This window comes from Lutra lutra, chromosome 6, assembly GCF_902655055.1.
Source record: "Lutra lutra chromosome 6, mLutLut1.2, whole genome shotgun sequence".
NCBI lineage: Eukaryota > Metazoa > Chordata > Mammalia > Carnivora > Mustelidae > Lutra > Lutra lutra.
Genome location: NC_062283.1, coordinates 19998655 through 20050030, shown reverse-complemented (window position 1 = coordinate 20050030; position 51376 = coordinate 19998655). Strand labels below are relative to the sequence as shown.

Sequence of the window (51376 nt, the reverse complement as noted above, 5' to 3'; positions counted from 1 at the left end):
TCTCTGTCCAGGATTCTCTGCTGTTCTCAGACTGAAGTCCCAGGAAGGCCACTGACTTGTGGGAAAAGCTGATTTTCGAAAGGGATGGATCCTGGGAGAAGGTGCTCAGGGGCGTGAGACAAACGTTCCCAAGGTTCTTTTAAAAAATTAAAAAAAAAAAACAAAAACCTGGATCTGAAGGTGGAAGTCTTTGCAACTTATTCAAAATGATCACCAACAGGCAAAGTAAAATAAATGACAATGTATATTTTCCTTTTACTTACTGCAAAATGGTTAGTGTGTTCTTTTTAATCTTCACACCAAAGAAATTAACTGTTCTTGGGGAAGACTTCCCCAGGAAGTGGTGGCTCGTTTTACACGTCGGAAATCGGACTTCTGAGACAACTTTTCTGAAATCCCGGAATAAAAGAAGATTCCAAAAAAAGTTCCCTAAAATGAAACCTCACCATCTAAGCGTGCTCTTCTCAATTATGTTTCTGTTCAAAGCTTGGCTGGCACCGTTTCCAGGAATTAGCAAAAGTATGTGTTTAATAAGTAACCCTCCAATCGAATGGCCCTTATTTTTTCGTCTTATTTCCGCCCCGGGGACCGAGGAAATCCTGAAAAGCAGGGGCCGCTTTTGCCCCGCCGCTGCCGCCGCCGAAGCGCTGAGCAAAAGGCCTCCGGCGCCGCACGCCCTCCCCTCGGTCACCGCGCCAGGGGCGCTCCGGTCTCGGGGGCGCCGCCCCTGCTGGCGTTCCCCCGGCCTCGGAAGCGCAGGGCGGAGCCGCGGGCCGGCGGGCGCAGGTGGGGAGGGGCGGCCAGAGCGCGTCGGTGACACCCGCGGTGGGGCGGGGAGGCGCAGCGGCCGCACCCCGCCCTGGGAAGAAACCCGCCAGGTGTGGCCTGGGAGCCGGGTGCCAGCGGGGAGGAGACTCGCGCCCCCACCGACCAACACCAACACCCAGCCGCGAGCCCGCTCCTCTGCGCCCTCGCCGCCCTCCGAGCCACAGCTCTTGTGCCGCTCCTGCTCCCCGCCCGTCGTCGTCCCCGCGCCCGACCTCCGTCCGCCGCACCGCGCTCGCAGCGGCCAGGACGGCCCTGGTGGCCAGGAGCGTCCCCGCGATCTACTGCGCACCCGCCCGGGTTCCCAGTTTGGGGGCCTTTCCTTCGAACCCCCACCCCCACCCCACATTCTCCAAGCCCGCCCGCCCTCGCTTATGCTCGGCGCTGAGCTGCTCTCTGAGTGCCCGCCGACATGAGCTGCAACGGAGGCTCTCACCCGCGGATCAACACGCTGGGCCGCATGACCCGCGCGGAGTCCGGTCCCGACCTGCGCTACGAGGTGACCTGCGGCGGCGGCGGCGGTGGGGGCGGCGGCGGCGGCGGGGGCACCAGCAGGATGTACTACTCCCGGCGCTGCACGGTCACCGACCAGAACTCGGACGGCTACTGGTGGGTACCGGCCGGCGGGCAGACACCGGGCGCCCGGGCCCGCGGGGTCTCCGTGCTTCGTGCTCTCCTCTCCGAACCCCAGCACGCTGGGACAGGGAGGGACGAGCCCTCCTCTGGTTGACGAAGAAAAGCCAGGTCCTGGAGGAGGAAAGTGGTTTTGCTCGCGCTCGTGAAAGCACTTCCTGCTGGCGCTGGGGCAGCAGCCCGGTGTCCTCCCGCCCCGTGCGCTGCTCACACCCGGGTGGGTGGGTGTGCGAGCCCGGAGAGGAGCGGTCCTTCCCTACAAACCGGTTCTCTGTCCCAACCTTCTCGCTTCCCGCGAGCCGGGGCAGGAGGGTGGCCCGCGAGGGGTGCAGGAGGACGCGGCGGGCGTGCGCGCCACAGAGGGTCTCTGCCTCCAGGATTCCTCCCCTCCACCCGCTGCGCCGCCGGGCCCAGTTGGCATCCCCTTTGTCCCGGCCGGCAGGTGGGAGCTCGGGCGGGGCTGCGACAACAAAACCCAACCTAACCAACTATTACCAAAAGTAGAACAGTAAACGAGCGGGGATTCCGGTCTGACCTGTAGGCAGGGCTCGGATTCGGGGCTCCTCCGCCTCTGGTGGCTTATCCTAAATTCTTGGTCACCCGGAGACCACCCCTCTCGGGCGCCTGGTGGCTCTGCCACCCAGGACTTTTGTAAGGAGGCTGCGCGTCCGGAGGCTCTGGGTCGGGTCTCAAGAAGGCCCCGCCTCGGTCTCCCCTGCTACCCAAACTGAGCTTTCGGGCCGGAGCCGTCGCCAGACCCCAGGTCCCGGCTCTGCCAGGACACGCCTGCCCCCTTGCCCCGCTGCGCCGCAGCCCCCGTACCTGTGGCCCTAAGCCTGCGCCCTTGGTTTCCTCCTTTTAAAAAAGCCCAGGAGGAAGGACCTCGGTGTATTATTGGTAGCCGAGTGCGGGCGCAGGGTCTTCCGGTGGCAGCGGGGACATGTGGCGGGGTGGGCGCTGCTTCCCATCCGCGCCGGCCCGCGACGCTGGGGGTCTCTTCCGATCCAGGTACCCCGCGGGGCCCCCCGGGATGTGGGGAGGGTCTGTTTCTCAGAATCATTGCGGAAACCGATCGCGGGGGTCGTTTGGGAGGATGGGGTAAGATAATGAGGCTGCTTTTACTGGGTCCACAGAGCTGGATGCCAGATGCCCACCGGAGCCGTGAGAATTTTGCTGTCGGCGCCCTCCCCGCCCCCCTGCAAGCCCTTCCCAAGCAGGGCTTTTGGGAAACTGGCCTGCGTTCCAGAAAATTATTTACCTTGCCTGTGGCCTTAGGCTGGGGAGGAGCAGCCTGAATGCACTCCAGGAGTTTTTTGTTTTACCAGCAGATTTGAACGCAGGGACTGCTCGAGTTGCGACCTGTTTTCTGACCTGTTTTCTGCTTCGGTTTATTTATGTCTTTATTTTCCCCGAGCATCTTGGCAATTGATTTCCTCTTTTTGAGTTAGCAAAGAATTGTCTCAATCTTGGAGCTCTTGTTTTCTGAACATAATGCACCCCGGGGATTTCCAGGAGACACGTACCGAGTACTAGGAAAAATGGGGAGAAAGTTTTGCCAGTTATTACTTTGGTTTTTAAGTTTGTTTTAAAACTTAGCCAACCGATTAAATCTGACACTTTACTTTTCCCTCCCAGTCTTCCTGTATTTGGGAAGCACGTTCTTTTAACCCACACATTTATAGTCAAGTCGGAATTTTGCAAGGATTTTTGGGCAGCAATTTTTCTTCTCTGGCATTTTATGAACCAAGTATTTCATTTTGATTTTGTATTTAAAAAAAAAATATGATTGTGTTCATTCAGAGTCCGTGGTTTTTTTTTTTTTTTTTTTTAATTGACAATAAACCTTACTGGTTATTGGACTATTTCGCTCCCTCGGCCTCCTGTAGAGGTAAATTTGTGAAGAATTATGTATCGGCTAACGAACTGCGGAAAGATGCATGGTTTGTAAGGATCCTTCACGGAGACACTAAGTTTTGAGAAGGATCAATGTTTTCCCATAGTATTATACCTTGTGTTCTGCTTTCCAGCCTAAAAGCTGTTAATGAGTATGTCAAGTTTTACCTCTCTGGAAAGGAAAGACAGACTGAAGTTTTGAATTACGTAATTTGTGGGGGAAGGGCGTTTCTTTCTGCGCTTTGATGTTGATACCCGCCCCCCCCCCCCCCCCCCCGCCCCGGGCAGCGGGGCGTCTTGCTTGGGGGCTGGAGTCAGCGTGGGGTCCTTCTTTCTTGATCCAGTAATGGGGATTCTCCCAGCATGCCTGGCCAGCCCAAGGTGCGGCTGACCCCTCTGGAATGAGAATTAGCGCGCGCGCACGCGCACACACACACACACACACACACTCTCTCTCTCTCTCTCTCTCTCTCTCTCTCTCCCAGCAACTGCTGACTTGTGGATCTTAAAAATAAGGAGAACTGACTGAAGAGAGACAGAACTTGCCCCGACACCTTTTTTTCTGGTGTTTTTAATGGTTTTGCTCAGAGGGACTTCCTGTCCCGGAGCATGTACTTTGTAGAAGTAGGATTTCATCTCTGACCCGACTACCCCCAAATGAAGGAGGATTAAGAATTCACTAAGTGCTTTTCTGCTCCCAAAGCCTTTCTAAATAAAGGTTTTTGTTTCTTTTTAAGGCACAAAAACTGGCATGGAAGCTATTGGTTGAATTTAAGCTTGTCTATTTAAATTGCCACTTTATTGTCTGAGTGATTATTTTTTTTAAATAATCGCGATTTTAAAGAATTGGCGTTTGTATCTAACCTTTCCCTAAGTAAACTAATTTGAGTGTGTAAAGAACCTAAATCTTCTTTTTCTTTCTAAGATGACTTTAAAACATCTTCCTGTGTCTGTGCTTTATATTAAGAACACTTGTCAGTTCTTAAGACAGTATTTTATCTCATTTGTGGTTCTCCCTCCTTCCCTGCCCACCCGTCTTTTGTGTTTTCTTTATTGTAGGCTGAATGGAATCAAAACTACTTTCATTTCTTTTTCTTTACTCAGTGCTTGAAAGTTCGGTAAATGTTATGTGCTTGATGATGTAAGAGGTATATTTTTGAAAATTTAAACTGTGGATTTTGGTTGTATAGGATGTTATACTAATATGCCTTTCAGTTTAGGCAGATCTACCCCAGCCTTGTTCCTGTGGTTAAAAGAAATGACAAATCTGTAGTGAAATTTGGAGGCCAAGCGACAAAGTCCCACAGTTGTATATTTCCCTGATCAAAGTGTGGATATTATTGGAGGATTAAAAGCCAAATAGGGTGATTAAGCTTCAGAAATATGTGGTCATAAAGTTAATGCTTACTTTTCTCCAGAACTCGTGATTTCAAAGCCAAAATACATGTGAACCTTACTTGATACAAAGTTTGTTTTAAACTATTTTTTAGGGGCAACTGGGTGGTTCAGTGGGTTAAAGCCTCTGCCTTCAGCTCAGGTCATGATCCCAGGGTTCTCTGCCCAGCAGGGAGCCTGCTTCCACCTCTCTCTCTCTCTCTCTCTCTCTCTGCCTGCCTCTCTGCCTGTCAAATAAATAAATAAATAAATAAATAAATAAATAAATAAATAAAATAAAAAATAAACTATCTTTTAAAAAGAAGCCTCTTCCTTAGCGAGAGATACACAGGTCCATTTGCATTGAATTTTAAGGCTGGGGAGAGTGCAAAGGTGTACAGAAGCCTCATTCTTCCACTTTGGAGACCAGTAGAGTAAGACTTGCCCTAAATCCCCAAGTCCACTCATGGCGAAGTTGGCTAGGGAACTCAAGGTTACTCCCCTCTGCCCTCCTGTCAGCCTGTGCCTTTAGACCATGTATCTTTTGTAGTAGACTGGACAGTCCTGTACTTAAACAATGGAAGTATCTCAGTTCCATTCATTCATTCATTCATTAAATATGGAACATGTGGTGAGTGTTAGGTGTCAAGCAGAGTCAAAGGTGAAAATACAAAGACTTTTTTTTTTTTTTTCCATGACAAAGACTTCTTGAAATAAATAGAGTTCCTTAAAGGAAAATAAGCACCATAATACAAAAGGATGATGGACAGGAGAGTATCAGTAATTCCAAGGCTTCCTAAAGATAACATCTGTAGTGGAGGCACTAGCGAGATTTTATAAAGAAAGTGATGCTGAATTAGACTTGGGAGTGTTTCAGCAGGTCAGGATGGATGGGCAAAGAACATTCCGGGGGAGAGAGGAGCACGAGAAAAATCTGGGAGGCGAAAGACCAGGAGCACATTCAAGGCCTGCAGAACAGTCTCCTTTCTGAGTGGGAAGCTGTAAGACATCAAGGAGGAAGGGCAGGTTGGGACCAGCCCTTGGGACACCTTGACTCCATGGTGGGGAATGTGCATAGGCAGAGGGGAGCCATTGCAGGTTTTCATGGAAGCCGAGGGGTAGTGCCCTGCACTGAAGGAGCAGGGAGCTCAGACTGTCCTAGTGAGCTGTAGGATGGTTTCTGTGCAGCTGTGTGCTGGGTCTGGAGGAAGGTGGCTTAAGAAAACCATCAGGCAGTAAAGGAGAGAGGTGATGAAAGTCTGATTGAGGGTGGTGGCCTGACCGTGGGATAGGAAAGTGGTTGCGGCCGGGTGGAGTGGCAGCTGCCACTGAGAGCTGGATGCGAGAAGCCAGGGAGAGTCTGAGAAAACAGGCTTGGAGTCCAGTGACTCACAGCAGGGATCTTCTAAATATTTTTCTGGGAAGTGATTGCAAAGTAAGATTCAGTTTAGCTTAATCGAGAGCAGATAACACTGACATGGTTATTAACTTTGAGTAAGTTCCATCTTTTATAAAAGTATCAGATCAGTGGTTAATAATAGTTACCATCACCCGGGAGACAACTGTGATGTGCCAGGTATCTTCTGTCCATTATCAGAAGGTTCACATTGTACAGATAGTAAACTGAGGTTAAAGTAGTGACTTTGTGACGTGGCCCGGGTCACACAGCTAGTGAGTGGTTGAGCTTCGTTTGAATCCAGGATACCACAGTGGGTCAAGAAACGATCAAAAACCTTGGCTATTAGAATTCATCTTTTGTACTTGAAAACTCTTCTAGCTAAAATGCTTTTAATCTGTTGTGTTCATGTGAAATATTTATTTCATAACCATTGTACTCTTTTGTTATTACTCTGGTAGGGTTTCCATCTGCTTAGGAAGAAACACAGTGTGATGCTGCCTTCAGCCAACTCCTGTTGGTCAGCCCTACAGAACAGCTTTCAACAGCAGTTAACTTTGTCCTCTAAATATGGGCATAATTTCATCATAGTTCAGGTGACTGAAATGTCTTGGGAAAGAGAAAAAACCTGCTGATGGCCCTGATGGTTCAGAGCTGACTACCTAGGGTGGAGCAAAGGCGGGCTTGGGTGTGACTTGGGGAGTCCAGCTCAACCCTCAGCCAACCAGTCTTTCCAGATGAGGAGGTTCTAGAAAGCGTGCTTCAGTCTGGAAGCCATGCTGCTTACGGCCCAGCCCCACCCTTACCTTTTCTCTTTCTCTGTCCTGCACTCTATGGGAAACAGTAGGTGTGGTTCTGATATTGAAGTCACCACCCCACAGACCCCCAAGTCTCAGTGAGCCTCTCCTTTGGGGCAGCATCCTGGAAAAATGTTAGCACAGCCCAACCATTTACATCTTATCGCCCGCACCGGGGACTGGACGGGTCCAGGACCTGGGAGGAACTCATGAAGGTGAAATCCACATTTCATGAAATTGATGATGCTTTAGCAAACAGATTTTAAGTTCTTGCTTGGAATCACATTGACAATTTTTTATTTATTTGTTTTTTAAAGTTTATTTATTTAGTAATCTCTATACCCAGCGTGGCGCTCGAACTCACAACCCCATGATCAAGAGTTTCATGCTCTTCCAATTGAGCCAACCAGGTGCCCCTGGAATGAAATTTTTTTGACATGCAAACATAACGTCCCTTGCTTCATCTGGCACCTGAAAAAAGTTGAAAAGGAGCTGACTTCATGAGGAATAACCAGATAGCCTGTAAATAATTTTTTTTTTCCCTCAGAATGAATGGGAGGTTTCTCATAGGGGAATAATAAAATAGAAATTCTTTTTTTTTTTTTAAAAGATTTTATTTACGTATTTGACAGACAGAGATCACAAGCAGGCAGAGAGCCTGGCAGAGAGAGAGACAGGAGGAAGCAGGCTCCCTGCTGAGCAGAGAGCCCGACGCGGGGGGGGGGGGGGGGGGGGGGGGGGGGGGGGGGGGGGGGGTGGGGGGGGGTGGGGGGGGTGGGGGGGGGTGGTCCTCGATCCCAGGACTCTGAGATCATGACCTGAGCCGAAGGCAGAACCCACTGAGCCACCCAGGCGCCCCTCAAAATAGAAATTCTTATGGCATTAAGTTTGTAAGGACCAAATATCCATGTGTCATCCCCACTTAATGAAGGAAAAGAGGGCATCTTTTTCTGAATTTTCTTATCCCTTTAGTAAGTTTTGTGCTGTTAAAATGTGTCACTCTCTTTGAATCATCTCAAACTTTTTATTTCAGGTCTTGTAATAATTTTGGGAACCTGTGAAATGCCTCATATTTAATACCTAATCCATCTCTTCTTTTTCATGTTTTTGTTTGGTTTGGTTTTTGTGTTGTTTTGTTTTTCTTTTTTGCTTCTCACCTTATCCCAGTTGGTGCAAAATATCCTTGGGCAAACCTCAGAATTACGCACAAAGACAAAAACACAAAATGCAAGATAAAACAAATCTCAGAATACTATCCTAGCGGCAGCTTCAGTGAGGACTGGGTTTGTGCGGGACGTTGCCCACCTTCCTGGCTCCCCTTAAGAATCCCGTCAAGGGGCGCCTGGGTGGCTCAGTGGGTTAAAGCCTCTGCCTTCGGCTCAGGTCATGATCTCAGGGTCCTGGGATCGAGCCCCGTATCGGGCTCTGCTCAGCAGGGAGCCTGCTTCCCTTCCTCTCTCTCTCTGCCTGCCTCTCTGCCTACTTGTGATCTCTCTCTGTCAAATAAATAAATAAAATCTTAAAAAAAAAAAAAAAAAAGAATCCCGTCAAACCCAGGAGGCGGGTGTGTTCCTGTGTGTTACAGAGGCAGAAACTCCAGGCACGGCGAGTTAAGTCATTTGCTCCCAGTCACAGGCTGTACAAGCAGATGGCTGGGCAGGGAATGGACTCTTGGTCTACCGACCTCAGAGTATTCGTGAAATTAATGGTATGTCTTCTGTTCGCCCCACAATGCTCCAATCCACTGAAAGCAGTGTGAGAATAATAAAACGGAAAGGAAGTGGAGCTTTGATTACAGACGGCTTCCAAAGCTCCCGGGTGAGGACAAAATGAAGGTTTGGAGAAGACCCCATCTCTAAAATTTATAGGAAAAAACCCTTTTCGCACATTATTGGGGTGGGAATGGGGGGTAGGGGACAGGGCAGGTGCGTTACCTGACTTGGATTTGGAAATCAGGGTAAGGAGATGGTGGTCATATCCTTGGATCAGTCTTTTATTTACCTTTGTTTTTCTTCTTCGTTACTAAACCAAACAGACATGCATTAACTACCTTCTGTCTGCAAAACGAGGTTGTTAGGTGCATGGAGGAGTCAAGGGTTACTAAGATACGGGACTTTGCTCTCCAGGACTGGGGTAGACAGGTGTGTAATAACTAGTGCAGAATAAGGGCGGAGGTGGGAACACAAGAGCTCCAGGCAGGCGGCATTTGGTCTGTGACTTCCAAAGGATGGACACATGACGTTCCGCTGCGTAGCACGTTTGATGTGTTTTGGAGGTATGATACCGTCCTTCCATGAAAAAGTAAAAAGATCACTTTTTCCTCTTTCAAGATCCTTGAAAGAAACTCAAAATAGTACATGTTAAAATGCTTTGAAAATTATAAAGAGCTAAGCAAATAGGCTTTAAGATCAATATTAATGCATCGCACAATTCTAATTTCCAACCAGTATTTATGGAGCTTTTCTAAGGCCACTATTCTTCGAACCTGAATATATAGAGACATAAAATGCCATTTCTGGTACTTGTTCAGGACCCTAGGTTGATGGAATGAACGAAAGAAAGGCAAGAGATAAAGAGGGTGGCAGAGAGAGAGGGAGGAAGGGAGACAGAGGAAGGAAGAAGGAAGGAGTCCAATAGGAGAGAAAGTGTATCCACAAAAGGAAATGCAGAATTCATTGGTGTGGGCCACGTGGGTAATGAACAGCGTAGATATTATAAAATGACTTTAAAAAACAAAAAGTAAATATTTTTTTAAAATTACCTTGTAATGCTGCATGCCTCTGTTCAAAATATTTGTCTTGTGTTTTTTTTCCTATAATATTCTTGGCAGGGTTAAACTAATGTCTTAAAACAGCTAATTCTGAAGTCTTTTTTTTTTAACGAAAAGAATGTTATTTGTCAGTAGTAAAATAAAAGATAACTGTTTAATATTGTTCACATATTTGTGTGCTTTGACCCTAAAATTTGGATTAAAATCCAGAACGCATTTTCCGTTTAGCCATTGTTGAAGGGATCTTTATGTAAACTGTTTGAACAAGTACTTGTTTAAACAAGTTTCAGAATGAATTTTTTTTAAGTGTTTATGTAGGCAGGTTCTTTGTCGTATGAATCATTTGCCTTTGTAAGTTTGAAGATAAAAACCAGAATTTCAGAAAAGTTGAGGACAAATGTTATTTTTTCAAGGACAGCTATTAATTTTAGAAGTGAGTATTTTTTGACTGATCTGACCCAAGTGAGTTTTCTTTTCTTGTGGGTCTTTTTTTTTTTTTCACATGACATCTTTCATCTTCCATGTCACGGAGTCACTAAAATGGGATTTAAAACGTGAACTTTGAGCTTGTTAGTTCAATTCCCACCGTGGTTTAAAATCTCTGCACCCCAACACCTATATGTACCCATAGTGAAAAGTTCTTTGAGGCCAGGGATTTTTAAAATCTTTCCATGCTTGTTAAATAAGTACATTTATTTAAAAATTATTTCTTCACCTATGATAGAATTGTGCATTTTCCTAATCCCTGGATGAATTTAAGAGGAAACTTCCCTGCCATGAGACAGGACAGACTTTTTTAATATTCTCGGTAGGAGGGAGTTCATTTGGTAGTTTCATGAAACAGTTACAGAAGAGTGAACTAAAGAAATCTTAGGTATCATCTTGCCTAACGGATGAGAAAGCCCAGGTCTAGACATTTCTGATATTAAAAGAAAAAAAAGTTCCAGAATTGTTATGTGATCGATACAAAATATGATTTGACTCAAAAAGTTGTGAATGGCGCACAACTGTAAAAAAACCACACCATGTTCCCTGAAGCCAGCCCCCCCGGCTCTCCTGCTGAAGAATCCTGCACCGCACAAGGTCAGGGCCAGACCGATTCCATGAGTCACAATCCTTTCGCCCGCCCTTCCTCCTTGATTTCAGTAGATCCATTTCTATGGGGATCTTCCCTTGGGCCAGAGACCCTCAAACGGAACAGGAAAGTGGATTCTCTTTTCCCCAGTCACCAAACCTCAGTGGGCCCGAGTCTCCCTCCCTTTGTCTCATGTTGACAGACTGACCTATGGGAAAAAGCGTGCACCCTAGTTCCCTTTCTCACCTAGCTCTGTTTCCAAAGGTTGTTCTGGGCCACACCTCGGACCGAAGTGAGAGTCTTAACAGATTAAAGAGGGGATGTGTAGATCTTGCTTTAAGAACCAGGCAAAGTCTTGAGAAGTAGTGTGTCAGATGGAACTTGGTTAATTAGGTCATATTTTTCCTGTAGACAAACAGCAAGGCCGAAGATTCTCCATTACGTTGTTCTGACACTTAGCTTTTCCGTTTTTGTTGACCCTTAAAAAGATTTGATTTTCGTGCATTTCTCTTGCTGTATAATTGTCAGTGTATTCACTTAATTGCCAAGTGACACATATGGGGTTTTAGTGGAAATCTAGGGCATGTGTGGTGAACATAGGCAGGTCCTTTAGCAAAGCGTGAAGACTTTTTTTGAGAATTATCAGCAGCATGAAGTAACCTGAGTTTTTTGTTTTTTGTTTTTTTTGTTGTTGTTGTTTTGTTTTAATTTAAATTCAGATGTATGCAGGGGAGAGGAAGCAGTGAAGATGGCTTCTTTTTTTTTTTTTTAAGATTTTATTTTATTTATTTGACAGAGATCACAGGTAGGCAGAGAGGCAGGCAGAGAGAGAGGAAGGGAAGCAGGCTCCCAGCCGAGCAGAGAGCCCGACGCGGGGCTCAATCCCAGGACCCTGGGATCACGACCTGAGCCGAAGGCAGAGGCTTTAACCCACTGAGCCACCCAGGCGCCCCAAGATGGCTTCTTAATTAATAGAGATGTCCACTGCTGTCCAGACAAATGTCTTCTAAAAGTAGGAGGGAACCAAAAAAATGTAGAAAGTCCATCAGTATTTTAAGCCAACATATAACTTCCTTACCTCCCTTTTTGCTGGATACAGTTCATTTCTGTGTCATGTAACTAATAATTGGTTTTGAAGAAGCTGGTGAGTTTTATATTTTGACAAGTGAACTTAGAATTGAGTGTCATAAACTCACCCTTTAAAAGACTTGTATGTACACTGTGGTCCATTCCTTCACAGCTGAGTTGGCCTCCCTGCCTTTCTCTCTCTCTCTCTCTCTCTTTTAATGCATTTTTATTTTGGAATGATTTCACATTTACAGAAAAGTTGTAAAGCTACTGGAGAATTTTCCTGGACCCTTCACCCAGTTTGCGATACTTTTTACAACAGCACAAGTTATTAAGTCTTTTAAGGGACTCTGACTTTCCATTGCCTGAAGAGATAGCCCTTTCATTTGTATGATGGGGACTGGATTTGTGGGAATCACTCTGTGAACAGGATTGCTGAAAATGCTTCCAAACAAAGGTACTCTCATCCCCGTTCAAGAAAGAAAACAAAGATAATTACACAGGACCTTCCTGATTCCTTTTCCATCCTAGGGTTCTAAATGAGCTTTCTGTATTTCCCATTTTTTTTCCCCCTTTGTCTCTTGAATTTCTTTCCTGTGATTCTAAGGTGATTGGAATTTTGCACAAGTTTTGACAACTGATGGAGTCCTGTTTACATCTCAGCGATGTAATGTGCCAGATTTCCTGTATCATTCAGCATGGAAGGAAGAGAAGGCCGCATTCATGGGGGGTGAGGGGTGGGGCGTGCTGGTTTTGATGGGTGGGCGGTCCGGGCTGCGCTCTGCCTGGGCCTGCCTGGACGAGCAGTGTCATCATCCGGGAGTGGTTCCCAGGGAGAGCTTGGGTCCTCACCCACATACATCAGCTAGTGCTGGCTTGTAGGAGCCTTGCTTGCAGGGAGTGATGGCAAAGAAGTGGCAGGGAAAGTCAGTGCTTCCCCAGTGTGAAAAGATGCAGAATCAGGTGCCGTGGAAGAAATTTCTTGCGATTTTACCCCATCTGTGCATAATAGTATAGCCTAGGTGTTACAACACCCCCCTTTTATTAAACAGTGAAAATCTTTCTTTACAGCACACACAGACACACACCACCCCCCCACCTCCAGGTACACACACCTATAGGAGAAAGTGAATGCATCAAACAGGCATCGAACAGTTTTTTCTGCAGGTGTAGGCCGGCCTTGGCCAAGGGGCCTGGGTGCCTCCGGGGCCCTGTGAGGGACTCAGGCTTCTTTTAACGCATTTGGGAGACCTTCTCCTGAACATTAAACCATAATTCAACATGCTTTAAATCTCTCTTAAACTAAGCTATAGGAGGCTGTGCCATGGTTTAGAGTATCATGGCAAATGACCAAGCAAGACTATTTTTATCATACCTTTTCTTTTGACTTCTATCTGGAACACATTACATTCCTGGCATCTCTTTCTTTAAAATATTGTACATCTACATCACCACCTTTCTTTTAAGATTTCTTGCATGTATCTACCAGAAAAGTGTTTTGGGGACACACCTGGGTGGCTTTCTCCATTAAGCACCTGCCTTTGGCTCAGATAATGATCTTGGGGTCCTGGGATCGAATCCCGAGTCAGGCTTCCTGCTCAGCAGGGAGTCTGCTTCTCCCTCTCCTTCTGTCCCCTCTACCCAGCTCATTCTCTCTCTCAGTCTGTCTCAAACAAAATCTTTAAAAAAGAGTGTTTCATTTGAGAGGTACATTTGGGTGATTGTCCTTGTAGAGAAGAATATTCCATAGGGCAATCTTGAAAGGAAAAGTGGCTTGTTTTTGTATTAGAGTTGTTTACGTTTCCCTTCACTTTCCTGACACCGTATTTCTTTATCATTATTCTCATTGTGATTGCAGAAAATACTTCTTTAGAATAAGCTCGTCTTGTGCCTCTAGCTGTTTTCCTCAGGCAGACTGGCCAGTGAAACTTTCATGCTCTGGGTCTGATCCACTGAGGTCTTCCCTTGGCGGGCTTGTGCAGATAATCCTCATTGTGGATTATTGGGGGATGAAGCGGGGAAGGTGATAGATAAGCTGCTAGAAATGTGTTTTTACAACTCAAGGGACTATTTCTGGGTTGGATCTTAGACCTGGAAAAAAAAACTTTAGTAATTATTAGGCTAATTAGTAAAATTGAAAAATGTTCTATAGATTAGCCAATCATATTCAGTTTTAAATGTCCTGATTTTGATAATTCTACTGTGGTTATGTAATAGAAAGTCTTTATTCTTAGGAAACATATGCTGAAATATTTTGGCATAAAAGCTTATGATGATCTTCAAGTAGTTCAGACAAGCATGGGTATTGATGGGTAAATACACCTACAGAGAGGGAAGAGGGGGATACAGGAAACATGTTAGCATTTCTGGCTGAAGGGTCTATAGGAGTGTTTTTGTTGCATTTTTGCAACTTTTCTGAAAGTTTGAAATTGTTTTGAAACCGGAAAAAAAAAATTCAATTTTTGTGTTTGTTTCATCAGTCAAACCGGGACGATGTCCAGGCACCAGAACCAGAACACCATCCAGGAGCTTCTCCAGAACTGCTCGGACTGCCTGATGCGGGCAGAGCTGATCGTGCAGCCGGTGAGCTTGCTTGTCCCGCTCCGTTGGCCACATCTCGCTTTGCTCCCCGTTAGCGTCGCCTTATCCTCCTGACCTGTGCTTCCTCACTCACGACCCTCCTTCGCATACTTAGGGTTTAGAAATTATCTTTTTCTAAACGGACTAGAGAGGGGTGTGTATCTTCTTAACCTAGTGGTGATGTTGGTTTAACAATGGAAACCAGGGCTTGCCCAGGGTTTCCCCCAGCAAATGTTTACACAGATGCCCACCCTTTTGGCTTTGCAACAGCTCCTCATTTATTATTATTTGTGTGATTATTGTAGTGCTTTCTTTTCCTAGAAATGCAGCCTGACTGGTGTATATCACGGGTTTGTGTTGTACACCATCAATTTAAGAAGTTAGTTTTTTTCTTGAGGAAAAATTACCACATTGTGAGAACAATTCTGTTTGAGAAACAAAGGAAGGAAGGAAGGAAGGGAGGAAGGAAAAAAAGAGAAAAAGGAAGGAAGAAAGAAAGAAAGGGAAAAAAAGAAAATGCAATTCAAAATCGAGGAAAATGGTAGTATTTAACGAAAACCTCCCAGTATTTCTGGATATTAGCTTAGGTTCTCATTGAAACAGGCTTAGAAATCCTGGACACTGTGATGTTGTATGTGTCAAGTTTTTATTTTGAAACACTGTAGCTAGCATTCAAATTTGCTAAAACTAGGCTAGAGAGTGGTGGGGCCATGGACCCCTTCACCCTCCTTCCCCCGATTCATTGCACGTCCCCACGAAGGGACTGAGTTCTAGCCTCCCCGATGCGGACCGGGGATCTGGCCCATCACAAAGTACCCCTGTTTAAATAAATATAAAGAGGGATTTTAACCAAGTGAATTTGCAAGGTTCTGTTTGGAGAATATCTTAATGTTCTAATTTCTCCATTTTGGAGATTTGGGGTGGATTCTGGTCTATTTCACCCAGTTAAAAAAATAACTTCACTTTAGTCCCTGTAAAAGGATATTTGGGACTCGGCAAATGAGCTTGGTTCTAGTTCGGGTCGTTTCAAGTCTCTGACTTGCAACACACTCCTTCTCACAGAGCCGTGATTCCTTTACCTAGAGCAAAACAGGAAACTCCTGCAACTCAGACTGAACACATGCACGCCCTAGACCTGGACACGAGGTGTAGTGGCTATAGAAACGCTTTCCATGTGGTTTCGAAAATTTACATGGCGTCACGTTCTCAGTGTATTTTTACTTATGTGCACAGAAGTGTAATAACGTCAGGGAAATGTAGTGTGTTTGCTACCATTTCTGTTAAGAGAAAGGTTCATTTGGCTGAAGCCCGATTAAAGCAGCAAATGTAAAATTCTAGGGAAAGCTCCTATATGGCCCTGTGGCAGCAAGCTTTTGCATGGGAAAAGAGGGCGGTTTCCTTTTCTAAAACAATTTTTAATTTGAAAATAATGATAGCCTCACAAGAAGTTGTAAAAATAGTACAGACACTCTTGTGTGCCCATCACCCCTCCCCCAAAGGTGACATCTCACATAAGGGTCATGTGTCAGCAGGAGATTGATTGGTCCAAGACAATGAATTAGATAGCTTCCTTTTTTTTTTTTTTTTAAGATTTTATTTATTTATTTGACAGAGATCACAAGTAGGCAGAGAAGCAGGCAGAGAGAGGGGGGGACCCCCCAGGCGCCCAGATAGCTTCCTTTTTAAGAATGGAAAAACTTTGTTCTCATAAGACTGAGGAAAATCTTAGTTCATATGTAAAAGACCTTATCTAGCATAATAGTACTATGTTTACCGCAGTGAAATTCCCATTGGCTGAATGTTGTTTGTAAATAGGAAAGATAGCATTTAACACATTGAAGAAAGGGAAAACTCACTGTTCTATAAATACACTTTTAAAAGACTAGTAAAAATTTAAAATACGGTCCACAAATTTTGCTTCATGAATCCTCCTCTATTTACCCACCTCTCTCAAATTAATAAGGTAATTTGCAGGCAGGAATTCTTTGCAGTCATGTGCAAAATGGAAACTCACACTCTTTGTTAAGTTCACAGCAGAAGCTTTTGCTGCCATTGACACAAGTGAAGCTTCTCTTTCCAGCATTTTCCGCACTAGTGTGAACACCCGTGAAGCTGTCTCTCCACATGTTTCCTTCATGTGAATTCTTTCCTCTAGGAGCTGAAATACGGAGATGGAATACAGCTGGCTCGGAGCAGAGAACTGGACGAGTGTTTTGCCCAGGCCAATGATCAGATGGAAATTACCGATAGCTTGATCAGAGAGATGCGACAGATGGGCCAGCCGTGTGATGCTTATCAGAAGAGGTATTGCCTTTACCCCAGAGCCCAAATGCAGGCATCATAAGCCCACTTTCGCTCGATCCCATGGCCCAGGTCCTCCCTTGAAGGGAGCACAGCTATTCTAGGGGGAGGGCTCCCTTCGCTTGGTGTTCTGTAGCTACTGTGTACAAATGGACTGCACTCACTGCCTCCATCTTATGTGGCTGCCATGAAAAGAATCAGACAGACCCGCCCAAAGGAGCCGGCTTATGTTGAAGGGTTGAGTTTGTTACGCAATGTTCGCTGGACTTCCATCTGGGGAGCAGCAACGGCCTTTGGCACAGCATTTGACTTTCAAGGGTCCAATACCAAGTTAAGCTCAGTTTCATGTGTACAAAAATGAGACCTGTAGAGTTGGAAAAGCAGTTTAAAGCAGAAACGGGTTGTCTTGATTTTGTTGTCATGGTACGTGGGGCCCAGGATACGAGGCAAATTCCCAGGGTGAAATTCAGGGGGAAAGCAGAGGGTGCTACCAGGTTAGGCAAAGCCAGCTACACTTTCTGTGATGTTTTAGGCCCTGAGCATCACAATAGTGAGGTTTTTATATGTGATTGCAGTTCAAGTCAGGTGGTAAAGAATTCTCCAAATCCAACATTTGTGACCTCCATCCTGGCAACGAAGGAGACTCAGAAAGGGAGACATTTACCTAGAACATGGGCTCATAGGCAGTTTTCCTGCAACAGTGTGATTGTTTTCCTTTCTTTTCAGACTGCTGCAGCTTCAGGAGCAAATGCGAGCCCTTTATAAAGCCATCAGCGCCCCTCGAGTCCGAAGGGCCAGCTCCAAGGGTGGTGGAGGGTACACCTGTCAGAGTGGCTCTGGCTGGGATGAATTCACCAAGCGCCTCACCAGCGAATGTCTGGGGTGGATGAGGCAGCAGAGGGTAAGCACCTTCCTGATGAGGTTGGTTCTCGAATGTTCCAAGCCTGAGTGTGTCAGAGGTATAGAACATGGCAGGCTCAGCCCCTGCGGTCTGGCCACAGCGTGGTCTGGGATTTCAGCCAGCAGCGGAAACCTGGTATTTTCCGTAGTTTCCTCATATATAATTTATTTGTAATTTTTTATTTTTTAGAGAGAGAAAGTGGTGCGCACTCATGAGCAAGTCGGGGAGGGATAGAGGGATAGAGGAAAAGAGAGACAGATTGAGAATCCTAAGCAAGCTCCATGTTTAGTATGGAGCCCAATGTGGGGCTCGATCTCACAACCCTGAGATCATGACCTGAGCCAAAATCAAGAGTCGGATACCTAACCGACTGAGCCACCCAGGTGCCCAGCCTTGTGTACAATTTAAATCGAAGGCTTCTATTTTGAAATAAATAAAACTTCCGACAGTTCCCCCCCCCACCTCTTGTGGCTTGGGGAAGGATCCTCATGGTTTTCTGGATAAAACTCTCACAGGTAACACTTAGGTATAATTTAATTAGTAGATTTTAAATGTCTAGCTCTTACCATTCACAACCTGAAAATGTGTTGGCCTTTATGCGCCAAAAAACCTCATTGTTCTATCTGAATGGTACGTGACCTCATCTGTGTTAGTGATAGGTACTTAAAAAAACGTGTTGTGGAGGTGCATTTAAAATGGTAAATCCAAGAGCTGGAAACGGTAAAACCGGATATTCTGGTTTGGGCTCATCAGTTGCTTCCCTCATATTTTTGAGGTGTTGGTTGTTCTTGGACAACCCTTATGGCACGGGTGTGGGAGGGGAGCGAAATAATGGCGACTGGAGTCTATGCTGAGCCTTTCCCCGCCATGGCAGTTTCTACAAAGTGTTTCCCCTGCTAATTATTGTTTTGTTGTTTTATGTGGTCATTATGCCCTTTAATGAACAGGTGGCATTAGAAATACGCCATAATCTCGTCGCTGGGAATTGTATCATGCAAACCACCTGCTGATGAACAACCATCCTTCTTCGGAGAGGGGGGATGTGTTAGGTTGATTGATCGGACTGACATCGTTGGTGGTGCCATGTGGTCATGGTCGTAAGAAGCTTTGGTCTTACTGTTTGTCGTTGGCCCAGTTGAGCAGCGGTTCTAAAGTTTCTCAGCCACTCGAGATTTTGGGGGATGTGTTCTTTCCTAAGTGGGTTTATGAGTCTACATGTTCATTCATTCAGTTAGTTAAGCTTTCCCCCTCCGTGTTATAAAGACGGTGCGGCACTATCACAGAAGGTAGGGCTTCTAGAAGAGAAAAGTCAGTTGTAATCCCAGAAACCAGACTAGAGTCCTAGTTTTCAGATTCCCTTTGACCTTTGAACACACATTTCTAGAACTCTTCTATATGTACTGGCACCATACCAGAAAGTGAGTGTTCAGAAATTCTGAAAGTGGATATTATTGACGAAAACCTGGACACCCACACGCCACATTTCTGTCCAGAGCATGCAGGGTTAATTGCTATTTGAGCTGTGATAAAATCCTGAGCAGATAGGGCTGGGGGAGGGGTGGTGCTCCAGTCCTTGGGGAAGGAAGGGAGCCCTGAAAAGAAGGCTTGGCAGAGCTGATGGGGCTTAAACTACATCGTATGTAAGTGATGTTAGGTGAGACCACCTTTAAACCAAATTACTTAGGAAACATCCAATCCCTTAATTTCTTCTTAGTCAGTATGACAGTTACATGAAAGGACAGCTCATAATTGGTCATTTTCTGCATGCATGTTGGGTGTAGGTTCGTGACACTCCCTTGTTGCGAAGGCTCAACATTTTTTAAGTTTTGGGAAATGGCATCCTCTCGTGGACTCAGTTTTGTGTCAGGTAGGGGAGTGTTTTTTTAATAGGTGCAATTCATGAGCGTAGCTCTTCAGATCAGCTGGCCTCCAGGGTTTCAAGGGAACTAAAAGTTGTTGGATCTCTTCCTGCCCGTTTGCTCTGGGTTTCTCTGGGGCCCTTTCCCTCTTATCCTTCTTCCCCCAAGCATAGCCCGCATTCTTTCTCACTCCCCCCGAGGGACTGAGCTGCAGGCCAGACCAGCTGATAAGGGAGCAGTGTCCCTCGCCATGATCAGTAGGCAGTCACACATCTGCTGTGCCAGGCTTTTGTTTTGTTTCCCTGATTTGTGCTTCTGCTGATGGACGGGTCAGATACTGCACCCCTGGCTGGTAATGAGGGGCGGGCATGGGAGCCTGGTCATCTCATTAACTTCCCAAGTGCACTTACCTGTTTCTGCTTTAAAGCCCCAGTGGGCTGAGGAAGAGAAAGGTCAAAGTCCTAGGTAACTTTCGGCAGTCTGGCTGAAATGGCTCCCCTCTCTGAAGGCTTGCCAAGTGTATTAGGACATGGATGTGGCTTAGAACAATGTGTGTTATGTTCTTGCCGCAATGCCAGACTGGAATGTTTGCCCTTGGCATGTCTAAGAGATGACACAGGTGATTTGGAAATTTACATGAGCTCATGCGAAAGACAGATGAGCTGATAGTCTTGTGGAACAGAATGCTTGATTCTTATTATGGGGTGTTCTTAAATTCAAAGTAGGGGAGACTCAAATTGGAAAGGGAGTCAGATTTAATTTTTAAAGAGCTCACATACACCCACCATCTTAATATTGCCAGCGTTAATTGAAATGAGCTTTTAGTATGCTCTGTAGCAACTTCTCTTTGAAATGGGCTATAGAGAGTTCGGCATCCTGAAAGATAATGGTAAACACTGAATTTAAAGAGTTGACAATTACAGGGATCAAAACAATTTAAAGGAATAAACAATGCAAAGTATGTTTAGGTAGGCTGTTTAGCTTGGGACATGACTAAGCTTAATGAACTATCTCACGGCTGAAAATGACTGTGTATAGAAACTTCTGTCAGTAATTTCTAATGTGTCATACGTAGATATGCACACCTATTACACACACATACACACACACACCCCACTTGTACACAGGTAGATTTTTTGCTTTCCCCCCTCAGAGGACATGATCTAGCTTTCAGGAATCTCGTTCCCCCATCATCTCTCCTCAGCCATGTTGAACTGGGGTTCAACAACTTGGGGGAGGTATTGGACCAGCCCCGTTCTCTGTTTGAGAGTTCCAAGCCTTTACACAATTTTTTTTGGTTTCGAAAATACTGAATATATACATCTTCAGTTTTATTGGAATGGAAGTTATGTATGTCCCTTAGTTCTCAGACCCCTGACGCGGGGGGTAGGGTGAGTCAGACCTAAAGCATCGGGCATGAAGGCACGCTCTCTTTCCCCCGGCAGGCGGAGATGGACATGGTGGCCTGGGGCGTGGACCTGGCCTCCGTGGAGCAGCACATCGACAGCCACAGGAGCATCCACAATGCCATTGGGGACTACCGCTGGCAGCTGGACAAGATCAAAGCCGACCTGGTACTTGGAGATGTTTCAGTTGTCGAGTCTTGGAAAAGCATACAGAAGCATTGTGTCGTTCCTCAATCCTGGGCATTTTTGGCTGAGACATTAGCCTAAGATTTCTCCCCCAACGGACTGGAAATTTCTAAAAATCCCATTTCATAAATGGGGACGTGGACTCGGGTAGACCTAGTAGAGATTGTGTTAACTCTTAAGGAAGACGTAAGCAAAAGGCAAAGGGCGTACCCACGTGGTTTTGTGCATAGTTTGTAGATGAGTGTTTTTGAGGTGGGGGGATGGTGGGGTTTTTTGTTTGTTGTTTTCAGCAAGCAGAGCATCTCTTCAAATAGAGCACAGCAATTGTAGAGTTTTGTGGGCTTGGCAAATCCTTTCCTACATATCTCTTACTGACACTCTTCCTTGAAGCTGGGTCCAGAATTGCATCATGAAATAATCACCTGGTTTTTATTTTTTTATTATTTTTTTAAAAGAATTTATTTGTTTATTTATTTATTTGTCCCAGAGAGAGAGAGAGGGCACACAAGCAGGCAGAGTGGCCGGCAGAGGCGGAGGGAGAAGTAGGCTCCCTGCCGAGCAAGGACTCAATCCTAGGACCCTGGGATCATGACCTTAGCTGAAGGCAGTGGTTAACCAACTGAGCCACCCAGGCGCACCCCCCCCTTTTTTTTTAAGTTTTTATAATCACCTGGTTTTTAGTGCCGGGTTCCCACCCAGGTCTCCATGCTTTTAAATCCCTCTTTTTTTTTTTTTTTTTTTACTTTGACCAGAGATACTCATCCTCACTTGTATTGCCTTTTTTTTCTCCCCTTACTTTTGTCCCCCTAAGTCTCTGACCAAATTTCTCCCTCTTTTCTCTAAGATCTGGGGAGTTCTAAATTATATTGTCAAACTTAACATTTTTAAACAAGTGAGTCCTCAAGTGACAGTGATCGGCCCTTTACTTTGTGGGGATGGTACCACCGGGCCAGCGCGGGGAGAGGGTTGCCTTCAAGTCCAACCTGGAAAAGGTCTCTGTGGGTAAAAGTTTCTATAGAACAAACACTTCTTTCTACCAAGTGATCTGAAGTCGTTATCTGACAAAAGGGAGGTTCAGAAGGGCTGCGGTTGGTATACACACCCACAAGGGGAATTAAATAATTACTCACTGTTTGTCTTCTTCTAGCGGGAGAAATCTGCCATCTACCAGTTGGAGGAGGAGTATGAAAACCTGCTGGTAAGCTAACTGACTCCCGAAGTCTTTGTGTTCAGTCTGGTTCCGTTCCATTAAAATGGAGCCCGCCTGGGCGAGAGGAACCTGACGGCCGTGGGAGTAGCTGGGTATATGCGCGGTGCCTGGAGATGCTACTTCCAGGTCTCCGGGCCGGTTTCCTTGAGAAGTGAGTGTTAGAAGACTGTTTTCTGAAAACAGTACCTGGTGCTGTTCTATCGTAAGTTGAGAGTCACGTAGATAGCGCCTATTTTAAGTACTTAGAGTTAAAGAAATAAAGCTTTTCCACTTGTGACGTGCAGCCTTTTTTTTTTGAAGTATAAGCAAAAATAAGACTCGTTTTCCCCAGAGAGGGGTTTCTTAGACCATCATCACCATTTTATGACAAAGTGGGAATCAGTTCACTGGTCTGGTAAGAAGAAGAGCTGTTGTCTTTTTTTTTTTTTTTTTTTTAACCAATTTGTGTCACCTTCACCTTTTCAGTATTTCCTTTTGGTAGTGATCCTTTGCATTTATTGATTGATTTTAAAGATTTATTTAATTTTTGAGAGAGAGACAGAGAGAGCGAGAGCGTGAATCAGGGGAAAGGCAGGGGGAGAGGGAGAGAGAGAGAAGCCTCAAGCGGATTCCCTGCTGGGTGCAGAGCCTGACTCGGGACTTGATCCCAGGACCCCGAGATCATGAGTGATCAAGAGTGGGACGCTCAACTGACATAGCCACCCAGGTGCCCTGGCGGTGATCCTTTTTAAATAGTGTAACTAGCAGTGACACAAGTGTCCTATTAGGTCTGGCCGTGGCTGACAGTCCCTTGAATTTTGGGGGTGCGGAAGAGGGCAGGAAAAGCTTGATTTATCTTTTTAAGATTCGAATTTTCCCTTTGTAATCTGAAACTAATTATTGAACCCAAACCTCAGTGTCTGGGTCAAGATCCTTCTGAATTAGGCTCTTCCAATAATCTAAAATTGCTCCCTTGTTCGTCATAAGTTTGGATGGGCCTTTTTTACATACTAGGGGGTCACTGAACATTTTATTGGTTCATGTGATTTAATTGATTGATTGATTAATTAATTATTTTTTGGCAAAAGGGACCACACAGACCAATCTTTGGAATCTGCAGAGAATCCCATTAACGTGCCTGCTGTCACCCTAACGCTGCTTTTGAACTTCCCGTGCAGAAAGCGTCCTTCGAGAGGATGGATCACCTGCGGCAGCTGCAGAACATCATCCAGGCCACATCCCGAGAGATCATGTGGATCAATGACTGCGAGGAGGAGGAGCTTCTGTACGACTGGAGTGACCGCAACACCAACATCGCCCAGAAGCAGGAGGCCTTCTCTGTAAGCTCGCCCCTCCCGGCCGTAGACGTGAGGCTCCTGCCTAGGGATGGATGGGGATGATCTCAATCACCTACTTGGAATCCAGCTTCTGCTGAAGTGGTTGCGGAGAGCCATTCCTTTCTGGAAGCTTTTCAGGGACTCTAGAGAGGCGGTGCATTGCTTAACATCCCGGAAGCCCGTAGAGAGGGTCATCAGGCATTCTGATATCCCAGAGTGTGGGTAGCACAGTAGGAGGGGGGATTAAAACCTAGAATTAGAAAATCCCCGTGTTACTTCTCACTGTCCCTTTACTTCCTTTACCTGTGTGGATTTGGACAAGAAATGTCACCAGTGTGCCCTCTGCCAGGTACTGGATGACCTCAGACATTCTTTTTGGTCTTAAAAATGCTATGATTCTGGAGGAAACCATAACACAATTCTTTGAGTTGTTCATTTCCGCAGCGCAGTTTTGAGTTCTGACTTCCCTTGAATATGGCAGAAATGCTGGAAGGCTAATGGTGACTTGCTCTGAAGGGTCGGTTTTTTTCTCATTTACAGATACGCATGAGCCAACTGGAGGTTAAGGAAAAAGAGCTCAATAAACTTAAACAAGAAAGTGACCAGCTTGTCCTCAATCAGCATCCGGCTTCAGACAAAATTGAGGTAGGCTTCATGTGATTTATAATTTTTATTAGAGAAAAAAAAGGGAACTTTTGGTAAAGACTATCTAGATCAATGATTTTTATCTGTCATAAAGCCATGACGAGTTTATTTTATATATTTTGGGATCAACACCCTAGACTGGAGGTTGGCAAGCTTTTCTGGAAAGGACCAAATAATACACATTTTAGGTTTGCAGACCATTTGGTTTCTGTTGAAATTATGTGACTCTGTCATTATAGTGTGAAAGCAACCATAATAATATATAAGTGAAGGAGCATGGCTGCGTTCCAATAAAACTTTATTTATAAATGTAGGCAGTGGGCCAGATGTGGCCCTGGCTTGCTGATCTCTGCCCTGCAGAGTCTGCCATCTGTAGGCTGTGCTCAAGGCTGACATTAGCTGGTATGACATCAATTGGTATGGCCGTACTGGTTGTTAAAGAACAAAACAAAGTGTTTTCCTATCAGTTGGTGAGAGTCACTGCCTTAAGACCCTTAAGCTCTCTGCATGGGTTCCTCGGACATACCCATCGTCTAGCAGCAGAATAGGGACAGGGTGCCTTGGAGCAGCCCTGTGACGGTTCTGTCTCTAGTGTCTGCTCTAATTCTGATTAGTCAGTAGCTATGCCATTTGAGTGAGTATTTTGACCAATACTCCTAATGGTATCTATTTGCTAAAACTGGTTTTTAGGTTGAATCGCTACCATACCGAGTTCCCTGTTGGGAAGTTCTGTTTTCACTCTTTAGAAAAACGTTTGCTTGAGTGGGTATTCGATAAAGAAATGTTTTGTAGATTTTGCTGGGGTTACATACCTGTGAAAGGACGGATGTCCTTATATGCCTGAGCGGTGATGTGACGGCGGATGTTTTCTTGCTTCAGGCCTATATGGACACTCTTCAGACTCAGTGGAGCTGGATTCTTCAGATCACCAAGTGCATTGACGTTCACCTCAAAGAAAATGCTGCCTACTTTCAGGTTTTTATGCTTAGTTGTAATTTAATTGTCGTGTAGGTCCTAATACCTTATTTTTTGGAATGTATTTTGTAAAAGCACTGAAAACAACCTTGGAAATATTTTACAAATACCACTTATTGGCTTTCAGTTTAGAGGAGCATAGATTGGTGACCTGGGCACCTGTCCTTCAGATGGCTCTTACTGTCACATGACTTAATACTGTTTCTTTAGCCACCTGTTAACTAGACCCCAGAAAGGTAGTCTGTGATCTGGAAGTACTGGAAATAGTAGGAAATACTAGACGTTGCTGCTTACTGAGTGCCTTTTCATGAACACGCGATCATGCTCATCTTTATTTATCATCTTTATTTTTCTCAAGATTTTATTTATTTGACTGAGAGAGACAGAGAGAGAGGGAACGCAAGCAGGGGGTGTGGGAGAGGGAGAAGCAGGCTTCCCACCGAGCAGGGAGCCTTAGGTGGGGCTTGATCCCAGGACCCTGGGATCATGACCTGAGCCGAAGGCAGACGCTTAACGACTGTCACGCTCTTCTTCGACAGTTCTTTGAAGAGGCCCAGTCAACTGAAGCCTACCTGAAAGGCCTTCAGGACTCCATCAGAAAGAAGTACCCCTGTGACAAGAACATGCCCCTGCAGCGCCTGCTGGACCAGATCAAGGAGCTGGAGGTACCATCGCCAAACGGAAACAGAGAGAATACTGATTACTTGATGTGGACGTTCCTTTGGGAAAAAGCATGCTTCAAATTCTAGCCCCTTAGGCTTTTCACGCAATGACGTTCTTTCCAGCCCACTTACTTCCGGGCTCTGTAGCTTCTGAAGTGGCTAAAAGTCCCTGCAGAGGGGGTAGTTTGTGGCTTTTTGGAGCTCATGCCATGCTAGCGATGTCTCATCTGTCATGTCGTAGCGGCTAGGCTGATGTCCCTTGCAGGTCTTCTGTGACATTCACAGAGTATCGGCGTGATGAAAATATGATCTTATTTGCAATTGCAGAAAGAACGAGAGAAAATCCTCGAATACAAGCGTCAGGTACAGAACTTGGTCAACAAGTCCAAGAAGATCGTGCAGCTGAAACCACGGAACCCGGACTATAGGAGCAACAAACCCATTATTCTCAGGGCTCTCTGTGACTACAAACAAGACCAGGTGGGCACCGTTATTTGGGGGTGAAGCCCAAGTTTTTCCCTTTCTTTACACTGAGAGTTTTGCCAATAGAGGGAGGAGAGTTTAATCCAGGTTTCAGTGGGCAGCACAGTAAATACCTTTCTTTCATACACAAAGCAGCAAGCCGTGGAAATGCAGCAGCTCTGTCCAGAGTCCTTAGTAGAGTCTTTAGGACAGCGAGTATTTATGGGCTATTTAATTTTAATTTTAATTTAAAAAATTTTTTTTGGTAAAGATTTTATTTCTTTGAAAGACCAGAGGGAGCAGAAGCGGGAGGAGGGGCGGTGGGGGGACAGACTCCTCACTGAGCAGGGAGCCACACAAGTTGGGGGGTGGCTTGCCAGGACCCTGGGATCATGACCTGAACCTAAGGCAGATGCTTAACGGACTGAGCCACCCAGGCACCCCTAGACTATTCATTTTAAGTCTTAATACTTCTCTTCTACTAATACGCAAAACTTTACCTGTGAGTACCCTTTAAATCTTAAATTCTAAAATCTTTAAGTTTCTTGAAATCTCTTTTAATTTCTGACATAAAAGAAATGAGAGATATGACCATTATGCTGCAGGGGAAGTGACTATCAGTAAAGATTTTCTGTCATCACAGAACACATCAAATTGTGGGCTCTGTAGTACCTACAAGCATCTATATGGAACGATGACTTGGTTTTACTAATTATTTGTGTAATTCCCCCAGCTCTGATTTCTTTTTTTTTTTTTTTAAGATTTTATTTATTTATTTGACAGACAGAGATCACAAGGAGGCAGAGAGGCAGGCAGAGAGAGAGGAGGAAGCAGGCTCCCTGCTGAGCAGAGAGCCGCATGCGGGACTCGATCCCAGGACCCTGGGATCATGACCTGAGCCGAAGGCAGAGGTTTTAACCCACTGAGCCACCCAGGGGCCCCCACAGCTCGGATTTCTTATAAGAATTACGGAGGGTTTAAGAAACATCAGTTGCTTAGATGAGTGTTGTAAAACAGTGGAGTTTATTCTGGCAGGAAGAAATATTTTAAGAACTTGCATGGAGAGGAGAAGTCGAAATAGAGGTTGAAATACGTAAATATCAAGCTCATTACATTTTACCAGTGAGGAGAGTTGTCATATTCAAAGTGTACCCCTTTCAAGAAGCCAGGGAGTTAATTTAGAAAGTGAGGTGTTCCGATGGTGAAGTTAATTTAGAAAGTTGTTTTTCTGGGGACCTGATGCCAGAATTTCTTGTTTTTACTTCTAAATTTTAAGAGAGAGTACACACGCCAAGTGAGTGCCACATCGTAGATCTAATATGTAAAATATGAACTCACAAAAATAGGAAAGCTATGGGGTGAGCTTTTGCTTTATGAAATGATTTCTCACTCTATAAATGGATTCTCTGGGCTTTCTTTGGAAAGATACTTTACCTAAATCACTATAGACAGCTTTAGGCTCTTGTGCATTGTTTAATGCATCAGTATTGTTGGAATGTATAAAGATGATCTTCATTTAAAGAAAAATAATAAGGGTCACCTGGGTGGCTCAGTCAGTTAAGCATCTGACTCTTGATTTCAGCCTGGGCCTTGTTGTCACTGTTGTGAGTTCAAGCCCCATGCTGAGCGTGGAGCCTATTTTTAAAAAATAAAATAGAAAAAGAAAAATAATAAGGTGAAAGCTCAAATGGTTTGTACAGTTTTATCTCTAGTTCTTTCTTTGAGAAAAAAAGATAATCGTGTGTACTCATGAGTAAAGCCAAAACATGGGGCCGCTTGCCTTACAGAAAATCGTACACAAAGGGGATGAGTGCATCTTGAAGGACAATAATGAGCGCAGCAAGTGGTATGTGACGGGTCCTGGAGGCGTGGACATGCTCGTCCCTTCCGTTGGTCTGATTATCCCTCCTCCAAACCCTCTGGCCGTAGACCTCTCATGCAAGTAAGTTGTTGAAGTTTCTGGTAGCCACGACATGAATGTGAGTGTGGAAAAATAGGGCAAATGCTTGTACAAGAAACACAGACATGCCCTTTTTCACAAAAATCCCCTCCCTTGAAAAAATGAGCTTCAGGAAGGTCCCTTGCATTGTCATGCAACTTTATGTTGATGAACTGTAGTTTTTTTAGGAAGGTAAAAGAGAATGTCTGACTGTATGGGGGCTGGAGGAAATATTTTTTTAAATACTGAATATTTAATATGTAAATATTAAACAATACAGTACTGCCCAAGCAGTGGCAAAATTAGACAATTAAACAAACAAACAATTAGACAAACAAAATTAAACAATGCAGTACTGCCCAAGCAGTGCCCAAATTAGAAATCAAACAGCAAACCAAAATATGTCTCAAAGCAAAAGAAAAACTCCACAATATTCCAAACCTATGGGATGCAGCAAAAGGAGATATAATAGTAAAATTTATCTATAAATGCTGGTATTAAGAAAAAAGTTCAAGTAAACAACATTATACCACAGGGAACTAGAAAAAGAAGAAACTCAGCTGAAATTAGTAGAGGAAGGAAAGAACAAAGAAAAACAGAAATAAATAAAGACTAGAATAAACAATAACATAATATTGAAAGTTGATGATCAGTTTTTCTAAAAAGAGAAACAAAATTAGCAGTACTTTAACTACAGTAGCTAAGGGGAAAAAAAGAGAGAAGACTCAAAAATCAAAATTAGAAATGGAAGAGAAAACAGTATAAAAATTAACTACAGGTTTTTGTTGCTGCGCCGCCACCGCCCGAACCATGGTCCGAGCTCCACTCGGGCTCTCTTAGCAGCAGCAGCCGCCGCCGCCGCCCTGTGATCGCTGGCTTCACTTCCTCCTTTTCTTCTTGCTGAGCCACTTTCCTCCTAGAGCTATGACCGTCGTCTCCGTCCCCCAGCGGGAGCCACTTGTCCTGGGCGGCCGCTTTGCGTCTCTGGGCTTTTCCACCCGTGGTTACTTCGGGGCCCTCCCGATGGTGACCACGGCCCCGCCGCCTTTACCCCGGATCCCGGACCCCCGGGCACTGCCCCCCACCCTTTTCCTCCCTCACTTCCTCCGGGGAGACGGTCCCTGTCTGACCCCACAGCCTCGCGCCCCTGCACCTCTGTCCAACTGTAGTCTAGCTACGGCGGGAGGCACCCCTCGGGCAGCGCCAAAGAAGCGGCGAAAGAAGAGGGTACGGGCCAGCCCGGCGGGGCAGCTGCCCAGCCGCTTCCATCAGTACCAGCAGCACCGGCCGAGCCTCGAGGGCGGGCGGAGCCCCGCGACGGGCCCGAGCGGGGCGCAGGAAGTCCCGGACCAGGCGGCCAGTTTGGCCCCAGGTTCTGCGGCCGCAACCCAAACTGAGGAAGCGAGCCCTTTCCCCGGCCAGCTGCCGCCCGCGGCGCCCGGCCAGCCCTTGTTCAGAAGAGAGGTTTTAAAATCAAAGATGGGAAAATCGGAGAAAATTGCCATTCCCCACGGCCAGCTTGTTCATGGTATACACTTGTGTGAACAACCAAAGATAAACAGACAGAAAAGCAAATATAACTTACCACTAACCAAGATCACCTCTGCAAAAAGAAATGAAAATAACTTTTGGCAGGATTCTGTTTCATCTGATTTACTCCAGAAGCAAGGAAAAAAGCCTTTTAAAAATACTGAGAACATTAAAAATATGCATTTGAAGAAATCAGCATTTCTAACTGAAGTGAACCAAAAGGAAAATTATGCTGGGGCAAAGTTTAGTGATCCACCTTCTCCTAGTGTTCTTCCAAAGCCTCCTAGTCACTGGATGGGAAGCACTATTGCAAATTCCAACCAAAATAGGGAGTTGATGGCAGTACACTTAAAAACGCTCCTAAAAGTTCAAACTTAGATCTCAGATTGCAGTATGTCTGTAAAACAGTTTTTTCAAAATCCCTGGACTCTTGAAAAGAAAATTGGTACAGAAATGGAAATTTGCCTTGTAACATACAAGTGCAAAAGATGAGTTTAAAAAATTACAAACAACTTGTATTATATTTTATATTTTGTAAATACTGTATACCATGTATTATGTGTATATTGTTCATACTTGAGAGGTACATTATAGTTTTGTTATGAAAGTATGTATTTTGCCCTACCAGTTGGTAGGTGTTTTGTATATATACAATGGAGAAATTTTAAGTGTGCTAAGGCACATGGAAGACCGAGTTATTTGCACAAGGTAATGAGATTTTTTTTTTAAAGAAACAGCTATCTAATCTCAAGGTGAAGATCTAAATGTGAACAGTTTACTAATGCACTACTGAAGTTTAAATCCGTGGAACAATCATTGTAAACATGGGGTTTGTCTGTGTTTCTCTAAATTGATTTCTGCCTTCTAATCTGTAATTAACTGGAAAACTCCTGTTCCCATTTTTACCAAACTTAATTTCTGGTTTTTGGTTTATCCACTCAAATTGAAAATACCTCTAATTTTAATGCCAACAAAATTGGTTATGATCAAATTTTTAAATATAATAATAATTTGGCCCCCCCTTTAAAAAAAAAAAAATTAACTACAGAAATATGTAGTATGATTAACAGATTACTGTAAAGAATTATATACTAACAAATCAGATAACTTAAAAGGAAAAAAACCGAGATAATTCCTAAAAATGCACAAGTTACCAAGAGTGAATCATGAATCTTGAATCCAAGTAATAGGAAATTTTCTTAGACCAATAACAAGAATGAAATCTGTATCGTTCCAATTTTTAGTATATGTGCTGCCGAAGCGAGCACAAGAATGAAATCTGAACTAGGAATTAAAAATCTCCCAGCACAGTAAAGCTCAAGACCGCATGGTTTCATTGGTGAATTCTACCAAACATTTAAAAAATATAATTAATGACAATCTTTATCAAGATCTTACAAATAATGGAATAGAGGAAACAGATTCAAAATCATTCCATGAGGACCTTACGACCCTGACCAAAACAGGATAAAAATAATATAAGAACAAAACAGTCTAGTTTTTCCCATATAAGTGTTGCTACTCTGACTTTCTTTTGAAATTTACATAATAAATGTTTTTTAATTTGCATAATGTTTCTCTACCTCCTCACTTTCAATCTGCAGGTGTCTTTCAGTCTAAAATAAGTCTCTTGTAGGAAGCATATAGATGGGTCTCATTTTTTTTTTTTTTTTAAAGATTTTATTTATTTATTTGACAGACAGAGATCACAAGTAGGCAGACAGACAGAGAGAGAGGAAGGGAAGCAGACTCCCTGCTGAGCAGAGAGCCTGATGTGGGGCTTGATCCCAGAACCCCGGGATCATGACCTGAGCCGAAGGCAGAGGCTTTAACCTGCTGAGCCACCCAGGCGCCCCGGGTCTCATTTTTTTAATCCATTCTGACACCCTGTGTCTTTTGATTGGAGCATTTAGTCTGTTTACAGTCAAAATAATTATTGATAGATTTGTATTTATTGCCATTTTATTACTTGTTTTGTCATTGTTTCTGGAGATGTTCTCGGATTCTTTCTTGCATTTGTGACTTTTTGTCTCTTCTTTGTGCACGAAGAGTCTCCTTTAATATTTCCTGCAGGTCTGGGTTAGTGGTCATCAACTCCTTTAGTTTTTGTTTGTCTGGGAAACTCTTTATCTCTCCTATTCTGAATGATAGCCTTGCTGGATAGAATATTCTTGGCTGTAGATTTTTCCTATTCAGCACTTTGATTATATCATGTCACTCCCTTCTGGTTTGCCAAGTTTCTGTTGAGAAATCTTCAGCTAACCTTACAGGTTTTCCTTTGTAAGTTAAGGACTTCTTTGTCTTGCTGCTTTTAAGATTTTTTTCTTTCTCACTATATTTTATGAATTTAATTACAATATGTCTTGGTGTTGGCCTGCTTTTGTTGATTTTGGTGGGAGTTCGCTGTGCCTCCTGGATCTGGATGTCTGTGAAGAAACAATTCTTACCATGTATCTTGAAGGCATTGTTTCAAAGTTCTTCTTCCATTCTTAGAATATCACTAATTTTGCAGGTAGCCACAAATATAAAATGCCCTTCGTTTTAATACCTGCTTATCAACAAGGAAGTAGAGCTTTCATTGTACAGATTGCCCATGGCAGATTCTTGTCTACCTTTTATCATGGAAATCCTCAGCCTTACACGGAATAGGAAGGGTAGCAAAATGAGCCCACATGCTCATTTCCAAGCTGCAGTAGCCATCAGCATCCCATGACTGGTTTCTCCCTGTCATCCTGCATGGTGTTAGACCTCTGTCAATTAAAAAGTTGCTGACAACACGAGAACAAAGAAATGTATATTTTGACACAAAGTTCATTATCTCTACTAACGTAGATCATCGAGAATGAGCTTTGGGGAAGTGACTGAGTCCAGATCCATTGAAATGTTGAGTGTTTAAAAAATATACATTTAAAAAACATACATTTACTCTGTTCATTTTTGTTATAGTTTTCTATGTGGTGTGTAAGCATGGCAAGGTTTCCCGTTTGGGTCAGGGTTTGAAAGCCGGGCTCCAGCGTGTTTTCTTTCCCCTTGTGCCTTCTAGGATCGAGCAGTACTACGAGGCCATCTTGGCTCTGTGGAACCAGCTGTACATCAACATGAAGAGCCTGGTGTCCTGGCACTACTGCATGATTGACATCGAGAAAATCAGGGCCATGACCATCGCCAAGGTACATCCTTGGGACCATTCAGGCTGTTGGCGGGTGCCCTGTGCTGTTCCCCAGGGCGCTTGTTCCTGCAAGACACACTGACTAGCAGCTGAGGCTTTGGTATTTCATCTGGAGAGTTAGCTCAGGCTGCCTGAGTGGTTAGGGTCCATCCCAGGTAGGATGGGAGGGAGTCACACGCAGCTGGCTCTGGTACAGACGGAAGTACAAATTAAAGTTGCCCAGCAAGACAGAAGGGCCCATGGAAAAGGCATGCAGTCCTATAATACCCTGGATCTGATTCTCCTTTGAAGTAATAGAAAGCTAGGTCATCGATTATTAACTGGATATCTCAGAAGTGAAAGGTGGAGTAGAATTCTTGGAATAACACCCAAAACATTAGTTCTGTAAACCAGTGGTTTTCGAGTTGTGGTCTGAAGAATTCCAGCTTCAGGGGGGTCCTCTAGGGATGACAGGGCCAGCAGAGAGGAGAGAGGCACAGAATGAATAAGTCTGGTGGGCTTCCCCTTAATCCCCCTTTTCTCCATTTTAAGTCATTGCAGCTTTGCTGGAACCTGCTTTATTTTTGCAACTTCTCAGTAATATTTCCTGTGATGAATAAAATTCTGTAGAAAAAAAATAGATAATGCACTGCTGTAGCTCTTAGGAGTAATCTTGGAGTCCTCAAGGTCTATATGTGTGTGTGTAAAATGTAATGCAATATATATATATACATATATATATGTATATATATATATTTACTTATTTATTTGAGAGAGAGAGAGAGCACGCACTAGAGAGGGAAGGGGCAGAGGGAGAGGGAATCTCAGGCAGACTCCGCACAGAGCCTGATGTGGGACTCGATCTCACAAGCTTGAGATCGTGACCTGAGCCAAAACCAAGAGTCAGATACTTAACCAGCTGTGCCACCGAGGTGCCCCAAAGACCTTTTGTATCCTAATGGGCCTCTGACAAGTATTGCCTTAAGGCCCCTCTAGCATAGGGCATTTTCTGGCACTCTTCTTGTTCACGGCACGGGGACGATCCAACACTCCTGCCTCCTTTACTTCCAGCTGAAAACCATGCGTCAGGAAGATTACATGAAGACAATATCTGACCTTGAGCTGCATTACCAAGAGTTCATCAGAAACAGCCAGGGCTCGGAGATGTTTGGAGATGATGACAAGCGGAAGATGCAGTCTCAGTTCACGGACGCCCAGAAGCACTACCAGACCCTGGTCATCCAGCTCCCCGGCCACCCCCAGCACCAGACAGGTTAGGGGCATCTTTTTCTTTGTCTCAACCACACACGCTTCTCCAACAGAAAGTGGTTTGCATACAACTAGTTTCAGAATCCCTTCTTCAGAAAATAACATATCTAAAGTCACTTATACTCTAAATATTCAGAATCAAATCAAAGGAGGGAGCTACAGTTTGTGCAGTATGGGTATTTTTTGAGGCCAAGCACCCTTCTAGCTAGGAATTCTCTGATGTTTGCGGTCCTAACCTCTTTTTACAGTAACCACCACTGAAATCACTCATCATACTTCCTGCCAAGATCTCAACCATAATAAAGTGATCGAAACCAACCGAGAAAATGACAAGCAAGAAACGTGGATGCTGATGGAGCTCCAGAAGATTCGCAGGCAGATGGAGCACTGTGAGGGCAGAATGTCGCTTAAAAACATGCTCCTAGCAGACCAGGGGTCTACGCACCACATCACAGTGAAAATAAATGAGCTGAAGGTAGGCATCCAGTATTGTTTCGACCAGGACTAGCTATATTTGTATTTATCTGTGAACTACTTAAAAAAAAATTGGTTTAAATATTTATAGAGAAGAAGCACGAATTTTCAAGAAAACAGGCTTCTGGCAGGATTTCCTTTTTTCTCTCCTCTGCTTCCAGTTTGTAGAAGGTTACCAGGCTGGGGATGAAGCCACCTTTGTGTTGGTTTGTGGGTTGCTGGATCAGGCTACAGCGTTTCCCTTTGTGGGACATAGGGAAAGTTTTCATAGACATTAATTAGGTTGCTGCCTGATACCACCTATGGTACGGGCTAAACAGATAGAATTATTTTTATTTATAGACAGAAGACTGACACGGAGAGATTTGATGGGGTGAGGCGGGTGTTGGTAAAAGCTCAAAGCCATGGACAGAGCTGGGACTGTAGCCCCAGTGTGATCTTTTCTGCTCAGCCACGCCTGGGCACCACACTGGGAAGTGCAAGTTAGATACCCTACAGAAGAGGGCCATGTTTACACCGTGCCGATAAGGCCTCCCCAAAGAACGAAATGATATTTTAATTCTGTCTCTCGAGGCTTTTCCATTTAGTGGACTTGTTCGGGACAAAAAAAAAAAAGTACCCTAAGAATGGGATGGCTACATCTAGCACTTTCCTTCTTTTTTTTGAACAGAGTGTGCAGAACGATTCTCAAGCAATTGCTGAGGTTCTCAACCAGCTGAAAGACATGCTAGCTAACTTCAGAGGTTCGGAAAAATACTGCTACTTACAGAATGAGGTATTCGGGCTATTCCAGAAACTGGAAAATATCAATGGTGTGACAGACGGCTACTTAAACAGGTAAACACGAGTGACCTCGGTCACACACGTTCTGCCGTTCTTAGGCTTCATTTTGTCACACTTCGTTTGCTTTCTCTGCTTGACTCACTGCAGCCTTGCCTCCCAGTTGCTCGGTTCACTACGGGCTTCCTCACATTCTTCTGTGCCTCAGGGAGAGGGTCCTCCAGCCTCGGTACTCCTTCTACCGTAGTGAAATCTAATGTATCTTACAGCTGAAGTATATCTGTAAGAGTCAGGACTTTGAAATCTTCAGTGAACACACAATGGCTGTCTGAATCGTGGTGCAGGGGTTGGGTAGGGGAGGGAGTCTGTTGCTCCTGCAGTTGGTGCAGGGGTGGGGCGGGGGGAGTCTGTTGCTCCTGCAGTTGTAGAATAGGCAAAATGAATTTTTTATCGGCTTTAACATTTTTTCATTAATAGCGGCCAGAGCCAAACGTTCAAAGTCTAATTATGTCACCTGCAATGTTCTTGGCCTCCTTGGCTCCTTACAGCTTATGCACAGTGAGAGCTCTACTCCAGGCTATTCTGCAGACAGAAGATATGTTGAAGGTGTACGAAGCCAGACTCACCGAAGAGGAAACCGTGTGCCTGGATCTGGATAAAGTGGAAGCTTACCGCTGTGGACTGAAGGTAACCGGAAGTCACAGTTCGTTATCACAGTGCCCGGGGTTATGGGAAATAATGCAGAACTGCTCAGTGCCCGATCCTGAGGCTTCGGTAACTTTTTAATGAGTCTTAAAGTAGTCTTCCTGGATTTCGCTGGCCACACATAGTTGACGTTGGTCGTTATCTCTAGAACACTTGCTTTCCAGAGTGCGCTAGCAGAAACTATGCGCACAGGTAATTTGTGGTGAGATTAGTTTGCGGAATGCAGAGTTAAACATAATTAAACTGGTTTCTTTACGACAGGACTTTTCTTCCTCTTCAAGAATGTTCATATGTGTTATAATTATTCAGGAATAGAATACAGTATGGTATTTATTATTTCTCAAACAAATGAATTTCTCACACTGAATCTTTTATCAATGGGGTAGCATCAGGAACTAGATTAAGGACATAAATATTGGAAAATGCAATCAGTGAATATGTTTTCCTGGATTGATTAGCACTTAAAAATACAAGTGTTCCAAGAGATGAACTTGTACTCTTTTCTTTCTCCTGTGACAGAAAATAAAAAATGACTTGAACTTGAAGAAGTCCTTGCTGGCCACCATGAAGACAGAGCTGCAGAAAGCCCAGCAGATCCACTCCCAGACCTCACAGCAGTATCCACTCTATGACCTGGATCTGGGCAAGTTCAGTGACAAAGTCACACAGCTGACAGACCGCTGGCAAAAAATAGATAAACAGATAGACTACAGGTGTGCCAACCTCTTTCCCTGCTTTCTTCCCATTTGCTTGTTCCAAGATAATGTCACGTGAAGTGATCACTGTCAAAGTAGTGGTTTGGTTTGGTTTGGTATGTAAGTTAGGCACAAGGGGCACTCTGTTTTTGGAGGCAACTTTGTTGGAAATGGGAAGTGGGTACATCACAACAGCCCAGCTTGAATCAACCCCTAACAGGTGCTCTCCAGGCTCTTAGAAAAAAATGGAAGTCATTGATCAGGTTCTTGTAGGCCCTATAAACTCTTGTTAGGACAGTTAGAAGGAGCAGATGCTTTGAGTGAGTGTTCTTCTGAAATTTAAGAAAATTGTGTCTTCTACCACCTCATTCCAAATGAGGGTTTAAAGGTATCCTGAATTTTGATGTCGTTCCTTTTAGTAAGTACTTTTTAAAAATATCTTTATTGACTAAAAAAGAACACAGATATCTTTATTGATAGCTAGTTCACATGTCACACAATTCACCCACTGGCAGTGTACAGTCTAGTGGATTTTAGTGCATCAGAAGGGTGTAACCATCACCACAATCTACGTCTACAACATTTTCTTTACCCTAAGAAAAAAAGCTCTGTCCCCATTAGTAGTCATTCTCTGTTACCTCCCAACCCCTGGCCCCAAGCAACCACCCGTCCTCCCTCTGTCTCTGTATGTATTTGCCTATTCCAGGCATTTTGTAGGAATGAAATCAGCCCATATGTGGTCCTTTGTGACTGTTTTTCCCCACTCATCATAATGTTCTCAAGGTTCCTCCGTGGGGCAGCATGTATCCGTACCTCATTCCTTTTTATGGTTGAATAATATTTTATTGTACGGCTGTACCACATTTTATTTCTTCCTTCATCCATTGATGATTTTTGGCTATCATGAAAGATGTCCCTAGGAACATTCATGAATAACTTTTTGTATGGGTGCATGTTTCCAGTTCTGAGCGTGTAGCCAGTGGAATTAATGGGCGATAATGTGTGATATCATGTGATAACTCTGTTAAATACTTTCAGGAAAGGTAGCATTGCTTTAATAATTTTATTCTATCTGTTTCCTCCAGACTGTGGGACCTCGAGAAACAAATCAAGCAACTGAGGAATTACCGTGATAACTATCAGGCTTTCTGCAAGTGGCTCTATGATGCCAAACGCCGTCAGGATGCATTGGAATCCATGAAGTTTGGTGACTCCAACACAGTCATGCGATTTTTGAATGACCAGAAGGTACAAGCCAGTATGTCATTCCCTTAGAGAGCACTGGGCGTAAGCTGTATTTTCCTCCGGTTTTCTCAGCAGTACCTAGGTTCGAAAGGGTATTTAATAATATTACTAGTTCATCTTGTGAATGGCTGGCAGATGGCCCACAGGAAAAACAGTCGAGATACTTACAAAGAAATCAATTATTAACTAGAAATAATGTAACATTATAATAAAGTATCTTTATAAGTTGAGGCCTTGGGATCAGAAAAGAGCACAGATCAGAAAGCTTCCTCTTAGAGGAAAAAAAAGGTGACAATTGTGCTTCTCTTTGCTGAAGAGAAAACACCCTCATCTCCTAAGGTTTAGCTGTGAGAATGTGAGGTCACTGAATGTAGTAATAAACTGAGGGAAAACAGTTGTTTAGCCATGTAATACTATTTATATAAAATTATTTGTACACTTTGTTGTTTATAAATATTTTATTTTTTGTATAGAACTTGCACAATGAAATATGTGGGAAACGAGACAAATCAGAAGAAGTGCAAAAAATTGCCGAACTTTGTGCAAATTCGATTAAGGTATGCTGGTTTCACAAAGAATGTTGGCATTTCATCAAGAATAATATTAACTGTGTTCACTTCAGCAGCACATGGACTGGAATTGGAACGAGACAGAATATTAGCATGGCTCTTGCACAGGGATGACATGCAAATTTGTGAAGTGTTCCATATTTTAAAAATCTATACTATTAACTGCATTATTTTCTGATTTACTTTAAAGAGTGCACACCTCTTTTTTTAAATTTTAAACATTTTTTTTTTTTTTTTAGAGAGCACACACACATATGCACATGCTTGAGCAGGGGGAAGGGCAAAGGGAGAGGGAGAGAGAGAGAATCCCAAGCAGACTCCAGGCTAAGCACAGAGCTTGATGGGGCGCTCGATCTCATGACCCTGAGATCATGACCTGAACCAAAATCAATACTCAGATGCTTAACCAACTGAGCCACCCTGGCGCCCCCAAAACTATAAACTTCTTGAGGATAGCAATTATGGCTTTCATGTAGTCTTTCCTGAACAGACCATAAAAAGTTTGTTAACCTTTAACTTGAATTCACTGCACATGGGCACCATCTGTGGGGGTGGGCTGGTCTTCATTCTTTACACTGGTAGTATGTGTAAAAATCTTCGTTTAGGATATAAAGATGGACTATTTGGTTTAATAATGTAATATTAGCTACTTGGACACTATCTGTACATGATAGCCTTGGGGTTGGTCATTAGAAATACAGCTTGTGATTAAAAACCATGGAACTGTAGCTGTCAGTGACTTGTTTAGGTCCATTAGGTATGTTTACCTTAAACTTTTTTATTTGGCAGGATTATGAACTCCAGCTGGCATCATACACCTCAGGCTTGGAAACTCTCCTGAACATACCTATCAAGAGAACCATGGTCCAGTCTCCCTCTGGGGTGATTCTGCAAGAGGTAGCTATGTCATTACCTGTTTCCTAGTTGTCCCTCCTACATCTTTTTTCCCTGTCCCCTTCTTATCTTCCCTGCAGACCCTGAATTCACCGCTTGTTCCAGGGGATCCACTCAAAACAGGTTTAAAAGCAGGTTATGCTCCCTTAGTGTAGGTCATCAATATGTGATGCATTTTAGGAAATGGTCAGTGGAAGTCTGAATTTAGTGTTTATATGCTAGAATCTTTGCAGGAACTGGGCTAAAATTCTAGGCTTAATGAGGGAGGCTCTTAACAAGTGGAAAACGTCTAGCAGACTTTTAAAAGACAGCTTCTTCCCAAAGACATTGGAGAGCATCACTGATCAGATGGCTTCAGAGAAACACCCTAGGGTTGTGAGGTTGGAATACAATATTATCAGCCTTTTGTCGTACCTCTAGATTTTGGAATTAGCACACATGAACGAGGGGAGTTCACTCTTTAAACGATCTTTTCAATTTTCAATTAAAATTCCTTTCACTCCTTTTTTTGCAAGGCTGCAGATATCCACGCTCGGTACATAGAACTACTTACAAGGTCTGGAGACTACTATAGATTCTTAAGTGAGATGCTGAAGAGTTTGGAAGATCTGAAGGTAATTTACTTACTTGATTTCCTTGGAGGATCAGAAAAGAAAATGGAATAGAACCTTATTATTATTGCCTCATTATAATCTGGATTTGGACACACTCACTGTAAACACTCACTGGTACATAGTTTGCTCATAAGTCAGGTGTGAGTTCTGTGATCAGGGATGCGGCTGTGAATGGAGTTAGGTAATATTTATAAAATTCTAGCTACTTTACCTTACAAAAAAAGCCAGTAATTTCCTTTATCATTTGGTTAAGGGATTTGCTTTATTTGCTTTGTTTGTGTGTGTTCAGTTGAGGAAGAGAATGTCCTGGATTGGCTGGATTTGGATTTTTTATGTTGAGTAATTGTTTCATTTACTCCTCATTTTTTTTTACATTTATTATTATTATTATTTTTTAAAATACTTTTTTATTTTTATTTTTTTTTAATAAACATATAATGTATTTTTATCCCCAGGGGTACAGGTCTGTGAATCGCCAGGTTTAGACACTTCACAGCACTCACCATAGCACATACCCTCCCCAATGTCCATAACCCCACCCCTCTCTCCCTCCCCCCCTCCCCCCAGCAACCCTCAGTTTGTTTTGTGAGATTAAGAGTCACTTATGGTTTGTCTCCCTCCCAATCCCATCTTGTTTCATTTATTCTTCTCCTACCCCCTTAACCCCCCCATGTTGCATCTCTACTTCCTCATATCAGGGAAATCATATGGTAGTTGTCTTTCTCCGATTGACTTATTTCGCTAAGTATGATACCCTCTAGTTCCATCCACGTCATCGCAAATGGCAAGATTTCATTTCTTTTGATGGCTGCATAGTATTCCATTGTGTGTATATATACCACATCTTCTTTATCCATTCATCTGTTGATGGACATCTAGGTTCTTTCCATAGTTTGGCTTACTCCTCATTTCTAATATACACATTGAGTGTCTATGGAAACTTTCTACCTTGAAAGAAAGGAAACATAATATGTGAAACCTTCAAGCTTTTAATCTTGGGAGAGATGGGCTCATTTACAGACTCAGGGTGTTGTATCATTTGCTAAGATCGTACAGATGGCTGATGGAAGAATTATGATGAGAACAGAGATCTCATGAATTTTTGTGTAGTAGCTCTCGCCTTGTATCACTCTGTATGTGTGCTTCTGTGTGTGTTTGGTGTGTGTGTGCCCATGTGCAGGCGTGTAAAGAGAAAGGAGACCCCAGGATGGGCTGGGAGGGGCGACAAGCTATTTCTGTCTTACAACGTGAGATGTTTTTCTTTCAACCTAATTTCTGCTTTCACTTCCCCAGCTGAAAAATACTAAGATCGAAGTTTTGGAAGAGGAGCTCAGGCTGGCCCGGGATGCCAACTCTGAAAACTGCAACAAGAACAAATTCCTGGATCAGAACCTGCAGAAATACCAGGCGGAATGTTCCCAGTTCAAAGCCAAGCTCGTGAGCTTGGAGGAGCTGAAGAGGCAAGCGGAGCTGGATGGAAAGTCCGCGAAGCAAAACCTGGACAAGTGCTATGGCCAAATAAAAGAACTGAACGAGAAGATCACCCGGCTGACTTACGAGATCGAAGACGAGAAGCGGAGGAGGAAGGCGGTGGAAGACAGGTTTGACCAGCAGAAGAGTGACTATGACCAGCTGCAGAAGGCCAGGCAGTGCGAGAAGGAGAACTTGGGCTGGCAGAAGATGGAGTCTGAGAAAGCCATCAAGGAGAAGGAGTACGAGATAGAGAGGTTGAGGGTTCTTTTGCAGGAGGAGGGCGCCCGGAAGAGAGAATATGAAAATGAGCTGGCAAAGGTAAGAAACCACTATAATGAGGAGATGAGTAATTTAAGGAACAAGTATGAAACAGAGATTAACATTACGAAGACCACCATCAAGGAGATATCCATGCAGAAGGAGGACGATTCCAAAAATCTGAGGAACCAGCTTGACCGCCTCTCGAGGGAAAACCGCGACCTGAAGGACGAGATCGTCCGGCTCAATGACAGCATCCTGCAGACCACGGAGCAGCGGCGGCGGGCGGAGGAGGACGCCCTGCAGCAGAAAGCCTGCGGCTCCGAGATGCTGCAGAAGAAGCAGCACCTGGAGCTGGAGCTGAAGCAGGTCCTCCAGCAGCGCTCCGAGGACAACGCTCGACACAAGCAGTCCCTGGAGGAGGCAGCGAAGACCATCCAGGACAAGAACAAGGAGATCGAGAGACTCAAAGCCGAGTTTCAGGAGGAGGCCAAGCGCCGCTGGGAGTATGAGAATGAACTGGCAAAGGTAAGGAACAGTTACGATGAGGAGATCATCAGCTTGAAGAACCAGTTCGAGACGGAGATCAACATCACCAAGACCACCATCCACCAGCTCACCATGCAGAAGGAGGAGGACACCAGCGGCTACCGAGCCCAGATCGACACCCTCACCCGGGAGAACCGGAGCCTGTCCGAGGAGGTGAAGCGGCTGAAGGACACACTGGCCCAGACCACGGAGACGCTCCGGAGGGTGGAGGAGAGCGCCCAGCAGCAGAAGGCCACCGGCACCGAGGTGTCGCAGAGGAAGCAACAGCTGGAGATCGAGCTGCGACAGGTCACCCAGATGCGCACGGAGGAGAGCCTGCGCTACAAGCAGTCTCTCGATGACGCCGCCAAGACGATCCAGGACAAAAACAAGGAGATAGAAAGGCTCAAACAGCTGATCGACTCGGAAACCAGCGCACGGAAGTGCCTGGAGGAGGAGAACGCGAAGCTGCAGAGGACCCAGTATGAGCTGCAGAAAGCCAACAGCAGCGCCACCGAGACGATCGGGAAGCTGAAGCTGCAGGAGCAGGAGCTCTCGCGGCTGAGGATTGACTACGAGAGGGTGTCCCAGGAGAGGAGCGTGAAGGACCAGGACATCGCGCGGTTCCAGAGCTCCCTGAAGGACCTGCAGCTGCAGAAGCAGAAGGTGGAAGACGAGCTGGCCCGGCTGCGGAGGACCGCCTGCGAGGACTCGTCCAAGAGGAAGAAGCTGGAGGAGGAGCTGGAAGGCATGAGGCGGTCCCTGAAGGAGCAGGCGATCAAGATCACCAGCCTGACGCAGCAGCTGGAGCAGGCGTCCATCGTGAAGAAACGCAGTGAGGACGACCTGCGGCAGCAGAGGGACGTGCTGGAGGGCCACCTGCGGGACAAGCAGCGGACGCAGGAGGAGCTGAGAAGGCTCTCCAGTGAGGTGGAGGCCCTCCGGCGACAGCTGCTCCAGGAGCAGGACAACGTCAAGCAGGCTCACCTGAGGAACGAGCACTTCCAGAAGGCGATCGAGGACAAGAGCCGGAGCTTGAACGAGAGCAAGATCGAAATCGAGAGGCTGCAGTCTCTCACGGAGAACCTGACCAAGGAGCACCTGATGCTGGAGGAGGAGCTTCGGAACCTGCGGCTGGAGTACGACGACCTAAGAAGGAGCCGGAGCGAGGCGGACAGCGACAAAAACACCACCATCTCCGAGCTCCGGAGCCAGCTCCAGCTGAGCAACAGCCGGACCCTGGAGCTGCAGGGGCTCATTAATGATTTACAGAGAGAGAGGGAAAATTTGAGACAGGAAATTGAGAAATTCCAAAAGCAGGCTTTAGAGGTACTCACAAATATTTGATCACAGCTTCACTGTCTTTTAAATCATTCGCTCTGCTTCCCGCTGGTCTCGGCCGTGCTCCTGCTCCCGGGATTGGATGCTCCCGGACGTGCTGCTTTTTCTGCCACTTGCCGCGCTGCTCCCTGTCGTAACCCAGGCCACTGCTCTGCCCTAGTGTAATTTCAGTGCCGTGTGCCCTTCTCTGCTCTCCTTGCTTCGATGCCCCTCTGAGTGGAACCGCTGTCTGGCCATGCCTTTCGAACATTAGCGGGGATGTCACAGCTCAGAGCTTGTCTTCTGGACGGTCCACTCTGTTTTCTAGAAGATAGCTCTTCACTTAATGAGCTCTAATCTGCATTTTTCATGAATGTTTCTGATAAAAGCCATATTAAAGGGGCTTAAAAATCACCTTTTCTTTTTTGCTTACATGATTTTTCTGCATGCATTATCCAGTTCTCTTTTGATCATTATTCAATTCTCTTTTGATCACCACCCTAATATGTTTCTTTTTGTTTGCCTTTTCTTCTCTTAACCCCTAATTTACAAATACCTTCTTTAAGTTCTAATACGATTGACTTCTGTAGACAATATTTGTGTGGGGCTGGGTGTGGGGTGTGCATACGTCCGTAGATTTATTTTGCTTTATTAAATGTGTTAGTGTAGATGTAACAGGTGGGATGTAGGTGTTAGCAGGTGCGATAACCGGGAAACAAAACTCCCTATATTTTTTCAAACCGTAATTCCTGTTAAGAACAAGAGAGGTCTACAACTTCTCCTAGTTCCTTCTAAAACAATAGTAAGTATGAAGCCATTTATCAAAGTGGCAACCTATATTTACGGAATTTATTTTTTTGTGAATTTATAAGATGAAATAGCAGTATATCCAGGGAACACAGAGGAAGGGCAAATAAGTAAACAAGTTTGTTTTTTTAATGTAGGGAAAGAGATTGAATTATGATCACCATATGATACAATCACAACATTATTTCTTCCCATTTCTCTCTTTTTAAATTGCAGGCATCGAACAGGATTCAGGAATCCAAGAACCAGTGCACTCAGGTGGTGCAGGAAAGGGAGAGCCTTCTGGTGAAGATCAAAGTTCTGGAGCAGGACAAGAGCCGGCTGCAGAGGCTGGAGGATGAGCTCAACCGCCTGAAAACAGCGCTGGAGGCGGAAAGCAGGCTGAAGCAGCGCCTGGAGTGCGAGAAGCAGCAGATCCAGAATGACCTCAACCAGTGGAAAACCCAGTACTCCCGCAAGGAAGAGACCATTAGGAAGATTGAGTCAGAGAGAGAAAAGAGCGAGAGGGAGAAGAACAGCTTCCGGAGCGAGATCGAGAGACTGCAGGCTGAGATCAAGAGGATCGAGGAGCGGTACAGGCGCAAGCTGGAGGACTCCACCAGGGAGACGCAGTCGCAGCTGGAAACGGAGCGCTCCCGCCTTCAGAGGGAGATCGACAGGCTCAAGCAGCGTCCCTACGGCTCCCACCGGGAGACCCAGACTGAGTACGAGTGGACCGTCGACTCCTCCAAGCTGGTGTTCGATGGACTGAGGAAGAAGGTGACGGCCATGCAGCTCTACGAGTGCCAACTGATTGACAAAACAACCTTGGACAAACTGTTGAAGGGGAAGAAGTCAGTGGAGGAAGTTGCCTCTGAAATCCAGCCTTTCCTTCGGGGTGCGGGAGCCATCGCCGGAGCATCTGCTTCCCCGAAGGAGAAGTATTCCCTGGTGGAGGCCAAGAGGAAGAAGTTAATCACCCCAGAATCCACAGTCATGCTCCTGGAGGCCCAGGCAGCTACAGGAGGTATAATCGACCCCCACAGGAACGAGAAGCTGACTGTGGACAACGCCATTGCTCGGGACCTCATCGACTTCGATGACCGCCAGCAGATATACACAGCAGAGAAAGCTGTCACTGGTTTTGACGACCCATTCTCCGGCAAGACGGTTTCTGTTTCAGAAGCCATCAAGAAAAATCTGATCGACAGAGAAACCGGAATGCGCCTGCTGGAAGCCCAGATTGCTTCAGGGGGTGTGGTGGACCCCGTGAATAGTGTCTTTTTGCCAAAAGATGTAGCATTGGCCCGTGGGCTGATTGACAGAGATTTGTATCGGTCCCTGAATGATCCCCGAGATAGTCAGAAAAACTTTGTGGATCCAGTCACCAAAAAGAAAGTCAGTTACATGCAGCTGAGGGAACGGTGCAGAATCGAACCACACACTGGGCTGCTCTTGCTGTCGGTGCAGAAGAGAAGTATGTCCTTCCAAGGAATCAGACACCAGGTGACCGTCTCTGAGCTGGTAGATTCCGGTATATTGAGACCGTCCACTGTAAATGAACTGGAATCGGGTCAGATTTCCTATGATGAGGTTGGTGAGAGAATTAAAGACTTCCTTCAGGGTTCAAGTTGCATAGCAGGCATATACAATGAGACCACGAAGCAGAAGCTTGGCATTTATGAGGCCATGAAGATTGGCTTGGTCCGACCTGGTACTGCCCTGGAGTTGCTGGAAGCCCAAGCAGCCACTGGCTTTATAGTGGATCCTGTCAGCAACTTACGGTTACCGGTGGAGGAAGCCTACAAAAGAGGGCTGGTGGGTATTGAGTTCAAAGAGAAGCTCCTGTCTGCAGAACGAGCTGTCACCGGGTACAATGATCCCGAAACAGGAAACATCATCTCTTTGTTCCAAGCCATGAACAAGGAACTCATTGAAAAGGGCCACGGCATCCGTTTATTGGAAGCGCAGATTGCGACCGGCGGGATCATCGACCCGAAGGAGAGCCATCGTTTGCCGGTTGACATGGCCTACAAGAGGGGCTACTTTAATGAGGAGCTCAGTGAGATTCTGTCAGATCCAAGTGATGATACGAAAGGGTTTTTTGACCCCAACACTGAAGAGAATCTTACGTATCTGCAGCTGAAAGAACGGTGTATCAAGGATGAGGAGACAGGGCTCTGTCTTCTGCCCCTGAAGGAGAGGAAGAAGGAGGTGCAGACATCACAGAAGAACACTCTGAGGAAGCGTAGAGTGGTCATCGTTGACCCAGAGACCAACAAGGAGATGTCCGTTCAGGAGGCCTACAAGAAGGGCCTGATAGATTATGAAACCTTCAGAGAACTGTGTGAGCAGGAGTGTGAGTGGGAAGAAATAACCATCACTGGATCCGACGGCTCCACCAGGGTGGTCCTGGTCGACAGGAAGACAGGCAGTCAGTATGATATTCAAGACGCCATTGACAAGGGCCTCATTGACAGGAAGTTCTTCGATCAGTACCGATCTGGCAGCCTCAGCCTCACTCAGTTTGCTGATATGATCTCCTTGAAAAATGGTGTCGGCAACAGCAGTGGGATAGGGGGTGGTGTCAGCGATGAGGTTTTCAGCAACTCCCGACACGAGTCAGTGAGTAAGATTTCCACCGTCTCCAGTGTCAGGAACATAACCATCCGGAGCAGCTCTCTATCTGACCCGCTGGAAGAATCGAGCCCCATTGCAGCCATCTTTGACACGGAAAACTTGGAAAAGATCTCCATCACGGAAGGAATAGAGCGGGGCATCGTTGACAGCATCACGGGTCAGAGGCTTCTGGAGGCGCAGGCCTGCACGGGCGGCATCATCCACCCAACCAGCGGTCAGAAGCTGTCACTTCAGGACGCAGTCTCCCAGGGCCTGATCGACCAAGATATGGCCACCAGGCTGAAGCCTGCTCAGAAAGCCTTCATCGGCTTTGAAGGTGTGAAGGGAAAGAAGAAGATGTCAGCCGCAGAGGCAGTCAAAGAAAAATGGCTTCCCTATGAGGCAGGTCAGCGCTTCCTGGAGTTCCAGTACCTCACTGGAGGCCTTGTTGACCCGGAAGTGCATGGGAGGATAAGCACGGAAGAAGCCATCAGGAAGGGGTTCATCGACGGCAGAGCCGCTCAGAGGCTGCAGGACACCAGCAGCTATGCCAAAATCCTGACCTGCCCCAAAACCAAATTAAAAATATCCTATAAGGATGCCATGAATCGCTCCATGGTGGAAGATATCACCGGCCTTCGCCTTCTGGAGGCTGCCTCTGTTTCATCTAAGGGCTTGCCTAGCCCCTATAACATGTCTTCTGCCCCAGGCTCCCGCTCTGGATCCCGCTCGGGCTCTCGCTCTGGATCCCGCTCCGGCTCTCGCTCTGGTTCCCGCAGTGGGTCCCGGAGAGGAAGCTTTGATGCGACCGGGAATTCCTCCTACTCTTACTCCTACTCCTTCAGCAGTAGCTCTATTGGGCACTAGTAGTCAGTTACTTGCTATTTTCTTGGGTTCGTTTACGTGAATGTTCACTTTACTAAATACTTTACCAGAAGAAGACCTAGTGCTTGCAGTATAGTGATAGAACTTTCTGTGATTCTGAAGATATAACCCTGGTTGAAATCAAGTAGTAAAGGCTGTTCTGGCTTTTTATCTTCTTAGCTCACCCGAAGTACGTAATACGCCGAATGTAGTACGTATGACGTGGTAATCAGTTGTAAGGATAGCACAAATTGAATCTAGAGTTTGTTCCTTCCGTGTTTAGATTTTTGATCGATGCTTGTACTCCTTTAGCCTATAGTACGTATTTCTGTTCTTGGAGATGAAATTACGCTGATTGTGGTTATTTTAGTCCTCATTCTGTTTCTTATCTAAATGCTTTCATTTTTCTGTATTAGGAGAAAATTACCCCTCCCATTCTCCCTAGAATACTCCACCGCAAACCCAAACCTTTTGGAGTAAGTCTCCTTTAGTTTTAGATTGTGGATTGTGTAACCTATATGCTCTTAAATGCACCCGTCTGGTTTGGCATTAATTTGACTATACGTGCATGATAGCAGCAATCTTTGCTTCTCTTTGGCCAAAGTTTTCTGTTTATTTTGCTCGTCATTTACTATGTACTTTAAAAAGGTGTCTTTATGAAGTTTGCTATTCTGGCAATAAACTTTTAGACTTTTGAAGTTTTCGTGTTTTGATTTCATATGTCTGTACACGCAGGGTATTTATCAGAGTCTTTCTGTTAATTATGTTAAATTATCTCTAAAGCCTTCTGTTTAAATACCTATTAAGAAAGACCATTAGGGCACCTGGGTGGCTCAGTCTGTTAAGCAGCTGCCTTCAGGTCAGGTCATGATCCTAGGGTCCTGGGATCGAGTCCCATATCTGGCTCCCTGCTCCGTGGGGGAGCCTCTCCCCCTGGCTGCCGCTCTGCCTACTTATGCTTTCTCTGTCTTTCTCTGGCAAATAAATAAATAAAATTTTTAAAAGAAAAATTAAAAAAAAGACTAAAGAAAAAAACTATTTTAGTTCTGAATTCTTGCTGGAAGCTGGTCTTGTGTAGTTTATTCAACATCTCTCAAGTGCCTGTGCCTGTTGTGTGCCGGGCAGTGTACAGAGGTCAGGCCACAGATCAATGCCCAGTTCTTGTTTATTCTGGACAATAAGTTCTAAGAAGCATGGGCAAAAGTCACCATAATTCCATTAAAAAAATGAAGTGGCTCCGATTCCATTCGGGTATTTTCCAAATACATGGGGGTTTCATTTGGTCCCCTAAGGGGAAAGAATTCTCATCGAATCTATAAAAAACAAGTCCTGAAGAGTTCTTGACTCTCTGTTGAAGGACAGTGAGATACAAGCCTATTCTTTGTATCAAAGAGAAACTTTTGAAATTCAGACATTTGTCGTTAAATCAACTCGACTTTCCTGAATACTTACTACGTCCAGTATTAGGCTAGGTACTATGAGGATTCAACAGAATTTACAAGCTACCTGACTTCAAGACATTTGCAGTCTGGGTGGGGACAGGAGACACATATAAAGCAATCAGAGGGACAACTTTCATATATCAGCAGTATGTATTAATATACTCAAACATTTTTTTATTGTGTTATGTTAGTCACCGTACAGTATGTCATTAGTTTCTGACGCAGTGTTCCAAGATTCATTGTTTTCGTATAACACCCAGTGCTCCATGCAACACGTGCCCTCCTTAATACCCACCACCAGGCTCACCCATCCTCCCATCCCCCCTCCCTTCTAAAACCCTCAGTTTGTTTCTCAGAGTCCACAGTCTCTCATGGTTCGTCTCCTCCTCCGATTTTCCCCCCAATTCACTTTTCCCTTCCTTCTCCTAATGTTCTCCATGTTATTCCTTGTGTTCCACAAGTAAGTGAAACCATATGATAATTTACTTTCTCTGCTTGACTCAAACATTTTATAGTATAGGTGAGAAACTAGGAAAACAAATGAGTTGCTAATTGTGAAGAACAAAAAAGGTCATATGTAAGATAGTACTTAAAATCTTGGGGGCTTTGGGACTTTGGGTGAAAAACAGCATTCATTTCCTCCTTGTCTTACTTACCTCCTTTTCTTCTCCTTGCTCACCTCCCAAGCTGGAGGACTTGTAATTAACTTCATTCAGTAAGTATTAAGCTCTGTGTGCTACACATTGTGCCAGAACCTATGAATCCCATGGTAGAAACACATGGTGCAAAAATAGCCCTCATAATATTAAAGGGAGAGGGAAAATATGTGGTAAATGCTGTGTTGAGCAAAATGAAGGGAGATCTTCGGGCTAGAGCTAGGAGGCTGTGTCAGTCAGCTTGGGCTGCCACAACAAGATGCCACAGACTATGTGACTTAAATTCATTTTCTCATAGTTTCGGAGGCTAGAAGTCCAAGGTAGAGATGTTCTTAGCTTGGTTGCTGGTGAAAGCTCTCTTTCTGGGTGGTAGGCAGTAAAGGGGCAGGGAAGGAGCTCTGGTATGTCTTCCTTGTCTTAGAAGGACTTCAGTTTTATCACATTAGAGCCCCATCTTTATTACCTCATTCAACTTTAATTACCTCTATATAGTCCCTATGTCCAAATACAGTCACACTGGAGGTTAGGGCTCCAGTGTATGAACTGGGATGGGGGTGGGGATAGCACACAATTCAGCCTATAATAGGGGCCAAATCTAGAATGGGTCAGAAGTTCTCCCTGGAAAAATGGTGATTAAACAGATTAACCAGGGGCACCTGGGTGGCTCAATTGGCTAATCATTTGCCTTCAGCTCAGGTCACGGTCCCAGGGTCTTGGGATCGAGCCCTACTTCGGGCTGCCTGCTCAGTGGGGAGCCTGCTTCTCCCTCTCCCACTCCCCCTGCTTGTGCTCTCTTTCTCTCTGTCAAATAAATAAAATATTTTAAAAGTAAAAAAAAAGATAAGCATCAGTGTAAAGCAGTTCTTCAGGTTGAAAGAGTATACCCCCAGGCTGTTGCCCAAGTTGTCATTAAGCTCTGAGGTGAGATAGGCTGTGTCCTGAAGAGAGGACATCCTTGACCTTGGCTAATTTTTTTTAATGATTTATTTGACAAAAGAGCACAAGCAGGGGGAGCAGCAGAGGGAGAGGGAGAAGGAGGCTTCTTCCTGAGCAGGGAACCCCACATACGTATACGTATACGTATACATATACATCTGTGGAAGGACACTGTAGTGAAGCAAATCAAAATTAGTCAAGGTCAAAAGGTGTCTGGGTGGCTCAGTTGGTTAAGCATCTGCCTTTGGCTTGGGTCTTTATCCCAGGGTCCTGAGATGGAACCCTGCATAGGGCTCCC

The 51376-nt window shown here is 44.9% G+C and overlaps 2 protein-coding genes and 1 non-coding gene across 4 annotated transcripts; all 3 read left to right on the top strand.

The window, feature by feature from the left end:
- The first annotated feature begins 1088 nt into the window (after positions 1–1088).
- DSP (desmoplakin) lies at positions 1089–48742 on the top strand. 2 transcript variants are annotated; one of them, XM_047733359.1, is made up of 24 exons: positions 1089–1434; positions 14312–14414; positions 16567–16715; positions 17439–17613; positions 20918–21046; positions 22212–22262; positions 23432–23593; positions 24131–24235; positions 25115–25210; positions 25750–25875; positions 26200–26352; positions 28122–28276; positions 32847–32973; positions 34023–34224; positions 34469–34695; positions 35365–35531; positions 36023–36161; positions 36699–36892; positions 37960–38122; positions 38593–38676; positions 39478–39585; positions 40098–40196; positions 41490–41987; positions 44799–48742. In XM_047733359.1, exons 1-24 carry the CDS (start codon positions 1238–1240, stop codon positions 48045–48047), a joined length of 6858 nt encoding a protein of 2285 aa, XP_047589315.1. In that variant the 5' UTR covers positions 1089–1237; the 3' UTR covers positions 48048–48742. The 2 variants fall into 2 exon arrangements, with proteins under 2 accessions (XP_047589315.1, XP_047589314.1); XM_047733358.1 differs by having other exon boundaries at positions 41490–43784.
- On the top strand, positions 29046–30533 carry LOC125102304 (proline-rich nuclear receptor coactivator 1-like). Its single transcript, XM_047733360.1, has one exon. The coding sequence runs from the start codon at positions 29198–29200 to the stop codon at positions 30179–30181; it is 984 nt and encodes a 327-aa protein (XP_047589316.1). The 5' UTR covers positions 29046–29197; the 3' UTR covers positions 30182–30533.
- Positions 38729–38833, top strand: LOC125103401 (U6 spliceosomal RNA). Its single transcript, XR_007128399.1, has one exon. It is a non-coding gene; the product is annotated as a U6 spliceosomal RNA (small nuclear RNA).
- Positions 48743–51376: the final 2634 nt, after the last annotated feature.

What these genes read in the sequence shown, in the direction of transcription:
- DSP (XM_047733358.1), top strand. Translation starts at nt 1,238, where the DNA reads ATGAGCTGCAACGGAGGCTCTCACCCGCGGATCAACACGCTGGGCCGC. An exon ending in TTTGTGCAAATTCGATTAAG is followed by an intron (nt 38,677 to 39,477) that starts GTATGCTGGTTT and finishes TTTATTTGGCAG; the next exon opens with GATTATGAACTCCAGCTGGC. An exon ending in CTGGGGTGATTCTGCAAGAG is followed by an intron (nt 39,586 to 40,097) that starts GTAGCTATGTCA and finishes TTTTTTTGCAAG; the next exon opens with GCTGCAGATATCCACGCTCG.
- LOC125102304 (XM_047733360.1), top strand. Translation starts at nt 29,198, where the DNA reads ATGACCGTCGTCTCCGTCCCCCAGCGGGAGCCACTTGTCCTGGGCGGC.